Here is a 72089-nt window from a genome sequence, read left to right as displayed (position 1 = left end):
AAAATGGTGATAAGAGGCTTTAAAAATGCATCAAATCAACAAGATGTCAATGTGGGAAAGGAGACTACAAGACAAATTGAATGTATGGGGAATAATTATCTCAGACTTGAAAAAGCATAAAGCAATGGATCTGAGCAATGTGGGGAGTGAGAAAGGAAGGCCAGAAACAAGCACGTTGATTCCTAACCCTAACCGATTTTCACTGAAGGTGTTGGTGAAAAACAATGCTCCAGGAATTAAAGACACACCAATTGAGGTATTTCAAGAAATGGATACAGCGCAGGAGGTACTCACTTGTCTATGCCAAGAAATTTGGAAGAGAGCTTTCTGGCCAACTGACTGGAAAAAAGAGATCCATATTATTGTCCATTCCTAGAAAGGTGACCCAACAGAATGCAGAAATTATTGAACAATGTCATTAATACCACATGCAAGAAAATTTTGCTAAAGATAATTCAAAAGCAGTTGCAGTAGCACATGAACAGGGAATGGCCAGAAATCTGAGCCAGATTCAGAAGAGGACATGAAAAGAGGGATTTGATGTCAGTTGGATCATGGCTGAAAGAATATCAGAAAGATGTTTACCTGTGTTTTATTGAGTATGCAAAGGTATTCAACTGTGTGGATCATAACAAATTCTACATAACATTTTGAAGAATGGGAATTCCAGAACACTTATTTGTGTTCATGAGGAACCTGTAACCAGACCAAGAGGTAGTCACTCAAACAGAACAAGGGGATACTTTAATACCGTTGGCTCTTGATCATGTGCTACCTCCTGAAATGGTTGAACTTTGACCAATTCTTTCTGGTACAGTGACCCTGTGTATTACTTCCTCTTTCTTTTGATGCTTCCTGCATTGTTCAATTTTTTGCCCATAGAATCTCACAGTACTGCAACTTGAGTCTTGAATTTTTTTCTTCAATTCTTTAAGCTTTAGAAATGCCCATCATATTCTTCTCTTTTGGTTTTCTACCTCAAAGTCTCTGTAGATTTCATTATAATACTGTGTCTTCTCAAGCTACCCTTTGAAACCTTCTGATGAGCCCTTTTACGCCATCATTTCTTCCATTCACTTTCGTTACTCTACATTGAAGAGCAAGTTCCAGAGTCTCTTCTGACATCCATTTTGTTTTTTTCTTTCTTTCCTGTCTTTTTAATGACCTTTTGCTTTCTTCATGTATGATGTCCTTGATGTCTTTCCACAACTTGTCTGGTCTTTGTTCATTAATGTTCAATGCATCAAATCTATACTTGAGATAGTTTCTAAATTCAGATTTGATATCGGCAATGTTGTATTTGGGCTCCCATGGAGATGGGTTTATATTTTCTGGGCAGAGAAGTGGAGAATTTCTATGTAGAGAAGAACCTGCCCTGCAGAAAATATGTACTGATGCCTATAGCAGGGGTTCAGCACAGCAGTTGTGAGGTTCCTGCCAGGCCACCTGTAAAACCCATCAGAGGAAAATCCCTGACCATGAATCGAATCTTGATTTTTAGTGCCTTACTCTGTAATGTGAAAGGACAGTCAAGGATCACCAGAGAGTGGCCCTAAATATACAAACAGGAAAAAAAAGGAACTCAAATGACAAAAAGACAATGCAAAGAACATAAGAACATGTAGTACAAAAGTCTATAAAGAGTATCCTGAGAGAGATTAAAGAAGGTATTTTCGAATCATGAAAACTTGAAGTACTCACCTTTTAAAACTATGTACATTTATTATTTATTACATTGATAACTAAATTATAAAAATTACTAGTTTATTTATTTATTTGTTGCCTGGCATCCATAATCATTCTTTCTGTGAGCAGTCTCTTAAAATTATTTTGGGAAGTGGATCCCCTTTTCTCTTCTCAGCCATCATCCTATGAGCATGATTGTTCCCAACTCTGGGTTTTGGGTATCAACTCTGATTGATTTCAGCCACTCAAAAATATTGTCCATTTACCATTTCAACCAACTTGGGGTATAAGTGGAGGGCAAGCTGAATCAAGGCCAGAAACATGCAAACACCAGAACCAGTGTAAGGAGATGATTTTTCGGGTTTCTTGGAAAGAAAATCTTCCTCTCTTTTGGTCTTGGTGTCTTCTCACATACTTGATGGTTGTGCTGCCTCCCTTGGACTCTGCCTGTAAGACATTCTGACGATTCATTTGGATATTTTTGGTCTTATCACATCCACTTCAATTTCTTTTTATTGTTACATCCTTTCTCTGAGGCTGTGAACCTGACAACCTATCTGCCTGAAAGGAGGGACTGGTCAAAGAGATGTGGATAAGGAAATACTAGGTAAAAAGATAGATACTGTTTTAAAAATATCCTGTTATGTACAGTTTAGAGAGCATTTAAAAAAGAGGGCTGGATGGGCTTAAAACAGGACATTAAAGCTGTGTTAGTAGTACAAGAAAAAATAAATTTTTTTTTTTTAAAGTAGACCTTATATTCTGATATATGGCAACTAGCTTTTTGGCTTTCTCCACAGCCTGGTCTCTCTTATCCACTCTAAATGCTCTTCCTCTATGGTCCAGTGTTTTCCTGAAATAAAAGCCATAACTTGAGGACTAAATGACAGGGGCTTCATTTTCTGTAGTGTTTCAGGGCTAGAAAATAAAAATAATTCTTCTAGGTAGTGAGGTGAGATTAAGGGATTGGCAGGGTAATTTCACTTTGTGTTTTGGCATGATCGAATGCTATTTATCCTTTCAGAATTTCTTACCTACTTTTCCCAGTTTTCCTTTTTTTCCCCTTGTCTTTGCCCTTTGTCTTATGCTTATCCTCTCCTTCTCACCATTTCCCTCTCCTACTCTTTTCTTCCTTTAACCCGAAGGAGCTAGAGTTATGAAACAGAAAAGGGGAACCATTTATGCTTCATTTTCGTATTCCAAGTCATACTAAGGTCCTTCTGAACATAACCCACTTGAATGATTTCCATCTAAATGACAACTTGTTCAAAAAGAGGAAAGTAAAGAGTTGAGGCTCCCTTTTCTGCAGAGTTGGGTTTATAATTGCTGGGTGTTTGCTGCTTCCTGGTGTCTTTCCAGATAGAGACCTCTGAGGACTATTCCTACGGTGTGGTGACATAATTTGTTTCATAGCTAACAATGTTGGAAATGACCTCTATATCAGCCCCATGGTTCTTTCTTGGGAATAAAGACAGTCTGCAAGAGAGTTCCTTGATGTCAAAGTGTCTCAAAAGATCAGGAGCCTGAAGGGAGATCTTGGAGCCTAAGCAACGGACCAAATAACAGGAATGGTCTCCCTCCATCACCCAAGAGGGTGGTTATTTCCAGCCCACATGGTTTTAACTGTCCCTTCTTTGCTGTGGATTGTACTCTCAAGTTCTTTCTTAAATGTGGTAGGGACGATTCTTACTCATTTAAGGTTCTCTTCTTTCAAGGATGGTTCATTTCTGAAGGAGGCTGTGTTAAAAATTGCTACCAGTGGGCTTTTTATTCTCAGAGTATTGATGGAATGGGAAGCCTCAGAAGCTGTAAGTTGAAATATCTGTTCACCATTTCTGAGCATCTGGGTACATTGCCAACTAAAAGAAGTTGTAAAACTTTCTCAGAACTCTTAGGTGAGCCACGTAGTGACTATTTTCTAAAGAATATCAGGCACCTAGGATAGAGGCACAACTCACGATTTACAAATAACTCAGTATCATTGTCCTTGAAGTCTAAATGTTATAAGAGGCCATCTTCCATGTGGCTCTTTTGACCTGAAAAACAAACCTGCAGATGGACAGTATAAAATGTAGGTTGTGTCAATACGTTTTAGTATAATGTAGGGGCTGGAAAATTTCTGACTCCTTTCATTAGTGTTTCAAGTAAATGGGAAAACACAGACCCAGAAGAATAGCTGTGGCTTATTTTTGAGGGTCCTCCACTACCTGATTTGTTTCACTTAAAAATGTCAAACTTACACAGTCCACAGGTGACTCTGTTTGGGGAAGGACTCTGGAGCGAATGGATCCAACACAGGGCATGATTAACAGGTCAAGCTGTAGTGGGAGGGACCATTATTCAAGAATACATGTAATACCTGGTCTTCTGACAGAAATCTGTCCTCATTGTTCCTGGACAAAACTCTTCAGATTTTGTTTCCTGATCTAGTTTAACATGCCTGCCTGTCTATGGAAAGGTTTGCTTTGGTAATTTTAATTTTAGACATCTGTGGACACAGGCTTTGCAGTAGTTACTGTCTGTTTTGGTCATCTAGTGCTGCTGTAACAGAAAAAACCACAAGTGGTTGGCTTTAGCAAAGAGAAATTTACTCTCTCATAGTCTAGTAGGCTACAAGTCCAAATTCAGGGCATCAGTTCCAGGAGAAGGCTTTCTGTCTTATTGGCTCTGGAAAAGGTCCTTGTCATCATTCTTTCCCTGGTCAAGGAGATTCTCAGGTGTAGGGACTGTGTATCGAAAGGACGAGTTATGCTCCTGTTATTGTTTTCTTAGTGGTGTGAGGTCCCCCTGTCTCTCTGTTGCTTCTCTTTTTATCTCAAAAGAGATTGGCTTAAGACACTATCTGACCTTACAGAACTCATCAATATACCTGCTGCTAATCCATCTAATTAACATCATAGTGATAGGATTTATAACACAGTAAAATCTCATCAAAAGAGAAAATGGTAGATAAGTACGCAATATTGGGAATCATCGGCTAACCAAGTTGACAAATATTTTGGGGGGACACAAGTCAATCTATGACCCTGCCTAAGGGCTGAGTTTTCTGTGCCCCTGAGTTATCTACATATTGCAAACACTTCAATGCCTTTTCATTTCTTCTTCCTGAGAGAGACTAAATTCTCCTCCAGTTTGTCTCATTTCCTTGACAATCAGGGGGTGTTACTGCTTTTCTGTTCTTTTACTGAAAGGATACCTATGTGAAGAGACATGATGATTGTGTTATTGATGGTGTTTTCCAGTATGTTGATTGTGTTGTTTGTACAGTAATGCCTTTGAAATAAGTTCTGCCATTCTAGAGTCGTTTTGTGAGAAATGCATACAAAGAATATGCAAGGGCCTTCTTGGATCCATAAATTCCTGCTCATGTCTAGTTTGTGATTACCTACAGGATATTGTGTCTTTCTCTGTCTCATGCTACACATCATCTCTTTTCTTGTATTGTGTCTTTACGGGCACATTTCTTGCCTACCTTCCTGGGCTTTGGCTCACTTTCTGTCTCCTTTGCATCCTCCGAGCCACGGAATATAGTGCTTTGAGTCTGAGAGTTGTTTAGAAATAAGGTTAATGATGCAATTGATACAGTTTTGAGAGACAGTGGAATGTAGTTATTAAAGATGTGGCTCTGTAGCTAGAAGGCCTGGACTTGAATCCCAGTTCTGCTTTTTATAGGATGGGTGACATGTGCCTGATTACCACTGTGAGTTACACTGTCTCTTTATCTGTAAAATAGGAGAAATTAGAATACATATCATGTAGGGTTGTTGGACAAATAAAACATAAAAAGATTCAGAGTAACACTGGGAAATTAATAAGCCCTTACTGATCATATTTGGAACCAAAAAATTATAAGCATATTAAAGAAGCTTGTGGTTTTAGAAAAAAATGTCCAAGGAATAAACTGGGGTAATGAAGATTTTCTTGTAAATATTGTTTTTTTTAATTATTTCTTGAAATATTATGGATTATGTGGTCAGGGAAAACACGAAGAAGGCTAGATAACTCAGCCAATGAGAAAGTAAAGAAATTCTTCAAAGTACAGAAAAGACAAGAAAGCACTAATCTAAGGAGCTCATAAGGTAGGGCCGGCATTTTCCCAGTTTGTTGTTAGGTGCTGTTGAGTCAATTCCAACTCATAGCAACCCTATGAACAACAGAATGAAACTCTGCCAGGTCCTGTGCCATCCTCATAGTCTTGCTACGTTTTAGCCCATTGTTACAGCCACTTTGTCAAACCATCTCGTTGAGAGTCTTCCTCTTTTTCCCAGACCCTTTACTTAACCATGCAACATGTCCTCCAGGGACTAGTTCCTTCTGATAATATTTCCAAAGTACATAAGACAAGGTCTCATCATTCTCCTTTCTAAGGAACATTCTGGCTGTACTTCTTCCAAGACAGATGTGTTCATTTTTCTGGCGGTCCATGGCATATTCAATATTCTTTGCAATCACCGTTATTCAAAGGCTTTAATTCTTCTTCAGTGTTCCTTATTCATTGTCCAACTTCTGCATGAATATGAAGTGATTGAATACACCATGGCTTGGGACACCTCAGTCTTCAAGGTGACATCTTTCCTTTTTAACACTTTAAAGAGGTCTTTTTGTAGCAGATTTGCTCATTGCAAGTCATCATTTGATTTCTTGACTGCTGCTTACACGACTGTTGATTGTGAATCCAAGTAAAACAACATCCTTGACAACTTCAATCTTTTTTCCATTTATCATGATGTTGCTTATTGGTCCATTTGTGAGGACTTCTATTTTCTTTATACTGAAGGCTGTAGTCTTTGATATCCATCAGAAAGTGCTTCAAGTCCTCTTCACTTTCAGAAAGCAAGGTTGTGTCATCTGTGTATTGCAGATTGTCAGTGAATCTTCCTCATTGTTCTTCACAAAGTCTCATTTTTTGGATTATTTGCTCAGCATACAGATTGAATGAGTATGGTGAAAGTGTACAATCCTTGTGCACATCTTTCCCGTTTTTAAATCACGGAATATCTCCTTTTTCTGTTTAAAAGACTGCCACCTGATCTATAGAAATGTTCTGCATGAGCACAATTACTTGTTCTGGAATTTGCATTCTTCGCAATGCTATCCACAATTTGTTATAATCCACACGGTTGAACACCTTTACATGGTCAACGAAACACAGGTAAATATCTTTCTGATTTTTTCTGCTTTCACCCAAGATCCACCTGATATCAGCAATGATATCCCTTGTTCCATGTGCTTTTTTGAATCTGGCTTAAATTTTTGGCAGTTACCTGTTGATGTAGTACTGCATCCATTTTTGAATTATCTTCGGCAAAATTTTACTTCAGTGTGTTAATAATACTGTCTGATAATCTGCACACCGTGTTGGATCATCCCAATAGGAATGTATTGATCTGTGGTGGCCTAAGTGCTGAAATTTAACGGGCATGTGTGTGAGACATAGAAGGAAAAGGCAGTATGTGAGATTTGATTAGAGAAAATATTCCACCCTACTGAGAGCAGAGACTCCCATAGGATGACACTCTCAGAGATGAAAGAGAAAAACACCTTCCCTGCAGAGGGAGACAGTGATATGCACACCTCACTCAGCCTTAATTTGGGAAGAGCAAAGAGAAAAATTTCACTGATAATTCTGGTCTCCAAATTTGTATTCATGGAGACATGAAGCCTAAACCTTATCAGTGTTGTGGCCCCAAAACATCCCAAGTAAAAAGCTATGTTTAATGGTATTCTGGGCCAGGATTGCTATTAAGGTATGATACAGAAGTAATATAAATCATTTCTGAAGGAATGTATTTCAAAGTCGTTGTTCAAAGTTTCCCACAGGTGACATTCAAAGGAACATGAACTCATAATGTAAAGTCATTGGACAGACAAGTAAACAGGGCCCATGAACAACAGTCAGCAATAGCAAATTATACAGTCAGACCCACAAAGATACAGATATTTATATTATTCAATAATAATTTTAAATACATATATTTAATATGTTTAAATGATAGAATCTTTGAGACTACAATGAGAAAACAAGATACTTTTAATTTCTGCCAGGCATATCTGAGAAAAGATCAAAATGGAACCTTTAGAAGAGAAAAAAAAATTATTAGATTGAGATCTAAAACTCAATGAATGGGTTAAACAGCCAATTAACACAGCTTAAAATTGAATGAATGAGCTGAAGGACATATCTATAAAAATTAACAAGAACACAGTGTAGAATTACAAAGAAACGGATCTTTCAGAGTTGGGAACAATATGAGAATATCTAACATACATCCAAGTGAGATTCCAAAGAGATATATAAGACAAAATTGAAGGAGAAACAATATTCAGAATACTGTTTAGTAGGCAACACACTGGCCTAATACCATATTTAATGAATGAATGTTTGAGGAAGCTGTGCGGTCTTCATGACCGCAAGGAGAACATCAGTATGTATCATAGATGCTCGATAAATCTCTTTGTTGTCTTGGGTTGTTAGTGATGATGATGTACATAATGATGACAAATATGACCTTCTGTTCATTTTCCAGAAGATTTTACCACCATTCAGTCTGTCTGAGAGGGACAACTCCTAAGTCTGGATAGTAAATACGTTGTCTATCTGCTACCACTCTCCCTTTATTTACTAATATCGGATGTCTCGACTTTCTTTTCTAATTAATTCCTTCATTCCCTCATAATCCTTCTGAAAACAGGGTACCAGAGAGCCACAACCCATCTGATTTAGAGAAATGGGCTCTTTAACCTTCCTTTCCTAGTCAAGACCTTATAGTCCCATAGGGATTTTCTCTTTTCTTCATTTTGGTGACTGAGAAATGATTGGAGAGAAGGAAAGTATTTTGAACAGCTAATGTTGGCAAATATTTGTACTTCATAGAAATGTTTTATTCCATTAATACCACAGTCTTTCTCTATGATAATTTCAAAGATGCCTACTTTCTACCCTTATACATAACTCCCAGGCTACATTTGACAGCTGTTTCCTATATTTATTTATTTTTCTTTTCCTTTTTTTTTTTTTTTTATTGTACTTTAGATGAAGATTTAGGGAACAAATTAGTTACTCAGCAAACAGTACACACATTGTTCTATGACATTGGTTAACAACCCCTCTACAGGTCAACACTCTCCTTCTTAACCCTGGGTTCCATATTACCAGCCTTCCTGTTCCCTCCTGACTTCCAGTCCCTGCCCCAGGGCTAGTGAGCCCCTTTGGTCTTGTTTTCTTCCATGGGCCTGTTCAATCTTTGGCTGAAGGGTGAACCTCAGGAGTGGCCTCATTACTGAACTGAAAGGGTGTTCGTGGGCCATACTCTGAGTGTTTTTCCAGTCTTTGTGAGGCCAGCAAGTCTGGTCTTTCTTTTTGAGTTAGAATTTTATTCTACATTTTTCTGTAGCTCTGTCTGGAACTCTCTACTGTGATCCCTGTCGGAGCAGTCAGTGGTGGTAGCTGGGTACCATCTCATTGTTCTGGACTCCGTCTGGTGGAGGGCGTGGTAGATGTGGTCCATTAGTCCTTTGGACTAATCTTTCCCTTCTGTCTTTAGTTTTCTTCATTCTTCCTTGGTCTCAAAGGGGTGAGACCAGTGGAGTATCCTAGATGGCTTTTAAGACCCTAGACGCTACTTTCCAAAGTAGAATGTAGAACATATTCTTTATAAGCTATGTTATGCCAATTGAGCTAGATGTTCCCCGAGATCATGTTCCTCACAGCCCAAAGCCTAGCAATTTGGTCCCTCAGGGAATTTGGATGTGTCTATGGAGCATCCATGACCTTGCCTTGTACAGATTGTGCTGGCTTTCCCAATATAGTGCACTGTCTTACCCTACACCAAAGTTTCCACTTATCTATTGTCTATTAAGTGTTTTTCCAATCCACCCCTCTCCTTCCTCAAAATCATCAAAGATTGTTTCTTTTTGTATGTAAACCTTTTCATGAATTTATATAGTAGTGGTCTCATAGAATATTTGTCCTTTTGTGATCGACTTATTTCACTACCCTTATACACAACTCCCAGGCTACATTTGACAGTTGTTTCCTATATTTAAAATAATTCATAATTTTCCTTCTAATTTAGGTTGATCTGAATAAAAATATGTTTTTCTTGGGGGGGTGTTTTAGTGGTACTGTAGAGAAAGCAACAGTTATAACTTCTTGAAGGAGACCTATAGCTTGTGACGTAAAAATATTCTTTAGGTTAGTTACCATTTGTTTGAAGACTTGCTTCTGTGTTTCTCTGGACTGACTCCAATGTGAAGGAGAGGAAAAAAAAAATTCCTAAGTCTTTCCCAGAGTTTCCAATCCTCATGCCTATTGTCTACGCATGAATCTTACAAAAGCTCAAGTAGTTTCCCTGTAGGAGAAGTCTCTGAACTGGGAACCACAAATAGACTTCAGAGTGATTGCAAATTCCAAAATTCTCCAAGTAAAGGTGGTAAGTAGTTGTATTTTGCTGGAGAGAGGAACCTGAGTTTCCACAGATTTTTAAAGGACACTAAGACAATCAATAGTCACTGTGCTAGAAAATCAAACTCTGAAGTATTTCTGATTTGAGGAAAGGGAGTTTCTCAGCTCTGTGAACCTTGTATAACTTCATTTCATAGGCGGCTTCCTAGAGTCATGAATTTGGTTATGTCACATCCATTTCCAAGCTCCTGTTGCTTCTGATTTACTCTTCTCACCATCCTGCTGCATGACTCTTACATCTCTCCAGGTATCATAAAAGCAAAAAGGGTATTCCTGAATTGTCAAAGTGCCTCATTACAGATTAATGAAAGACCAGTTCTCAAGGATATTTTAAAGAGTACCTACCCAGGATCCTTTTTGTGAATATTCAGGAGCTTCTCCAATCATTAAGTTAATGCAGAGCAATGTCCAGTAAATTTTTTCTGTTTTGCCATATAAAGAAATTGCACTATTTCCCTTATCTGGCCTATCTCCAAGTCTCATAATTTGGAAAATCTGCCATGGGAAAACATGAAATGAAGACATTTTAGGAGAAAATGGACTACTGATGCCCACTGAATGCCTTTTGTCCCCAAAGAAAAAATGATAACATATAGCCAAGAAGATTTTTCAGTTAAGGTTGATGATTGTATAGGAAAGGAGATTACACTCAACATTGATATTTTAATGGTGTGAAATTATTCTGATGCACTACTAAACAAATGATATGTTCTTTTTTGGGAATAAAGCTATTTCCTTCTCTCATCTTTTCTTCAGCAGATGACATCGAGCAGGTCCATGGGATGGAATGGAACCACACCTCTGTGGCCATGTTTGTTCTTCTGGGACTCTCAGATGAAAAGGAGCTACAGCTCATCCTCTTTCCAATATTCCTAGGGATCTACCTTGTTACCCTTCTCTGGAATCTGGGTCTCATCTTCCTAATTAGAATGGACTTCTGCCTGCACACACCCATGTACTTTTTTCTCTGTTTCCTGTCATTTATAGATGTCTGCTATTCTTCTTCCATCAGCCCAAGGATGCTTTCAGACTTCCTAAAAAATGAAAAAATGATTTCCTTCATTGCCTGTGCCACTCAGTATTTTGTTGCAGCCTGGATGGCTCTGGCTGAGTCCTGCCTACTGGCCACCATGGCCTATGACCAATATGTGGCCATCGGCAACCCATTACAATACTCAGCTATCATGGTACCTGACCTCTGTGGGAAGATGGTTGCTGGGGCCTATGTGAGTGGTTTTCTTAGCAGTTTATCTCAAACAATCTCTTGCTTTCAACTTTACTACTGTGGGCCAAATGTCATTCAACATTTCTTCTGTGACTTACCTCAGGTTATTTCCTTGTCTTGCTCCAATCCCTTCATCGCCCAAATGACCCTTCTCGTGGTAGCTATTGTTGTTGGATTTGATTCTTTGCTTGTTATCCTCTTATCCTATGGTTTCATTGCAGTTTCCATCCTGAAAATATCCTCAGGCAAAGGTCGTGCCAAGGCCTTCAATACCTGTGCCTCCCACCTGGCAGCTGTGGCACTGTATTATGGCACAACTCTCTCTGTGTACTTATGTCCCAAGTCTAATCAGTTCATGAAGCAGGACAAGGTGCTATCAGTGTTTTATGTCATCATCATTCCCATTTTAAACCCTCTGATATATTGTCTGAGGAACAAGGAGATCAAAGAGGCCCTCAAGAGGCTTATAAAGAGAGTAGTAGCTTTATGTCAGTCAGAATAATATTTGGGCAGGTATCATTACCGTATAAGGTAGATGGAGGTGAAAATGTGTAAGTGGCATTTTGCATGTCACAGGAATAACTAGACAGCAAGAAGTAACAACTTGGCTTCCTTATTTCTTGGGGCCATCATGCTTAGCTGCCATCAAGAAGTAATCTAACCCAGTGATGTTATATAAAGTTTAAAAAGCCAGTTTCCATTATTAGAACGCAGGTAGATAAAAGCCTAAAAGGTGATTGTGCTTTGAGAGAAGTGTTGGTAGATACTATATGTACAGAAATGGCAAGGATCCATGACACCAAACAGCATGCTCTTTCCTTCACAAATTTTCTTCATTTCTATTATTTATTATTAATTTTTCAACATTTATATGTTAAATAATAACAATAAACAAAACAATATTAATAATGCATAAAATTAAATATTAAAAAATTAAATATAGGTAAAATTAAAAATAATTTTTATTTATTTAGTTTATTGTGCTTTCGGTGAAAGCTTACAGTTCAAGTTAGTTTCTCATACAAAAATTTATAATACCCTAGTTGCTCTCACTATAATGCGACAGTATACTCCTCCTTTTCACCCAGGTTTCCTGTGTCCATTCAACCAGCTCCTGTCTGTTCCTGCCCTCTCATCTCTCCTCCAGACAGGAGCTGCCCATTTAGTCTCATGTACGTACTTGAGCTAAGCAGCAATCTCTTTATGAGTATCATTTTATGTCTTCTAGTCCAGCCTTATCTTCTTCTGAAGAGTTGGTTTCCAGAATGGTTTTAGTTTTGGTCTAACAGAGAGTCTAGGTGCCATGTCTTCCGGGGTCCCTCCAGTCTCATTCAGACCATTAAGTCTGGCGTTTTTAAGAGAATTTGAGTTCTGCACCACATTTTTCTCCTGCTCTGTCAGTGACTCTCTGTCGTGTTCCCTGTCAGGGCTGTCTTAGTCGTAGCAGGGCACCATCTGGTTCTTCTGGCCTCAGGATGACGGAATTTCTGATTTATGTGGGCCTTTCTGTCTTTTGAGCACTATTTTCCTTGTGTCTTTGGTGTTCTTCATTTTCCTTTGTTCCAGGTGGGTTGAGACCAATTGATTCATCTTAAATGGCTGCTTGCTAGCTTTTAAGACCCTAGACACCACTCACCAAAGTGGAATGCAGAACATTTGCTTAATAAACTTTGTTTATGCCAATTGACCTAGATGTCTCCTGAAACCATGGTGCCCAGAACCCCACCGCTGCTACTCTGTCCTTCAGAGTGTTTGCTTGTATTCAGGAAACTTCTTAGCTTTTGATTTAGTCCAGTTGTGCTGACTTCCCCTGTTCTGTGTGTTGTCCTTCCCTTCACCTAAAATAATTCTTGTCCAGTAACCCTGGAAGCATAGTGGTTAAGAGCTACGGCTGCTAACTAAAAGTCAGCAGTTCAAATTCACCAGGCACTCCTTGGAAACTGAATGGGGCAGTTCTATTCTGTCCAGTAGGGTCGCTATTAGTCGGAATTGACTAGATTACAAAGGGTTCAGTTTTTTCTTAGGATCTAGTTAGTGAATACCACTCTCCCTCCCTCCCCGCCCTCATAACCATCAATGGATGTTCCCTTCCATGTTTAAACCTTTTCTTCAGTCCTTATAATAGTGGTCTCATACAATATTTGTCTTTTGCAACTAATTTCAGTCAGCATAATGTCTTCCAGTGTCGTCCATGTTGTAAGACGTTTTCCGGATTTATTTTTGCTCTATATTGTTGTGTAGTGTTCCGTTGTGCAAATATACCATAATTTGTTTATCCATTCATCTGTTGATGGGCACCTAGATTATTTCCATCTTTTTGCTCTTGAGAACAGTGCTGCAATGAACATGAGTGTGTATATATCTACTGGTGTGCCAGTTTTCATTTCTCTAGGGTATATTCCAATGAGTGGGATTGCTGGATCATATGGTACTTCTATTTGCAGCTTTTTTAAGGAAGTGCCAAATCGATTTCCAAAGTGGTTTTACCATACATTCCCACCAGCTCTTGTAAGTGTTCCGTCTTTCCACAACCTGTCCAACATTTATTATTTTGTGTTTATTGGATTAATGCTAGCCTTGTTGGGATGAAATGGTATGTGTTTTAGTTTTGATTTGCATTTCTCTAATGGTTAATGACCAGGAGCATTTCCTCATGTATTTGTGAGCTGCTTGAATGTCTTCTTGGTGAAGCGTCTGTTCATATCCTTTGCCCAATTTTTAATTGGATTATTTGTCTTTTTGTTGTAGACATGTTGGATTTTCCTGTAGGTTTTAGAGATTAGGCCTTTGTTGGATTTGTTGTACCCAGATTTTTTTTCCCAGCTTGTAGTTTCCCTTTTCCTCTTTTGGCGAAATCTTTTGATGAGTGTAAGTATATAATTTTTAGAAGATCTCAGTTATCGAGCTTATTTTCTGATGTTTGTGTATTGTTAGTTATGCTTTGTATCCTGTTAACACCATGTATTAGGGCCTCTAGTGTTTATCCTACTTTTTCTTCTATGACCTTTATAGTTTTGGGTTTTATATTTAGGTCTTTGATCTATTATGAATTAGTTTTTGTGTATGATGTGAGGCATCTATCCTATTTCATTTTTTTGCACATGGACATCATGTTTGCTTTGTATTTGTAGATTGTTTTGGGTAGAATTGATATTTTCACAATATTGATCTACCTATCCATGATCATATTACGTTTTTCCATTTATGTGGGTCTTGTTTGGTTTCTCGAAGTAGTGTTTTGTACTTTCCTTTGTATAGGTCTTTTACATCTCTGGTTAGATTTATTCCTAAGAGTTTTATTTTTTTTAGGGGCTATTATAAATGGTATTGTTTTCCTGATTTCCTTTTCATTCTTCTTTTTTTTTGGTGTATAGGAATTTGACTGATTTTTTGTATATTTATCTTGTATCCTGCTATTCTGCTGAGTCTTTCTACTAGTTCCAGTAGTTTTCTTGTGGAGTCTTTTGGGTGTTGCATGTACAGTGTCATTTCATCCTCACATAGGGACAGTTTTACTTCTTCCTTATCAGTTTGGATGCCCTTCGTTTCTTTTTCTTGTCTTACTGCTCTAGCTAGAACTTCCAGCACATTGTTAAGTAGGAGTGGTGATAAAGGGCATCCTTGTGTCTTGTTCCTGTTCTCAAGGGGAATGATTTCAGCTTCTCTCCGTTAAGAATGATGTTGGCTCTTGGTTTTGTATATTTGTCCTTTGTTAATGTTGAGAAATTTCCCTTCTATACCTATTTTATTGAGAGTTTTTTGAGGAATGGGTGTTGGACATTGTCAAATGCCTTTTTTGCGTCAATTGAAATGATCATGGGATTCTTTAATTTTATTTATGTGGTCGATTACATTGTTTGATTTTCTAATGTTGAACCATCCTTGCACACCTGGTATTAATTCCACTTTGCCCTGGTGTATTATTTTTTGACATAATGTTGAATTCTGTTGGCTAAAATTTTGTTGAGAATTTTTGCATCTACATTCATGAGAGATATTGGTCTTTAATTTTCATTTTTTGAGATGTCTTTGCTGGTCTTAATATAAGGGTTATACTGGTTTCATAGAACAAATTCAAAAACGTTCCTTCCTTTTCTAAGTTCTGAAATAGTTTGGGTAGTACTGGTGTAAATTCTTCTCTGAATGTTTGGTAGAATTCTCCGTCTGGGAAAGGGCTTTTTTGGGGGGGAGTTTTTTTTTCTTAATTACCTTTTCAATCTCTTCTCTTGTTATTTGTTTGTCCAAATTTTCAGCTTCAGTTTGTTTTAGTTTGGGTAGGTAGTGTTTTTCTAGAAATTTGTCCTTTTCCTCTAGGTTTTCAAATATGTTGGAGTACTATTTTTCATAGCATTCTTTTATGATCCTTTTATTTCAGTTGGGCCTCTTGTGATATCATCCATCTCATTTCTTATTTTTGTCCTCTCCTGTTTTTTCTTTTATCAATTTGGCCAGTGGTTTGTCGATTTCGTTGATCTTTTCAAAGAATCGTCTTTTGGTTTTGTTGATCTTTTCTATTGTTTTTCTATTCTTTATTTCATCTCTGATGTTTATTATTTCCTTTCTTTTCGTGGCTGTTGGCTTCTTTTGCTGTTCTTTTTCTATTTGATCCGGTTGTGTAGCTAATGTTCTGATTTTGTCCCTTTCTTCTTTTTTGATGTGTGCATTTATTCCTATAAATTGACTTCTGAGCTGTGTCTTTGCAGTGTCCCAAAGGTTTCTGTAAGATGTGTTTTCATTCTTGTTTGTTTCTAGGAATTTTTTAATTCCATCTTTGATTTTTTCTATTACCCAATGGTTTTTAAGCAGGGGATTATTCAGTTTGCATGTATTTGATTTTTTTTCCTTCTTCTTGCTGTTATTAATTACTACTTTTAGGGTGTTGTCATCAGAGAAGATGTCTTTTATTATCTCAATGTTTTGGATCTCATTGGTGATTACTTTGCGGCTTAAGATGTGATCTACTCTGGAGAACGTTACATGTGCATTAGAAAAGAATGTGTACTTTGCAGCTGTTGGGTGGAGTGTTATATCTATGAGGTCAAGTTGGTTGATTGTGGCCTTTAAATCTTCTGTATCTTTTTTGAATTTCTTTCTAGACATTCTGTCCTTTACTGAGAGTAGTGTGTTGAAGTCTCCTACTAATGTGGAAGTATCAGTTTCTCTTTTCAGTGTTGTTAGAGTTTATGTATTTTGGAGCCCTGTCATCGGGTGTGTAAATATTATGATTATGTCTTCATGGTGTATTGTCCCTTTAATCATTAGATAATGCCCTTCTTTGTCTTTTATGGCAGATTTTGTTTTAAAATCTGTATTATTTGAGATTAGTATTGCCATTCTTGCTCTTTTTTGGTATCTGTTTGCTTTATATATGTTTTTCCATCCTTTCATTTTAAATAAATTTATGTCTTTGTTTCTAAGGCATGTCTCTTGTAGACAGCATATTGTTGGGTCCTTTTTTTTTTTTATCCATTCAGTCACTGTGTCTTTATAGGTGCATTTAAGCCATTTACATTCAATGTGATTATTGATAGGTGTTAGTTTATTGCTGTCATTTTGTAGTGTTTTTTTTTGTTGTTGTTGTGGTTCTCACATTTTATTTGTTTCTCTAGTCTCCTGTGCTGAATTCATTTTGTTTTTGGATTTTCGTGTGTGTGTGTGTGTGCGTTTCATTTTTGTAGATTTTGTGTTTATGGAGTCTTTATGTTTTTCTTCTTTCTTTTGGTGAGTAGATTTGTTAACTTTCGTTGCGTTTACTGTGAAATTTACCCCATCTTCCTACGTTTACACCAGTCTTTCACTACTTGGTAATGCCTTGACTGCCCCTCCATTTGGAAGTTCTATACCTACACCATTATTTATTCCCTTTTTAATTGATCTGATGCTGTTGTCATTTACAGATTGACCTCTCTGGTTCCCTGTCATAAGTCTTTTAGTTTTGTTTTATTCTTGAGTGTTTATTATCTACGTTGGTATATAGCTGATAGTATCTTACGTGCTAGTTTCAGGTTGTTGTTTGATGTTGTTAGTTCTCTAAAAGAAGGGCTGCCTTTACTAATTCTTGTTAAGTTTGTTTTGGTTTTTACACATTCCCTTAGTTCCCGTTTATCTGGAGAAGTCTTATTTTTTCCATCATATTTGAGTTAGAGTTTTGCAGGGTATATTATTCTTGGTTGGCGGTTTTTTTCTTTCAAGAATTTATATATGTCATCCATTGCCTTCTCCCTGCATGGTTTCTGCCAAATAATCAGAGCTTAGTTTTACTGTTTCCTCTTTGTATGTGACTTTTCATTTTTTCTGAGCTGCTCTCAGGATTTTTTCTTTGTCTTTGGTTTTAGGGAGTGTGATTATGGTATGGTTGGTGTTTTTCATTTGAGCTATCTATCCTACATGGGGTTTGTTGAGCTTCTTGGATAGCTGGCTTTTCATCTTTCGCAATATTAGTCAAGTATTCTGTTAGCAAATCTTCAATGATCCTCTCTTTGCTTTCTGTTTTCTCCCCCTTTTCTGGAACTCTGATCACTTGCAAATTTTTGCTTTTGATTGTATTCTGCATAGTTCTCACATTTTTTCATTTTTCTTCATTCTTTCTCTGATTTTTTCCTGAAACAACGTGGTATCCATGAATTTGTCTTCAATTTTCCTGATCTTGTGTCTTCCATTGTTTCAGATTTGCTCCCAAAGCCTACTATTGCACTGTCCATTTCTGAAATTTTGTTGATTATCTTTTAGGTCTAATGGCTGTGTTGGTATGATTTTTAGTTTTTTATTTATTGTCACATATTATTCCTATATTGTATTCCTGATTCTCCTATTGTTTTGTCTGTCTTTTCCGTGATGTTGTCTATTTTTTTCCTTATCTCTGTCTACATTTTCCTTCATCTATGGAAAAACCCTGAATATTAGAGTTCTGAATTCCCTATCAGGTAGTTCCAGTGCCTTTTCTTCCAGTAGAAAGTCATCTGATGTTTTATTTTGGTCACTTTCTGGAGCCATCTTCTCCTATTTTTGAAATATGTCTTGGCATCATTTGCTGTCTTCAGGACATTCAGGAATTATTTTCTTCATTTACCGATTGTAGATTTGATTCTTATCCTGTTTTTTTGTTTTATTTGATCATATCTGTGCAAGTGGTCTGTGTGTGTGTTTTTTCTTGCTCACCTGTGGGCACGATAGTTCTCACCACCTGGTCCAAGTGAGTAGGGCCAGTTGCTCAGCTATGTCGCAGCAGGGTGGATCCAGTGGAGGTGAAACCATGGGGATGGTAGTTTGCTGTATGAACTGGGGATGATGGGGTGGTGCTGGGGGCAGTGCAGGGCTGAGTCCTGGGTACTGTGTCGGTACCATTCAGGGGGTGTGGCACTTGGCAGATGGTGCAGATAAGCAGAAGTTAAAGGAGAGGATGTGATCTGTAGAGGTAAGTGGGTGGGTGAAAGGAGAGAAAGAAGAGAGAAACAAAAGCAAAAAAGGCAAAATGAAGTGAAAAAATAAAAAGAAAAAAGTAATAAAATGGCAATGAAGTAGAATTCAGTCAGTGTGGGTGGGGCTGATGCAGGGAGCCCTTGTGCTGGTGATTCTCTAGCCAAGCGTTGTGGCTTGCCCTGTCAAGAAGCAACATTCGTGGCACATAGGGCTAGGCAGTTGGGAGAAAGGACATGAAAGAGGAGAAAGCAAGAGAAGAAACCAACAATCAAGCAATCAAATCAAAAAACAAAAAGAAGAACAACAAAGATTTATAGTGGTGGGTGTGCAGTCCGTTGGGGTTGAGGTGGAATGAGGTGGTGGTGACCAGCTCTCTCTCAGCAGGGGGCATAGCAGAGCCTGTCAAGAAGGGGCAGAGGCAGTGAAGGGCCTAGGTGGGAGGGAGAAGGGGAAAGATACAGAAAAATATAAAATATGGTGCTGAGGAAGGTGGCCTATGGGGTCAGTGCAGATCTGGGGAAGCCGTGTGCCAGAGGCTCTCTAGCTGAGCAGTACAGTACAGCCCACCAAGAATTTGGGGATGGTGTTGCACAGGGCTGGATGATGGGATAGAAGAAAGGAAGGAAGGGAGAGGGAGAGCAGAAGCAATTGGATCAAAATAACAACAACAACGAATGAAACAAAAAAGATTAAAAAAAAAAGCAACCAACCAAACAATAAATAAAATGGCCCTAAGGGAGCCAGTCGATGTTGGCTGTGCAGACCCGGGGGAGCTGAACGCATTGACTCTCCAGCCAAGTTGTGCAGCATGGCCCCTCCAGACGGGGTGGGGCTGATTCACAAGACTGGGTGGGCTGAAGAAAGGAGAGGAACGATAGGAGAGAGACAGAGAGAGAGAAAGAAAAAAAAAAAAAAGAGCAAAGCAAGCACCAAAAAATCACAACCTGTCAAGAAGGGAAGGGGACGGCATGCTGGACTAGCTGGTTGGGAGAAAGGTAAGGAAAGAAGGAAGAGAGAGAAGCAACACAGAAGGCCAGAAAAACCCTGTCAAAAGCAAACAGCAAGAAAAAGAATAAAGCAAATGAACCAAAAAATCACAGCCCATTGAGAAGGAGAAGGGATGGTACACAGGGCCAGCTGGGTGGAAGAAAGAGAAGGAAGGAAGGGAGAGAGAAAAAAGTAGCAAAAAAAGCCCCCCTCCCAAATATTAAAAACACACACACACACACACACAAGTAAACAGCAACAACAACAAAAAGAACAAAGCAAACAAACCAAAAAAATCACAGCCTGTTTAGAAGGGGAGGGATGGCACACAGTGTTAGAGAAGCAACCAAAAAAAGTAAAAATATATATATATATATATAAAGTAAACAAATACAAACCAAAACAAACTAACAAAACAATAGGGCTGGTGGGACTGGCTGGTGGGAGCAGGGCAGACCACAGAAGCAGTTAGCTAGTTCAACAGCCATGGCTGGTTGGCAAGCAGTGGGGACTGCTTAGAAGGAAGAAATGTAAAAAAAAAAAAAAAAAAAAAAACTATAGAGGGTAAGAAAATGTGTATTCTTGGTTACTGGATGCTCTGTCTCCTATTGGGAGCTCCATCAACTTGCATTTCCATACTCCCTGTCTGAGTTCTTTGGCAAATGCAGCCCGAGATGGCAAATCCAGCCACGTTAGCTGGAATGGACCCCCACTCCATAGCTCTCCTGGTTCTCTGTTCTCTGTCAGTTTTTATACTATTCAGTGCTGGATTCTTTATTCCCTCCTTTGGTACTTAGGATTTCAGGATTGACATTTATATCTGTTTTACTTAGGTTTTTGGGTCTTTGCTGCAGAGGGACAGTATGGTATTTCTGTCTGTAGACGTGTTGGTGCCACCTCTCTTGTTTGGTTTCTTGACTGCCACTTCCATGGGCATTGATTGTGGATCCAAGTAAAATGAAGTCATTGACAACTTGAATATTTTCTGCATTTATCATAATGTTTATTGATCCAGTTGTGAATTTTTTTTTTCCTTTATGTTGTGGTTCAGTCCATATTGAAGCCTTTAGTTTTTAATCCTTGTCAGTAAGTGCTTCAAGTCCTCCTTACTTTCAGCAAACAAAATTGTAGTTTGCTAATGAGTCTTCCTCCAATTCTGATGTGTTCTTCATGCAGTCCAGCTTCCTAGATTATTTGCTGACCATACAGACTGAATAAGTATGGTGAAAGGATACAACCCTGACACACACCTTTCCTGACTTTAAACCATGAGGTATTCCCTTGTTCTGTTTGAACAGCTGCCTCTTGGTCTATGTACAGGTTCCTCATGAGCACAGTTAAGTGCAGTGGAATTCTCATTCTTCGAAATGTTATGCAGAATTTGTTATACTCCCCACAGTTGAATGTCTTTGCATAGTCAATAAAACACAGGTAAACTTCTGATAGTCTCCTATTTTAGCCATGATCCATCAGACATCAGCAATGACATCACTCATTCAACATCCTCTTTTGAATCAGCCTGAATTTCTGGCAGTTCCCTATGAGTATAGTGCTGGAAACACTTTTTAATGATTTTCAGCATAACTTTACTTGTGTGTGATATTAATGACATCGTTCGATAATTTCCACATCCTGTTGGATCACTTTTCTTTGGAATGGGAAGAAATATGGCTCTCTTCCAGTCTCTTGGCCAGGCAGCTGTCTTCCATATTTCTTGGCATAGACAAGTGAGCACCTCCGGTGCTGCATCTTTTTGTTGACACATCTCAATTGGTTCTTTGTCAATTACTGGAGACTTGTTTTTCACCAATGCCTTCAGTGCAGCTCAATTTCTTCCTTCGAGACCATCTGTTCTATATCATATGCTACCTCCTGAAATGTTTGAATGTCGACCAGTTCTTTTTGGTATTGTAGCTCTGTGGATTCTTTCCATCTTCTCTTGATCGTTCTTGCATTGTTCCATATTTTCCCCGTAAACTCTTTAATATTCCAACACAAGGCTTGAATTTTTTCCTTGGTTCTTTTAGATTGAGAAATACTGAGTGTGTCCTGCCCTTCTAACTCCAGGTCTTTGCAAATTTCCTTAAAATACTTTACTTTGTCTTCTCGAGCCTCCCTTTGAAATCCTTCTGTTTAGTTTCAAGGTATTTTCTCAAAGAAAAAAAACAGAGCTTGAAGACAACATGACATGGGCTTCATTCCCTTTAGTGCCTTGGGGCCACGAATAAAAAATTCCTCTCGAACAAATGTGAGAGAAGATAGAGAGGTGGGATGGAGGGAGGCAGAAGGTTACCTCATTTTGTGTTTTGAGAACATTGAATGCTATTTACCTTTTCTAAGTGTCGTACACATTTTTCCCAACTTTTTTTTTCCCCTTATCTCCAACCCTCTTCATATGTTCATTTTCTCTTCTCCCTCTCCCTCTCCTACACTGTTACTTAACCCAGTCTGATGGACCCATGGGAGAGAAGAAGAGTGGTGTTTAGTTTCTTTTTTCCTACTCTAAGTATTGGAAGTATTGGTAAGATTTCCCAAATATGATCCAGTCCATGTATTCCCACTGAAAATTAATAACTTGCTTCAAAATGGAGACTAAATATACTGCAGAAAGTCTGATTCACAGTTGCTGGGTGTTTGCTTCTTCCTGGTGTCTTTCCAAAACAAATCTCTGGTGAGTGTACCTATGCTGTGGTGACAAAATTTATTTCACAAATAACAGGGTTGGAAATGACCTATATATTAGCCCCATGACTCTTCCTTGGCAATAAAGGCATAATCAGAAAGGAAGTTTCCTTGATATCAAAATGTCTCAAGAGATTAACACCCCGAAGGAAGATCTTGGAGCCTAAGCAAGGGACCAATTAACAAGCTTGGTCTCCCCTCTATCACCAAGGAGGGTGGTTATTTACATCTCACTTGGTTTTAATTGCCCCTTCTTTGTTGTACATTGTGCTCTCAAATTCTTTCTTAAATATTTTGGGGAAGGTTCTTAAGCATTTAAGGCCGTCTTCTTCCATAGCTGGATCATTTCTGAAGGATGCGGCTAACAATAGGCTTTGTGCTCATCTCAGAGTACTGATGAACTGGGAAGCTCTCAGATGCTATAAGTTGAAATTTCTGCTCACCATTTCTGAATACCTGGGTACACCACAAAGTAAAAGGAGTTGGATCATGGGAGAGGAATACTTTTCAGAACTCTTAGGTGAGTCACTTAGGGAATGTCAAGGGCTTAGGATACAGGTACAATTCACAGATTTAGAAATAACTCAGCTTCAGTGTCCTCAAAGTCACAAGAGACCATCTTCCATGGTGGCACTTTTAGCCTGAAAACAAACCTGTAGAAGGATAGCATAAAACTTAGGCTGTGTCAATGTACTTTAGCATAAAGTAGGGGGTGGAAAAACTCTGGCTCATTTCATTAGCGTTTGAAATAAGTGGGAAAACACAGACCCAAAAGATTAGTTGTGGATTATTTTCGAGGCACCTCTAGTGCCCGATATGTTCCATTTTTTAAGTGAAGTTTAAACAGTCCACAGGTGACTTTGTGAGGGGTAGGATTCCTGAGTGTGTGGATCCAACACAGCTTTTGATTAACATTTCAATTTCTAGCAGAAGCGAGGGACCGTTATTCAAGAATAAAGGTAATACTTGGTCTTCTGACAGATAACTTGACCTCATTATTCCTTACTGACAAACCTCTTCAGAATTTGTTTTCTAACCTACCTACATGCTAAACTTCTTCAAAACCAACTGGTCCCCATAAGAGCTAGATACAAAAGGGTTGTTGTTAGTTGCTGTCGAGTCAATTCCAACTCATGGTGTCTTCATATGTTACAGGGTAGAATTATTGCATAGCTTTTTTTTTGCTATAATTTTAGTGGAAGCAGATCACCCAAGCTTTGTCTTCCGTGGTACTGCTGAGTCGATTTCAAATGATGATCTTTGGTTTAGCAGTCAAATGCAAATTACTTGTGCCACCAAAACCAAAACCAAATGACACCCATTGCTGCAGAGTTGACTCTGACTCATAGCGATCTTATATGACAGAGTAGAACTACCCCAGAGGGTTTCCAAGTAGCAGTGGTAGATTCAAACTGCCAACATTTTGGTTAGCAGCTGAGCTCTTAACCACTGTGCCACCAGGGCTCCTTTAAACCAGTTGCCGTTGAGTCAATGCTGACTCATAGTGACCCCAACTTTTGCAGAATAGAAGTTCTCCATAGAGTTTTCAAGGCTGGGACCTTTCAAAAGCACATCACCAGGCCTTTTTCCTGAGGTGCCTCTGAGTATATTTGAAACACCAACCTTTCCGTTAAAAGTAGGTCACTTAAGCATTTGCACTACCCAAACGTTAGAAAATGCTGCTGCCGAAATGTCTTAAAGAAAAGAAATACGTCAAAGAGACAACTTTTTCACTTGCTAAGAAATTTCAGATGTAGGAACACCTGGGAAGGAGGAATATGTTATGCCATAAATGGTGTGAGAAAGAGCTGAAGAATGAGAGACAAGACCAACTTTCCCAACATAAGCATTATTCAAGACAAAAGAAGAAAACCAGGGGCCTTCACTTTATGCTACAGTGTAGGGACACAGCCTACATTTTATAAAACTAAAAATGAGGTTGGATTACAAATTAACAAATCTGCATGGGTAGAAAAATAAAGTGACAAAAGGTGTCTCTAAGTTTAACAATGGCATCAGTGGTTTAACTTGGCTGTCTGCGTATGATAGGATTTGCTGCGGTAATTTTGCCTTTTAGGCATCTGTGGATACAATCTCTGGGGTGGTTACCATCTCAAGGTTCAGATTTGCCTGTTGCTCAGTTACACCAGCACGTATTCCAAAACATTTTAACACCTCCTTGTTTCCTTCTAAAAGACACTGAATCTCTTCCAGTTTGACTTATTTCTTGGCAGTCAGTCAGTGTTATGCCTTTTCTGTCCATGTACTGGAAGGATAGCTATGTGAAGAGATATGATGATTGTGTTATTGATGTCTCAGCTTCCCAATGTACATGCCCATTGCCCAAGCATGACCCTTACATAATTCCGATTCACTCTCTCTTAGGAGAGTTCTCTGACCTGGTAACCATCAACAGACTTCAGGGTAACTGCGAATCCAAAAAAACTGTACGCAGGGTTGGTAAGTGGTTGTATTTTGCTGAGCAGAGGATCCAGAGTCTTCAAAGAGAAACAAAGAAAGCATTAAACACGGTCTTCGACACTCTAACTCTGAAGTTTTCCCGAGGCAGGAAAGAAAACGCTGCACCTGAAAGAAAGAGAGCTTCATGATTCTTCCAACCTTGTCTTACATCACTTCTCAGGAGCCTTCCTATGATCATCAAATTGGTTAAACCGCTCCATTTCCAAGCTCTTGCTTCTGAGCCAGTGATTCTTCCCACCCTTCTGTTACATTGTAAGAGCAGAAAGACTGCTACAAGATCATCAGTCCTTTCTGACTATGGGATAATTGAGTGCTAGTTCTCAAAGGGGAAACCCCGGTGGCATAGTGGTTAAGCGCTACGGCTGCTAACCAAAGGGTCAGCAGTTTGCATCAGCCAGGAGCTTCTTGGAAGCTATATGGGGCAGCTCTACTCTGTCTTATAGGGTCTCCATGAATCAGAATCGACTAGACGGCACTGGGTTTGGTGTTTTTTGGTTTTTAGTTTTCAAGGAGATTTTAAAGAGCATCTCCTCTAGCATCCTGACCTGATATATTTTGCACATGAACTTCTGCAAGCATCTAGTTAACGGCAGAGCCTCGCCTGGGCAGAATCTTTCTCTTTCACCACTATTTTCTTAATTTGACCTTACTTGAAAGACTCGCATATTTGCTAAATCTGGCGGGGGAGAACATGATATTAAGACATTTTAGGAGATGATGGACTAATGATGGCCATTTAGTGCCTCTTGTCCGAAAACCTAACAATAATATGTATTCAAGAGGATTTTTCAGTTAAAGGTGGTGATTGCACATAAAAAACAAAAACCAAACCCAGTGCCGTCGATTCGATTCCGACTCATGGCGACCCTATAGGACAGAGTAGAACTGCCCCATAGAGTTTCTAAGGAGTACCTGGCGGATTCGAACTGCCGACCTTTTGGTTGGCAGCCGTAGCACTTAACCACTACGCCACCAGGGTTTCCATGGTGATTGTGCATGGAAGTCATAAAATTACTCAAGATGGATGATTTACGGTTGTACAGTTATCAGGCCACATGACTAAAAAATAGTGTTGCTTTTTTCTTTTGGGGGGGAAATAAAGCCATTTCCTTCTTTCATCTCTTCTTCAGCAGATGGCAGCAAACAGGCCCGTGGAATGGAATGGAAACCACTCCTCTGTAACCATGTTTGTTCTCCGGGGTCTCTCAGATGAGAAAGAGCTACAGCTCATCCTCTTTCCAATATTCCTAGGGACCTACCTGGTGACTCTCGTCTGGAACCTGGGTCTCATCCTCCTCATCAGGATGGACTCCCAGCTGCACACACCCATGTACTTTTTTCTCAGTTTCCTGTCATTTATAGACATTTGCTATTCTTCTTCTATCAGCCCAAGGATGCTTTCAGACTTCTTAAAAGATGAAAAAATGATCTCCTTCATTGCCTGTGCCATTCAATATTTTGTTGTGGCCTGGATGGGTCTGGCTGAGTGCTGCCTCTTGGCAGCCATGGCCTATGACCGATATGTGGCCATTGGCAGCCCTCTGCAGTACTCAGCCATGATGGCTCGTGGCATCTGTGGGAAGATGGTCGCTGGGGCGTATGTGACTGGTTTCCTTAGTAGTTTATCTCAAACAGTCTCTTGCTTTCATCTCTACTACTGTGGGCCAAATATCATTCAACATTTCTTCTGTGACTTGCCTGCAATTATTCCCTTGTCTTGTTCCAATCCCTTCGTCAGCCAAATAATTCTTCTTCTGGCATCCATTTTTATTGTGTTTGGTTCTTTGCTTGTTACCCTCTTGTCCTATGGTTTCATCACAGCTTCCATCCTGAAAATATCCTCTGGAAAAGGTAGTGCTAAGGCTTTCAATACCTGTGCTTCCCACTTGGCAGCTGTGACACTCCTCTTTGGCACAGCCCTTTCTGTGTACATGCGTCCCAGCTCTAGTCAGTCCATGAAGCAGGACAAGGTGCTTTCAGTCTTCTATGTCATCCTTATCCCCATGTTGAACCCTCTGATCTATAGCCTGAGGAACAAGGAGATCAAAGCGGCCCTCAAGAGGTTAATAAAGAGAACAATTTATTAAAATTAGTAAGAGTAATATTTGGGAAGGTATTAGTGTTCCCTCAGGAAGGATGGAGGTAAGAATGTATAAGTCACCATTTTCAGACAACAGGAATAACTAGGCTGCAAGAAGAAGTGAAAACGTGATTTTCTTGTTTCCTGGTACCATCATGCTTAGGTGCCACCAACAAGTGATCTGTCTGGGACAGTGATGACAATGTTGAATGTAGTTTAAAAAGCCAGTTTCCATGATTAGAACTCAGATGGATAAAAGCCTAAAATATGACTGTGCTTTGAGAAGAGAACTGCTGATAGATATTATTTGCATAGAAATGATAAAAACCCAAGACACCACATTGCCTGTAGTTTCCTTCACAGGTTTTATTTATTTCTTTTGAATTGTTTAACTTTTATTGATATTCCAATAAAATGAAATAATATTATAAGTCAGATATGTGGCAAATAAAACATTTATAAAGGAACACTTTTTAACTTTGGTCCCAAATGGAGAGAGAAAGAGAGAGGATTTGTCTGGGTATAATTCCAAGGAATTTTGTTCCATCTGCTTTAACCCTCAAACCTATGGGAGAAATTAAATTATGAAAAAGATGTGGGTGATATGAAGGGTAGGGGGAAGGGGAAACATTTGGGGTCAAGGGGTTGGGGAATTTCTCAGATGCTAGAAAGAAGTTAAAGGTCAGTGATTTCTGGGCATGGTTGGGTCTGGTGCATACTCCAGTGCAGCACATTGGATACTATACAGGACCCCAGAAATGATGGCTGTCAAGGTGTGTCCAGGGAATCAGGACCCAAGTCCTGGAAATCTGAACCTTCCTGTGCCTCTAGGGTCTTCAGTTTGACAACGTGTTGGCACAGCCATCAGTCTCAGGGGTACCAGGGAGATTCAGAATCCAACTGAGCAAATTTTAAAAACAGATTTGTCTTTCAAACTGGAATTTATGGACCAAGTTTCGTACATACTGTATTAGCATTTATACAGCCCTTTACCTTTTACACAGTTTTATCACACAGATTAGATTTTTCTATTCTTGTATGAAGTTGGCAGGTGAAAAATTATCCTCATTTTCCAGACGGAATGTTTGGGCATATCGAGGTCTTCTGTGCTCTTCCCAATGTAGGCAATGATCTATCTCAAATAGCACAAAATGTGATTTGTGAAACATAAATGGTTCTAACTGACCAAAATATTTTCTGTGTCGATCTTCCATTTTTATAGATTTCATAGTCTTGGTATTTTCTTTAAAACCGTCTTAAGAAGCTGTTCATCAGTAATGAACTCATTGCCTCCTCCCTCACCCCTTTCCCCACAAAAATACGTTTGGCTGGAACTGATCAAATCGAGAATGGAACCTTGTCTGAAACAGTTCTGTAGCCCTAGTAACTGGCAGCTAGGTGAGATTGCTTCCAAAAATTAACGTAGTTGGAATGATCCTAAGTAGATATTTTTAATGAAAAGACTAGAAATGCAGCATAATATTTGGGAAAGATCTCTAAATCAGAACATCTAAATTATACCTACTGCTACTATAGGGTCGCTATGAGTCAGAATTGTCTAGATGGCAATGGGTTTGATTTTTTAGTAATAGAGGAAGGAGCCCTGGTGGCATAATGGTTAAGTGCTTGGGTGCTAACTAGAAGCTGGCAGATCTAACCCACCCAGTGGTTCTTCGGGAGAAAGACCTGGTGATTTGCTCCCTTAAAGACAACAGGCTAGAAAACCTTGAGGCAGTTCTACTCTATCACATGCTTTTATGAGTTGAAAATTGACTCAGTGGTACTCAACAACAACAATACTGACAGAAGGCCTATTTTATACTACTTAAAATGTTTTATAACCATTATCTAGTTCTCTCTATGAAGAGCTACACTTTAATGTTGTTGTCGTTGGTCGCTGTGAAGTCAGTTCTGACTCATGCCAGTTTCCTTTGTGGGAACCAGAACTGCTCCATAGGATTTTCAAGGCTGTGAAAGCAGATCACCAGGCCTGTCTTTTGAGGCACCGCTGGTTAGGTTTGAACTGCCAAATTCTCAGTTAGGAGTCAAGAACGGAATTGTTTTTGTCACCCACGGAACCACTCTATGAAGTAGCTACTACTATTAACCATATTTTATAGGCGACAAAACTGAGGTTTGGAGAGGTTGCTACCCTCCATGGTCATGTGTTCAAGATTATACGACAAGTGTGTTGCAAAGTCAGGATTCAAGCTAGACAGGCTACTTCAAAACCCATGACTGTAATAAGTAGTGGATTTTTGCATTTCATAGTGCCTCAGTTACCTCACTTATGCATAGGAAATTATACTGTCCCTGCCTCATAGGCTGCTGTGATGACCAATTCAGGGAAAGTGTTTGAAAAAATGTGTATCTATCTAAAATGAAAGTGCATTGTAAGCAGGGAAGTGCATGCACACATGTAAAATTTATTGCTATTAAACTTGTTGATGGATTGACATACTGACTACAACAAGGGCCTCAAACATAGCAACAATTGTGAGGATGGCAAAGGACCAGGCACTGTTTCCCTCTGTTTTACATAGGTTTGGTATGAGGCAGAACCGACTCAGCGGCACCTAACAACCAACTGTGTTAACAGGTAGGGGTGACCTCTGGTTCCTCACTTGAAAATGGAAGGTATCGGCTAGATGATACCTAGGTCCGTTCTAGCTCAAATGACTTCAAGGACAGTCAATAAAATCCTACAATTATAACATCATGATAGGACCTCAGGGAAGTGAGGAATGGATCCAGCAGGGACATGGCCAAATGGGGCATCAAATCAGCAGGGATAAAAACTCCATGGCAACCATATAGCAGAGAGCATCACCTGGAGAGTTTCCTCCCTCTAATTGGCTTGTCTCCTTTCACTTCTGCCCTTAACAACGCAACAGGATACCCAGTTGTGGACATCTCTCTTGCTGGGTGTGAGTGGATAGCAGTTTCATGGCCCAGCAAAGAATTAGGGGTGCAATAGGGCCGCCTTGGAAAATTGCTTCTGAAAAGAAATAAGTATTTTTGACCTTTGACAAGAGCTCTGTGTTCTTGGGGTATCTGGGTCAAGGTCAGAGGGCAGGACCTAGAGAGACCAGTGGATTCTGCACTCTGTTCAATATCCATGTGACTCTTTCAGTAGGATCTTCCTGGGTGAGGTGTATGGTCCTCAGTCTCTCCCATTCTTCAATCCTTTCCTCTCCCTCACTTGTACACCCTCCATTCAGGGCTCTCTCTCTCAATCTCTTTCTCTTTACCTAAATCCTCTAAGAATCTTTGTTTGCTTTCTTTCAGTGAAAAGAATTATCTCTAATATAAAATTCAGGTATTACTCTGGGACGGGATGAGGGTTTGAACTGTAGTTTTACAATTTCTTGAGGATGTGACCTTAACCTCTCTTACCTTCTGTTTTTTCATCTGTAATGTTGGAATAATAGGAGCATCTAGAATTAGATGTGACAAATCCTGTAAAGTCTCACATATTGTAAAAGTCAATAATTAAGAACTGAGTAAAAAATAATAATTTACCTTTGGCCCTCCATATCCACAGGTCCCACATCCATGGATTCAACCAACTGTGGATTGAAAATATTTGGAAAAAAAAATTCCTAAAAGCAAAGCTTGAATTTGGCACGTATCGAGTGCTTCACTGAGTACATGTGAATGCAGTGATGTGTAGGCATACCCTGCTGCAGCATCCTGCCATGTCACAGATCCTCAGTCTCTCTCAGACTGTTAACAATACCACTACTAATAATATGACTACTATTCAAATTTATGCACCTACTGCTAAGGCCAAAGGTGAAGAAATTGAAGATTTTTACCAACTTCTGCAGTCTGACATTGACTGAACATGGAATTGGGATGCATTGATAATTACTGGGGATTGGAATGGGAAAGTTGGAAACGAAAAAGAAGGATCAGTAGTTGGAAAATAAGGCCTTGGTGATAGAAACGATGCCAGATATCACATGATAGAATTTTGCAAGACCAACATCTTCTTTATAGCAAACTTTTTTTTTTTTTAAACAACTTAAAGAGCCACTATACACATGGAGGAAACACTGGCGGCATAGTGGTTAAGAGGTATGGCTGCTAACCAAAAAGGTCGGTGGTTGGAATCTACCAGGCACCCTTGGAAACCCCATGGGGCAGTTCTACTCTGTCCTGTACAGTTGCTATGAGTCAGAATAGACTTGACAGCAATGGGTTTGGTTTGGTTTGTTTATACACATGGACCTGGTCAGATGGAATACACAGGAATCAAGTTGATTACATCTGTGGAAACAGGTGATGGAAAAAGCTCAATATCATCAGTCAGAACAAGGCCAGGGGCGGACTGTAGAATGGGCCATCAATTGCTTATACGCAAGTTCAAGATGAAACTGAATAAAATTAGAACAAGTCCACAAGAGCCAAAGTATGACCTTTAGTATATCCCACCTGAATTTAGAGACCACCTCAAGAACTGATTTGATGCGTTAAACACTAACGACCAAAAACCAGACAAGTTGTGGAATGACATCAAGGACATCCTACAAGAAGAAAGCAAGAGGTCATTAAAAGGGCAGGAAAGAAAGAAAAGACTGAAATGGATGTCAGAAGAGATGCTGAAACTTGCTGTTGAATGTAGAGCAGCTAAAGCACACAGAAGAAATGAAGAAGTAGAAGAGTTGATCAGAAGATTTCAAAGGGCAGCTCGAGAAGACAGCCATTTCAGGACATTGCATTTGATCAGGAACTGATGGTACTGAAGGAAGAGGTCTAAGCTGCACTGAGGACAATGGTGAAAAACAAGGTTCCAGGAATTGGGGGAATATCAACTGAGATGATTCAAGAAATGGATGCAGTGTTGGAAGTGCTCTATGCCAAGAAATTTGGAAGACAGCTACCTGGCCAACTAGAAGAGATTCATATTTAGGTCTTTTCCAAAGAGGTGTTCCAACCATGTGCAGAAATCATCGAACAATGTTGTTAATATCACACACAAGTAAAATTACATTGAAGATCATTCAAAGCAACCGCAGCAGTTCATCAACAGGGAACTAGCCGAAATTCAAGCCGGATTCAGAAGAGAACATGGACAGGTGATATCCTTGCTGATGTCAGATGGATTCTGGCTGAAAGCTGAGAATACCAGGAAGATGTTACAAAGGCGTTTGACTGTGTGGGTCATATGGATAACATTGCAAAGAATGGGAAATCCAGAACACTTAATTTTGCTCCTAAGGAACCTGTACATAGATCAAGAGGCAGTCTTTCAAACAGAACAAATGGATAAAGCCAGGAAAGGTATGTGTCAAGGCTGCATCCTTTCACCATACCTATTCAGTCTGTATGCTGAGCAAATAATCTGAGAAGCTAGACTATATGAAGAAGAACAGGACATCAGGATTGGAGGAAGACTCATTAACAACTTGCATTGTGCAGATGACCCTACCTTGCTTGCATGAAAATGAAAAGGACTTGAAGCTCTTACAGATGAAGATCAAAGACCACAGCCTTCAGTAGGGATTACAGCTCAACATGAAGAAAAACAAAAATCCTCACAACTGGACCAATAAGCAACCTCATGATATTTAGATCTCTTGAGAATTAAAACTAAACCATATTTTTTAGCACCCACAGATATAAAGCAAAAACAAAAAACAAAAAACTTCAATGGACAGAACTAAAGTCGGATATTAATCTATTATCATATGTAAAACCCATCAAAGGAAAACCTCCGACCATGAACGGAATCTTGCTTTTTAGGGCTTCACTCTGTAATATGGACATTAAGAGCAGCCAAGAATCACCAGAGAGAGGACCTAAATACACAAAAGGGAAAAAGAAAGGAACTCAGATGACAAAAAGAGAATGTAGAGAACATAAGAATATATAAAAACCTAAGTCTAAAAATAGTATCCTCAGAGGGATTAAAGAAAATATTCTTGAATCACAAAAGTAAGAGCATTAAGAATGGGAATGGGGCCAAAATGTTTTTCCACTGTAAGTCATTAAAAATACTTGACTTTTGAAACTATGTAAAATTCTTGTTTATTACACTGGGAGCTAAATTACAAAACTGACTAGTTAATTTTTTTGTTGCCTACCATCCATAATCATTCTTTCTGTGAGGAGTATCTTAAAATTATTTTGGGGACGAGAATCCCCTTTTCTGTTCTCAGCCATCACTGCATGATTGGTCCCAACTCTGTGTCTAGGGGTCAACTCTGCATGGTTTCAGCCAATCAGCAAATATCATCCATTTGCCATTGAAACTAACTTGGGGTATGAGTAGGGGACAAGCTCAGTCAAGAGCAGAAACATGCAAAGAGATGATTTCTGGGTCTCCTGAGAAAGAAAATCTTCCTCTCCTTTGATCTTGATGTCTTCAAATCTACTTGATGTTTGTGCTCGCTCCCTTGGACTCTGCCTGTAAGCCATTCTGAAGACTCGTTCAGAATATTTTTGGCCTTATCATGTCCACTTCAACTTCTTTTTATTGTCACGTTCCTTCTCTGAGGCTTGTGAGCCTGACAACCTAGCTGCCTGAAAGAAGGAACTGGTCAAAGAGATGTGGGGAAGGAAATAATAGGTAAAGAGTTACATACTATTTCAAAAATATTATCCTGTCACATACAGATAAGTGAGCATTTAAAGAAGAGGGCCAATGGACATAAAACAGGAGATTAAAAATGTGTTAGTAGTCCAAAAAAAAACCTAATTGCCATTGAGTCAATTCTGATTCACAGCAACATTATAGGACTGAGTAGAACTGCCCCATAAGGTTTCCAAGGAGCTGCTGGCAGATTTGAGCCACGGACCTTTTGGTGAGCAGCCTGAGCTCTTCACCACTGTGCCACCAGGGCTCCATGTTAGTAGTACAAGCAGACCTTGTATTGTGATATATTGAAACTAGCTGTGTCGCCTTCTCCGTAGTCTGGTCTCTTTTATTCACTCTAAATGCTCTTCCTCTGTAGTCCAGGGTTTTCCTGAAATAAAAACCATAGCTCGAAGACTAAATGACATGGGCTTCATTTCCTGTAGTGCTTCAGGGCTGAAAAAGAAACATTCTTCTGTTAGGTAGTGAGGTATGATAATGTGGGTGGCAGGGTAATTTCACACTGTGTTTATGCATGATTAAATGCTATTTATCCTTTCAGAGTTTCCTACCTACTTTGCCCAGTTCACCTCCCTGTTTTTTTCCCTTGTCTCTGCCCTCCGTCATATGCTCATTCTCTCCTTCTCCCCATCTCCCTGTCCTGCTCTTTTACTGATTTAATCCCGAGCAGCTACATGACAGAGTAAAGGGGAGCCATTTATTTTTCATCTTCATATTGCACGTCTTACTAAGATCTTTCTGAATATGATCCACTCCAAGGACTCCCATCTAAATAACAACTTGTTCCAAAATAAGAAGTAGAAAGTTGGGAGTCCCTTTCCTGCAGAGAATCTGATTCATAATTGCTGGTTGTTTTCTACTTCCTGATGTCTTTCCAGATAGAAGTCTCTGAGGACTGTTCCTATGGTGTGATGACATAATTTGTTTCATAGATAACAGGGTTGGAAATGACTTCTATATCAGCCCCATGATTCTTCCTTTAGAGTAAAGAGACAGTGGGAAAGAAGGGTCCCTTGATATAAAAATGTGTCATATATTAGGGCAGTGAAGGGAAATCTTGAACATAAGCAAGGGACCAATTAACAGGGTTGATCTCCCGTCTATCACCCAGGAGGGCAGTCATTTATAACCTGCATAGTTTTATTGTCCTATCTTTGTTGTGGTTTGTACTCTGAAGTTCTTTCTTAAATGTTATGGAGCAGGTTCATAAACATTTAAGGCCCTCGTTTTTCATAGCTGGGTCATTTCTGAAGGAGGCTGAGTCAAACATAGCTACCAATAGTAGGTTTTGTGCTCATCTCTGAGTACTGATGGAATGGTAAGCTCTCAGATACTGTACGTTGAAATATCTGTTCACCGTTTCTGAGTACCTGTGTACATCACCAAGTAAAAAGACTTGGAATGCTTTCTTCAAACTCTTAGGTGAGTCACTTAGAGAATATTGTCTAAGAAATGTCAAGGACGTAGGACAGAGGTGGAACTCACGTGTTTACAAATAAGTCAGTATCATTGTCCTTGAAGTCTAACGTGTCAAGGGGCCATCTTCCATGGTGACTATTTTGGCCTGGAAAACAAATTTGTCGATGAATAGTATAAAATGTAGGCTGTGTCAATACATTTTAGCATAATGCGGGGGCTGGAAAATCTCTGACTCCTTTCATTAGTCTTTCAAATAAATGGGAAAACACAGACTCAGAAGAATAGCTGTGGATTTTTTTTCAGGGGCTCTACTACTTGATTTTTTTCCATTTAAAAGGTCAAAGTTAAGCAGTCCACAGGTGACTCTGTTGAGGGGAAGATTCCAGAGTGAATGAACCCAACACAGCTCTTGGTTAACATGTCAAGTTCTAGCAGAATGTAAAGACCATTAGTCAAGAATATATGTAGTATTTGGTCTTCTGACAGAAATCCATCTTTGTTCCTGCACAAAACTCTTCAGATTTTGCTTCCTGTTCTACCTCTATGTTGAATTTTCTTGGTTTTGGTGGGTTAATGTTCATAAATGCTAGACATACAATGGAGCAAAAGAAATACTAGGAAGTGTTACTGATGAAATGTCTTAAAGAAAAAGAACATGTCAAAGGGTCCTTTTTTAATGATCTGTTTCCATTTCCTTCTTCATTTGATGGAAAAGGTAAAATGGAGGTAAACATAGAGATGGGGAATATATGATGTCAAGAATGCTGTGAAAAAAAGCTGAAGTAAGACAGCCAAGGCAAACTCCATCCTAAGATGAACTTTATCCAAAACACAAGAAGAAAGCTAAGGAGTCACCCATAAGTAAGATGCAACAAAAAATAAGGTTTGATTAGAAAGTATAGTCTTTGGAGTGGTAGAGAAAAACAATGCAGCAATTAAAAAGTGTCTCCGAGATTAGCAGTGATGTCACTGGTTTAACATGCTTCTCTGTCTATGGTAAGGTTTGCTGTGGTAATTTTAATCTTAGACGTCTGTGGACACAGGCTTTGCAGTAGTTACCGTCTGTCTTAGTCATCCAGTGCTGCTGTAATAGAAATACCACAAGTGGATGGCTTTAGCAAAGAGAAATTTATTCTCTCACAGTCTACTAGGCTAGAAGTCCAAATTCAGCACATAAGCTCCAGGGGAAGGCTTTCTGTCTCAGTTGGCTCTGGAGGAAGGTCCTTGTCATCAATCTTCCACTGGTTGAGGAATTTCTCAGGCACAAGGATCCCAGGTCCAAAGGATGCAATCTGCTCCTTGTGCTGCTTTTTGGTGGAGTGACGTCCCCAGTCTGTCTGCTCGCTTCTCCCTTTTATATCTCAAAAGAGATTGTCTTAAAACACTACCTAATCTTGTAGATCTCATCAACATAACTGCCACTACTCGATGTTATTAACGTCATAGTGATAAGATTTACAACACAGGAAAATCTCATCAAATGACAAATTGGTGGATAATCACACAATACTGGGAATCATGGCTTAACCAAGTTGACACATATTTTGGGGGGACACAATTCACTTTATGACACTGCCTAAAGGCTGAAATTTTTCTGCCCCTCGGTTATTTACATATTGCAAAAACTTCAATATCTTCATTTTATGTTCCTGAAAGGGGCTAAATTCTCCTCCAGTTTGTCTCATTTCCTTGGCAGTCAGGGAGTGTTACCGCTTCTCTGTTCTTTTACTGAAAGAGTATCTATGTGAAGAGACATGATGGTCATGTTATTGATGGTGTTCTCCAGTATGTTGTGATTGCCTTATTTGTACAATACACTAAAGCAAACCTGTTGCTTTCGAGTTGATTTCAATTCATACTGGCCCTACTGGATGGAGTAGAACTGTCGCATAGAGTTTCCAAGGAGTGGCTGGTGAATTCATCCCACCGACCTGTTGGTTAAGCAGCTGAACTCTTAACCCCTATGTCATCAGGGCCCCATTTTTACAATAATGCCTCTGAAATAGGCTCTGCCATTCTAGAGACGTTTTGTGAGAAATTCTTACAAAGAATATGCGAGGGCCTTCCTGGATTCGTGACTTCTTGCCCACATCTAGTTGGTGATTAAAAAAAAAAAATTTACCCACAGGATATTTTCTCTTTCTCTGTCTCAGGCTGCACATCTCTTCTTGTGTTATGTCTTCACAGGCATATTTCTCACCTATCTTCCTGGTCTCTACCCCACTTACTGTCTCCTTTGCATCCTTCAAGTCACACAATATAGTGCTTTGAACTTGAGAGTTGTTCAGAAATAAGGTTAATTATGCAATTGATACATTTTTGTAGGATAGTGGAATGTAGTTGTTAAAGATGTGGCTCTGGAACTAGAGTGCCTGGACTTGAAATCTAGTTCTACTCTTTATGGGTTGCATGACTTGTGCCTGATTACCACTGTGAGTTACACATTCTCTTCTTTTGTAAAATAGGAGAAATGAGAAGACATATCATGTAAGGTTGTTGAACAAATAAAATTACATAAAATATAAAAAGATTCAGAATAACTGGGAAATTAATAAGCAGTCATTAATCATATTTGGAAACGAAAAATTATAAGCAAATCAAACAAGCTTGGGGTTTTAGAAAAAATGGCCAGGGATAAACTGGGGCAACTAACAGTTCCGTAGGAATATTGCGTATTATACGGTCAGGGAAAACGCTGAGAAGGCTAGAACATCGTTTTCCCCCCGTGGCTCAGCCAGTGAGAAAGCAAAGGAGTTCTTCAAAGTACAGGAAAGGCAAGAAGGCACTAATCTAAGTTGGTCTTAGGGTAGGGCCAGCGTTTTCCCAGCTGGTTGTTAGGTGCTGTCAAGTCGTTTCCAACTCATAGCGACCCTGTGTACAACAGGAGGAAACACTGCCAGGTCCTGTGCCATCCTCACAATCTTGCTATGTTTTAGCTCATTGGTAGAGCCGCTGTGTCAATCTGTCTTATTGAGGGTCTTCCTCTTTCTCCCAGACCCTCTACTTAACCAAGCAAGATGTCCTCCAGGGACTAGTTCCTCCTGTAACATCCAAAGTACGTGAGACCATGTCTCACCATCCCCTTTCTCAGGAGCGTTGTGGCTGTGCTTCCTCCCAGACAGACGTGTTCCCTTTCTGGCGGTCCGCGGTATGTGCAGTGTTCTCTGCAAACAGCGCGATTCAGAGCCGTCACTTATTCTCTGGTTTTCCTTGTTCATCGTCCAGCTTTTGCATCCACCTGGGGCTACTGAAAACACCATGTCTTGCGTCAGGCACACTTTACTGTTCAAGGTGACGTATTCGCTTTTTAATACTTTACAGAGGACTTCTGCAGCGGATTTGCTCAATACACTACATCAGTTGATTTCTTGACTGCTGCTCTCCTGGGTATTGACTATGGATCCAAATTAATGAAATTCTTGAGAACTTCAGTCTTTTCTCTGTTTATCATGATGTTGCTTATTGATCCAGCTGTGAGGATTTTTCTTCTCTTTGTGTTGAGGTGTGATCCACACTGAAGGCTGAGGTCTTTGATCTTCCTCAGTAAGTGCTTCAAGTCCTCCTCACTTTCAGCGAGCGAGGTTGTGTCATCTGCATAACGCAGGTTGTTAATGAGCCTTTCTCAATCCCGATGCCCCGTTGTTCTTCATATTATCCAGCTTCTTGGAATATTTCCTCAGTATAAAGATTGAATAACTATGGTGAAAGGATACAACCCGGGCACACACCTTTAGTGATTTAATCCACAGAGTATCCATTGTTCTGGTCTAATGACGGCCTCTTGGTTTATGTACAGGTTTCTCATGAGCACAATCAAGTGTTCTGGAGCTGCCATCCTTTGCAATGGTGTGCAGAATTTGTTATGATCCACACACATAAATGTCTCCGCATAGTCAGTAAAACACAGGTAAACATCTTTTTGGTGTTCTCTGCTTTTAGGCGAGATCCGTCTGACATCAGCAATGATATCCCTCGGTCACATCCTCTTCTGAATCTGGCTTGAGCTTCTGGCAGTTCCCTGTCAATTTACTACTGTATTCGCTTTTGAATGATCTTTAGCAAAATTTAACTTGCTGGTGTTATTAATAATATTGTTTGATGATTTCTTCATTCTGTTGGATCTTCGCAGAAGGGAGGTATTAATCCTTGGTGGCCTAAGGGCTGAGACTTAATGGGCATGTGTGTGAGAAGTAGGAGAAAAAGGCAATGTGTGAGATTTGATTAGAGAAAATATCCCATCCCACTGAGAGAAACAACTCCCAAAGTGTTACACTCTCAGAGATGATGTAGAAAAACACCTACTCGACAGAAGGAGACAGTGATATGCACACCTCACTCAGCCTTAGTTTGGGAAGAGCAGAGAAAAGAGAAAAATTCCACCTATAATTCTTGTCTCCTAATTTGTATTCTTGGAGACTTGAAGCCTAAACCTTATCAGTGTTGTGGTCCAAAAAAATCCCAAGTCTAAAATTATGCTTAAAGATATTCTGGGCCAATATTGCAATTAAAGTACCATACAGAAGTAATATAAATCATTTTGGAAGGAATGTATTTCAAAGTCATTCTTCAAAGATTCCCACAGATGACATTCAAAGGAACACAAATTCATAATGAGAAATCATTAAACAAATAAGTAAGGTACCATGAACAAGAGTCAAGAGTAACATCGAATTATGGAATCAGACCTGCAAAACTACAGATATTTAGACTATTCAATAATAATTTTAAATATATATGTTTAATATGTTTAAAAGAAAGAATGAGAGTTCAATGAGTAAACAAGATACTTTTTTTTAAGTTGAATTTTAGGTAAAGTTTTACAGAACAAACTAGTTTCTCATCAAAGAGTTAGTATACACATTGTTCTTTGATATTGCTTAACAACCCCACAACATGTCAACAGTTTCCCTTCTTAACCCTGGGTACCCTATAACTAGATTTCCTTTTCCCTCCTACCTTCCAGTCACTGCTTGTGCGCCCCTTTAGTCTTGTTTTTTTTTTTTTTTTTTCCCCATGGGCCTGTTCAATCTTAGGCTGAAGGGTGAACCTCAGGAGTGGCCTCATTACTGAGCTGAAAGGGTGTCCGGGGCCATACTCTCAGGGTTTTCCAGCCTCTGTCAGGCCAGCAAGTCTGGTCTTATTTTGTGAGTTAGAGCTTTGTTCTACATTTTTCTCCAGCTCTGTCCAGGAACCTCTGTTGTGATCCCTGTCAGAGCAGTCAATGGTGGTAGCCGGGCACCATCTAGTTGTACTAGACTCAGTCTGGTGGAGGTCGTGGTAGATGTTGCCCATTAGTCCTTTGGACTGAAAAGGGTGAGACCAGTAGAGTATCCTAGATGGCCACTCACAGGCTTTTAAGACCCCAGACGCTCCTCACCAAAGTAGAATGTTGAACATTTTCTTTATAAACTCTGTTATGCCAATTGAGCTAGGTGTTCCCCGAGACCATGGTCCCCCCAGCGCCCAGCCCAGCAATTTGGTTCTTCAGGGAGTTTGGATGTGTCTATGGAGCTACCATGGTCTTGCCTTTTACAGGTTATGCTGGCTTCCCCAGTATCATGTACTGTTTAACCCTTCACCAAAGTTACCACTTATCTATCGTCTATTAAGTGTTTTCCATCCCCACCCTTCCCCTCCCTCGTAACCATCAAATATTATTTCTTTTAGTATGTAAACCTTTTTCATGAGTTTTTACAATAGTGGTCTCATACAATGTTTGTTGTTTTGGGTTTTACTTATTTCACTCAGCATAATGTCCTCCAGATGCATCCATATTATGAGATGCTTCAGAGATTATCACTGTTCTTTAGCGTTGCATAATATTCCATTGTGTGTATGTACTACAGTTTGTATATCCATTTATCTGTTGATGGGCATCTGGGTTGTTTCCATCTTTTTACTATTGTGAACAATGCTGCAACGAACATGGGTGTACATATGTCTATTTGTGTGACGATTTTTTCTCTCTAGGATATATTCCTAGGAGTGGGATTGCTGGGTCATATGGTATTTCAATTTCTAGCTTTCTTAGGAAGTACTGTATTGTTTTCCAAAATGGTTGTATCATTTTGCATTCCCACCAGCAGTGCATAACAGTTCCGATCTCCCAGCAGCCTCTTGAACATTTGTTATTTTCTGTTTTATTGATTCATGCCAGTAATGCTGGGGTTTTGATTTGTGTTACTCTGATGGCTGGAGATGGTGAGCATTTCCTCATGCGTCTCTTGGCTGCTCGAACGTCTTCTTTGGTGAAGCACCTGTTCATTTCCTTTGCCCATTTTTTAATTGGATTATTTGTCTTTTTGTTGTAGAGGTGTTGGATTTTCTTGTAGATTTTAGAGATTAGACCTTTCTCTGATTTCTAATAGCCAAAAATTCTTTTCCAGTCTGTAGGTTCTCTTTTCACTCTTTTGATGAAGTCTTTTGATGAGCATAAGTGTTTAATTTTTAGAAGATCCCAGTTATATAGCTTATCTTTTGGAGCTTGTGGGTCGTTGGTTGTGATTTGTATCCTGTTAATGCCATGTATTAGTCCCTCTAGCATTGATCGTATTTTTTCTTCTAGGAGCTTCATAGATTTTGGCTTTATATTTAGGTCTTTGATCCATTTTGAGTTAGTTTTTGTATATGGTATGATGTATGGGTCCTGATTCATTTTTTTTTTTTGCCTATGGGCATGCAGTTTTGCCAGCACCATTTGTTAAAAAGTTTGTTTTTTCCCTATTTGATGGACTTTGGGCCCTTGACCAAGATCAGGTGACCACAGGTGGATGGATTTACATCTGGGTTCTCAATTCTGTTCCATTGGTCAATGTATGTCATTGTACTATTACCTCGGTGTTTTGACTACTGTAGCTGTAAAGTATGTTCTGAGGTCAGGTAGTGCAAGTCCTACTACTTTATTCTTCTTCTTTAATAGTGCTTTTCTTATCTGGGGCCTCTTTCCTTTCCATATAAAGTTAATGATAAGTTTTTCCATCTCTGTAAAGAATGTTTTTGGTATTTGGATCGATATTGCATTGTATTTGTAAATTGCTCTGGGTAGAATTGTCATTTTAGCAATGTTGAGTCTACCTATCCATGAGCATGGTATGTTTTTCCATTTATGAAGATATTTGGTTTCTTGCAGTAGTGTTTTTTAGTTTTTTTTGTGTAGGTATTTTGCATCCCTGGTTATATTTATTCCCAAGTATTTCATTTTTTTAGGGGCTATTATTATGATTCGGAATTGTCTCAGCGCCACTGGGTTGGGATTATAAATGATATTTTCTTCCTGAAGTCCTTCTCATTTATTTCTTTATTGGCGTATAGGAATCCAAATGATTTTTGTATGTTTATCTTGTATCCTGCCACTCTGCTGAATTTTTCTATTAGTTCCAGTAGTTTTCTCGTGGAGTCTTTCGGATTTTCTAAGTATGGTATCATATCCACACATAGGGACAGTTTAACTTCTGCATTACCAATCTGGATGCCTTTATTTCCGTTTCTTGCCTTATTGCTCTAGAGAAGACTTCCAACACAATGTTAAATAAGAGTGCTGGAAAAGGGCATCTTTGTTTTGTTCCTGTTCTCAGGGGGAATGTTTTCATCCTCTCTCCATTGAGAACGATGTTGGCCATTGTTTTTTTCACACCAAAAACCCAAACCCACTGCCTTTGAGTCAATTCTGACTCATAACGACCCTATAGGACAGAGTAGAACTTCCCGATAGAGATTCCAAGGAGTGCCTGGTGAATTCAAACTGCTGACCTCTTAGTTAGCAACCGTAGCACTTAACCACTATGCCACCAGGGTTTCAATGAATTTTCGTAGATGCCCTTTATTATGTTGAGAAATCTCCCTTCTATACCTATTTTATTGAGAGTTTTTATCAAGAATGAGTGTTGGACTTTGTCAAATGCCTTTTCTGCATCAACCGAGGTGATCATGTGATTCGTTTCTTTCCTTTTATTTATGTGGGGGATTATGTTGATTGATTTTCTAATGTTGAACCAGCCTTGCATACCTGCTATTAATCTTTCATGGCCATGGTGTATTTTTTTTTGTTTGTTTTTGTTATCATGCTGAATTCTATTGGCTAGAATTTTATTGAGAAATTTTGCATGTATATTCATAAGAGATATTGGTCCATGATTTTCTTTTTTTGTGGTGTCTTTGCCTAGTTTTGGTATCAGGGTTATGCTGGCTTCATAGAATGTTTTGGAAGTATTGCTTCCTTTTCTATGTTTTGAAATAGTTTGAGTAGTACTGGTGTAAGCTCTTCTCTGAATGTTTGGTAGAATTCTCCAGTAAAGACATCTGGGCCAGAGCTGTTTTTTTTAATTGGGAGTTTTTTGTTTGTTTGTTTGTTTCCTTTTCCATCTGTTTTGTTATGGGTCTGTTCAGATTTTCATCATCATTTTATGTTAGTTTGGGTAGGTAGTGTCTCTAGAAATTTGTCCATTTTCTTTAGGTTTTCAAGTTTGTTTTGAGTATAGTTTTTCATAATACTCTGTAATGATCCTTTTTATTTCTGTTGGGTATCTTCTAATGTCCCCCATTTCATTTCTTATATGAATTATTTGTGTTCTCTCCTGTTTTTTTTTTTTTTTTGTCAATTTGGCCAGTGGTTTGTCGATTTTGTTGATCCTTTCAAAGAACGAGGCTTTGGTTTTGTTGATTCTATTGCTTTTCTATTCTCTATGTCATTTATTTCTGCTCTGATCTTTATTTTTTCCGTTCTTCTGGTGGCTGTGGCCTTCTTTTGCTGTTCCCTTTCTATCTGTTCAAGTTGTGTAGCTAATGTTTTGATTTTGTCCCTTTCTTCTTTTTGATGTGTGCTACTAGTGCTATAAATTGACCTTGGAGGACTGCCATTGCTGTGCCTCAGAGGTTTTGGAGTAGTGTGATTTCATTCTCGTTTGATTCTAGGAACTTTTTGATTCCATCTTTGATTTCTTGTATTACCCAGTCGTTTTTAAAAAATAAAAGTCGTTTTTAAGCAAGGTGTTATTCAGTTTGCAAGTAATTGATTTTTTTTTTCTTTCCCTTCCTGTTGGGAATTTCTGCTTTGATGGTGTTGTGGTCAGAGAAGATACTTTGTATTATCTCAATGTTTTGGATTTTGTTGAGGGTTGCTCTGTGGCCTAAGATATGGTCTATTCTGCAGAATGTTCTGTGTGCATTGGAAAAGAATGTGTACTTTGCAGCTGTTTGGTGGAGTGTTCTATATATGTCTATGAGTTTGTTAGATGATTGTGCTCTTTACCTCTTCTTTATCTTTGCTGAGTTTCTTTCTAGATGTTCTATCCTTTACTGAGAATGGTGTGTTGAAGTCTTCCACTATTATTGTGGAACTGTCAATTTGTCTCTTCAGTGCTGCTAGAGTTTGTTTTATGTATTTTGGAGCCCTGTCATTGGGTGTGTAGATGTTTATTATGGTTAAGACATCCTGACGGATCATCCCTTTAATCATTATATAGTGCCTTTTTTGTCTTTTATGATGGATTTTGTTTTAAAGTTTATCTTATCTGAGATTAGTACCACTGCTGCTGCTCTTTTTTGGTAGTTATTTGCTTGGTATATTTTTTTCCATCCTTTGATTTTTAATAAATTTACATCTTTGTTTCTGAGGTGTGGTCTCTTGTAGACAGCATATTGATGGATCCTGTTTTTTTAATCCATTCTGTTACTCTGTGTCTCTTTGTGGGTGCATTTAGGCCATTTACATTCACTGTAATTATTGATAGGTGTGTTTATTGCTGTCTTTTTGTAGTGTTTTTTTTTTTTGGTCCTAATATTTTCTTTGTTCCTCTTACTCTCCTGTGCTCAGCTTCTTTTGTTTTTGGATTTCTTTTTCATTTCTTTTGTTTTTGTAGATTTTGTCTTTATTGAGGCTTTACGTTTCTCTATTTTGATGAGTATGTTCGTCAACTTTTTTAGTGATTATCTTGAAATTTACCTTTATCTCCCTAGGTTTGAACCAGCCTATTATTACTTGTTATCACCTTGCTTTCTTCTCCATTAGAAAGTTCTATACCTATATCATTTATTCCTTCTTTTATTGGTCTGACATTGTCATTTACAGATTAACATCTCTGGTTCCCTGTGCAATTGTTGTGGTTTTGGATAGTCTTTGAGAGTTCATTTCCTAGCCTGGTATCTAGCTGGTACAATCTTGCATCCTAGATTCAGGCTGTGGTCTGATGTTAAACAAGATACTTTTAACATCGTCCAGGCATATATGAGAAAAGGACAAAATGAAACCTTTAGAAGACAGAACAAATTGTTATGATTAAAATCTAAAACTCAGGGAATGGGTTAAGTAGCCAATTAACACAGCTTAAGATGGAACGGGAAACTCTGGTGGTCCAGTGGTTAAGAGCTAACCAAAGGTTGGCAGGTCATATCCACCAGGCACTCCTTGGAAATCCTATGGGGCAGTTCTAGTCTGCCCCATAGGGTCTTTACAGTCACTATGAGTCATAATTGAGTCAATGGCAGTGGGTAAGATAGAATGAATGAGCTGGAGGACATATCTATAAAAATTAAATAGAACACAGTATAGAAGTGCAAAAAAAATGCAGGTTTCAGAGATGTGGAGAATATAATGAGAAGATTGAACACACATTAAATTAGGGTTCTACAGTGATACATAAGAGAAAATATGCGGGAGAAGCAATATTTATAATAGTATTTAGTAGACAGTGCACTGGCCTAATACCATATTGAATAAATGAGCATTAGAGGAACCTATGCAGATCTTCATGGTCACAAGGTAAACGTCAATATGTATCATAAAAAAAAAATTAATGTATCATAGATGCTCGATAAATCACTTTGTTGTCTTGCATTGTTAGTAATGATGATGTTAATGATAATGAATATGATATTCTGTTCACTTTCCACAAGATTTTACCTCCATTCGGTCTCTCTGGGGGGACCAATGCTAAGTCTGGATGGTAAATACTTTGTCTCATTGTCTATCTGTGACCACTGTCCCCTTATTTACTAATATCGGACATCTCAACTTTCTTTTCTAATTAATTCCTTCATTCTGTCAGAATCTTTTTGAAAACAGGGTACCTGCAAGCCACAACTAATCTGATTTAGAGAGATGGCCCCTTTGACCTTACTTTCCTAGTCATGACCTTATGGTTCCATAGGGATTTTCTCTTTTTCTTCAATTTTTGAACCTGGTGACTGGGAAATGACTGGAGAGAAGGAAAATATTTTGAGCAGCTAATGTCAGCAAATATTTGTACTTCATAAAAATGTTTTATTCCATAAATACCCCTGTTTTTCTCTATGAAAATCTTCAAGATGTCTACTTTCGTTCCTTATACACAACTCCCAGGCTACATTTGACAACTATTTTCTATACTTAAAATATTTCATAATGTTCTTTTTAGTTTGGGTTCATCTGAATAAAAATGTTTTTCCTGGGGGGTATTTTAGTGATACCATAGAGAAAACGACAGCTATATCATCTTGAAGGGAACATATAATTCCTGATGCAAAAATATTTTTTTGCTTAGTTACCATTTGTTTGAATACTTACTTGTGTGTTTTTCTGGACTGACTCCAATGTGAAGGATGGGGGGCGGAAAAAAAATTTCCTAAATCTTGCCCGATCTTCCCATTCCACATGCCTATTGTCTAAGCATGAATCTTACAAAAGTCCAAGTCAGTTTCCCCTGTAGAAGTCTCTGATCTGGGAACCACAAATAAACTTCAAGGTGACTGAAAATTCCTAAACACTTTATGTAAAAGTGATAAGTGGTTGCATTTTGCTGGATAGAGGAACCTGAGTTTCCACAGATTTTCAAAAGTGTACTACGGAGATCAATAATCACTGTCCTAGACAATCGAATTCTGAAGTATTTCTGATTTGAGGAAAGGAAAGCCTGTACAAGCAATAAAGGGAGTTTCAAGCATTCTAAGGGTTTTTATTTTTTTTAACCTTATATAATTCCATTTCTCAGGAACTTTCCCGAAGTCACTAATTTGGTTATGTCACAATCCATTTTCAAGCCTCTGCTTCTTCTGATTGACCCTTCCCACCATCCTGCTACATGATTCTTACATCTCTCCAGGTATCATAAAAGCAGAAAGGGCATTACAGAATTGTCAAGAGTACCTCAGTATAGATTAATTAAAGGCCACTTCTCAAAGAGATTTTAAAGAGTACCTACTCAGGCTCCGTATTGTGAATATTTGGGAGCTTCTCTAATCATTGAGCTAATGGCAGACCAATATCCAAGTAGAATTTTTCTGTTTTGCCATATAAAGCAGTTGCACTATTTTCCTAATTTGGCCTATCTCTGAAGTGTCACATATATGCAAAATGTGCCATGGTAAAACATGAAATGAAGATATTTTAGAAGAAAATGGACTAATGATGCCCCACTGAAAGCCTTTTGTACCCAAAGAAAGAATGATAATACATTGCCAAGAGGATTTTTCAGTTAAGGTTGATGATTGTGTATGAAAGGGGATTGTATTAACTCAACATTGATATTTTAATGTTGTAAAATTAGCCTGATGCTTGACTGAAAAAGAAAAAAAATTATGAATCTTTTTTTTGAGAATAAAGTATATACATCTGTCATCTATTCTTCAGCAGATGACATCAAGCAGGTCCATGGAATGGAAAGGAAACCAGTCATCTGTGGCCATATTTTTTCTCCTGGGTCTCTCAAATGAAAAAGAGCTGCAGCTCATCCTCTTTCCAGTATTCCTTGGGATCTACCTGGTGACTCTCATCTTGAACCTGGATCTCATCCTTCTCATCAGGATGGACTCCCACCTTCACACACCCATGTACTATTTTCTCAGTTTCCTGTCATTTATAGACATCTGCTATTCTTCTTCCATCAGCCCAAGGATGCTCTGGAACTTCCTAAGAAAAGAAAAAATGATTTCCTTCATTGCCTGTGCCACTCAGTATTTTGTTGCAGCCTGGATGGCTCTGGCTGAGTCCTGCCTATTGGCCACCATGGCCTATGACCGATATGTGGCCATTGGCAGCCCACTACAATACTCAGCCATCATGGTACCTGGCCTCTGTGGGAAGATGGTCTCTTGGGCCTATGTGACTGGTTTCTTTAGTAGTTTAATTCAGACAGTCTCTTGCTTTCAACTTAACTACTGTGGGCCAAATATTCAACATTTCCTCTGTGACTTGACTCAGATTATTTCCTTGTCTTGCTCCAATCCGTTTATCAGCCAAATGATTCTTCTTCTGGTAGCTATTGTTGTTGGATTTGGTACTTTGTTTGTTATCCTCTAATCCTATGGTTTCATTGCAGCTTCCATCCTGAAAATATCCTCAGGCAAAGGCAGTGCCAAAGCCTTCGATACCTGTGTCTCCCACCTGGCAGCTGTGACACTCTATTATGGCACAGCCTTCTCTGTGTACCTGAGTCCCAAGTCTAATCAGTCCATGAATCAGGACAAGGTGCTATCAGTGTTCTATGTCATCATCATCCCCATTTTAAACCCTCTGATCTATAGTCTGAGGAACAAGGAGATCAAAGAGGCCCTCAAGAGGCTTATAAAGAGAGAAATAGCCTTAAGTCAGTCAGAATAATATTTGGGCAGTTATTATTATTCCCATAAGGTAGATGGAGGTAAAAATGTGTGTGTGGCCTTTTGTATGTAGCATGAAGAACTAGATAGCAAGACGTAGTAAAAACTTGGCTTTCTTAGTTTTTGGTGCCATTATGCTTAGTTGCCATCAAGATGTAATCTGATACAGTAATGTTTAATAAGTCCAGTTCAAAAAACCAGTTTCCATAGTTAGAACTCAGGTAGATATAAGCCAAAAAGTTGATTGTACTTTGGGAAGATAGGTGCTGGTAGATATTATATGTACAGAAATGGCAAGACTCCAGGACACCAAAGAGCATGTTCATTCCTTCACAGATTTTCTTCATTTTTTTTATTTAGTATTAATTGTCCAACATTTATTTATGTTCCAATATAAATAAAACTAAATAATGTGTAAAATTAGATATATGAAAAACTAAAAATAATTTTTAAGGGAACACTATAAATTTGGACCCAAACCGAGAGAGAAGGTGAGATAGAGAAAGATTGAGATTTTGCCTAGTGTCTTGCTCATCTACTGCTGCTGTAATAGAAATACCACAAGTGGATGGCTTCAACAAAGAGAAGTTTGTTCTCTCATAGTCTAGGAGTTTATAAGTCCAAATTCAGGGTGTCAGCTCCAGGGGAAGACTTTGTCAGCTCTGGAGAAAGGTCCTTCTCATCGATCTTTCCCTGGACTAGAAGCTTCTCCATGTAGGAACCCCAGTTCCAAAGAACATGCCTAGCTCCCCACTCTACATTCTTGGTAGTATGAGGTCTCCATGTCTCTGCTCACATCTCCCTTTTATATCTCAAGAGAGACTGGCTTAAATCACAATTCAATCTTGTAGAGCTCATCAGCACAATTGTCGCTAATCTATCTCATTAGCATCATAGTGATAGGATTTTCAACACATAGGAAAATCACATTAGATGACAAAATGGTGGACAATCACACAATACTGGGAATCATGGCCTAGCCAAATTGATACACATATTTTTGAGGGACTCAATTCAATCCATGACAGCTAGGTTTATTTCCAAGGAAACTCCTTTCCTCCATTTTACCTCTTAATCCAATGGATGGAAGTGAATTTTGAAATACATAGGGAAGATAGAAGTAGGAGGGAAGGGCTACCTTCAAGATCAAGGGTTGGGAAGATTCCTGGATGCTAGAAAGAAGGTAAAGGACATCAATTTTGGGGGATAAGTGGGCCTAGACAATACGCCATAGTAGTACCCTGGACACTCTGCAAAGTCAACACAAATGATGGCTTTCATGCTGTGCCCAGGAAAGCAGGCCTTGAATCTTGGAAATCTGAGCCTACCACTTATTCCCAGACCTTCAGTTTGACAAAGCAGTAGCAGAGTCACCAGACTCAGGAGTACCATGGAGCCTTGAGTCCAGTGGAAAAGATTTAAAGAAAAAAATTTTTTTTATTATTGCACTTTAGATAAATGTTTACAGAACAAAGTAGCTTCTTATTAAAAAGTTAGTACACATATTATTTTATAACATTGCTTACAAACCCCATGACATGTCAACACTCTCCCTTCTTGACTTTGGGTTCCCTTTTACCAGCTTTTCTGCCGCCCCCTGCCTTCTAATCCTTGCCCTTGGGCTGGTGTGCTCCTTTAGTCTCCTTTTCTTTTATGGGCATGTCTAATCTTTGGCCAACGGGTGAACCTCAGGACTGACTTCATTACTAAGCTAAAATGTGTCCGGGGGCCTTACTCCAGGTTTTCTCCAGTTTCTTTCAGGCCAGTAAGTCTGGCTTTTTCTTGTGAGTTAGACTTTTGTTCTACATTTTTCTGCAGCTCCGTTTGTGACCCTGTATTGTGATCACTGTCAGTGTATGGTGGTAGCCGGGCACCATCTAGTTCTGCTAAACTCAGTCTGGTCAAGGATATGTTAGTTGTGGTCCATTAGTCCTTTGTACTAATCTTTCGCTTGTGTTTTTAGTTTTCTTCATTCTCCCTTGCTCCCGATGGGGTGAGACCAGTGGAATATGTATCTTAGATGGGTCGAACACATGTGTTTAAGACCCCAGATGTTACGTACCAAAGTAGAATGTAGAACATTTTCTAGAATTTAAAGAAATTTTAAAGAGAGGTATTTCTTTCAAATGGGATTTCATAGACCAATTTTCATATATATTGTGTTAGCATTAATACAACAAGTTAAACTACACACAGTTCTATTGCAAAGGTTTGATTTTTTCTGTTCCTGTGTAAGGTTGACAGGTAAGAAATTAAAGCCCTCACTTTAGAGATGGAATGTTTGGGCATATTAAGGCTTTCCATACTCTTCCCAGTGTAGGCAATGATCTTCCTCAAATCTCACAAAATGTGATTTGTATAGCAAATGGTTCATTTTACCAAAGATTTCCTCCATTGATCTGACACTGCATAATTCTGTACTCTTGGTGTTATTTATTCAATACTGTCTTAAGAGGTTGTTTGGTTTAAAGGATTAAATCATTACAGTTTTTATCAGGGAAACAATATAAGTACTAACCTATTGTTGTTCTTAGGTGCCATTGAATTGCTTCTGACTCATAGCAACCCATCTACAACAGAATGAAACATTGCCCTGTTCTGTGCCATTCTCACAAATATTGCTATGTTCCAGCCCTTGTTTCAGCCACTGAAAGTGCCATTCCATCTCCTTGAGGGTCTTCCTCTTTTTTGCTGAACCTCTTCTTTACCAAGCATGACGTCCTTCTCTAGCGACTGGTCCTTCCTGATAACATGTCTAATGTCTTGCCATCTTCACTTCTAATGAGCATTCTGGGTGTACTTCTTCCAAGAGAGAGTTGTTTATTCTTCTGGCAGTCCATGATATATTCAACATTCTTTGCCAACTCCATAATTCAAACGCAACAATTCTTTGATCTTCATTGTCAATTTTTCACATGCACACGAAGTAACTGAAAATACCATAGCTTGGGTCAGGCACACTTAGTCCTTAAAGTGACACCTTTTTTTTTTTTTTTTAACACTTTAAAGAGGTTTTTGCAGCAGTTTCATTTCTGTATGCGATATGTCCTTTGATTTCTTTTTTTTTAAATTTTTTATTGTACTTTAGATGAAGGTTTACATAGCCAACAAATTCCTCATTAAACAATTAATATACCTGTTGCTTTGTTACATGGGTTGCCAACCCCACTACATATCAACAATCTCCCCTACTTGACCTTGGGTTCCCCAATCCAGCTTTTCTGTTACCTCCTGCCTTCTTGTCCTTGCCCCTTGGCTGGTATGCCCATTTAGTCTCATTTTGTTTTATGGTTCTGTCTAATCTTTGGCTGACATCAAGAAGTATTCAAAAAGACAGGAAAGAAAGAAAATACTAAACTGAATGAGAAAGGAGACTCTGAAACTTGATCTTGAATGTCGAGTAGCTAAAATGAAAGGAAGAAATGTTGAAGTAAAAGAGCTGAACAAAAGATTGCAAAGGGTGGCTGGAGAAGATGAAGTAAAGTTTTATAATCACTTGTGGAAAGACCTGGAAATCGAAAAGCAAAAGGGCAGAAAAGGCTTAGCATTTCTCAAGCTGAAAGAATTGAAGAAAATATTTAAGCCTTGAGTTTCTGTACTGAAGGATTCTATGGGGAAAATAATTAACAATGCAGGGACCATGAAAAGAAGATGGAAAGAATTCAGAGTCACTATACCAAAAAGAATTGGCTGATGTTCAACCATTTCAGGAGGTAGCATATGATATAGGACAGATGGTACTGTAGGAAGAAGTGCAAGCTGCACTGAAGGCAATGGTGAAAAACAAAGCTCCAGGAACTGACAGAAGTTTTTGGTTTGTATGTTTTTTTTTGTTGTTATTGTTTCTCCTCTCCCTCTCCCTTCCTTCTTTGCTGTCTCCCACAGATCCAGCCCACTGCACCACCCCCAACTTCTTGGTGGGCTGTATTGTACTGCTCAGCTTTAGAGCCTCTGGCACATGACTTCCTTGGGTCTGCAGTGCCCCCACAGGCCAGCTTCCTCAGAGTCATATTTTATATTTTTGTTTATCTTTCTCCTTCTCCTTCCTACCTAGGCCCTTCACTGCCTGTCCTCCTTCCTGAAGCACTGTGCTGTGCCACCCAGCAAGAGAGACATCAGCTCACCACCTCCCCAAATCCACCCTCAATGGCTGGCACACCCACTGCCACAATTTTTTTGTTTTGTTTTATTTTCTTATTTGTTTGTTGTTTTTTTCTCTCTTTCCTTATTTCTTGTCCTTTCTTCCTCCCACCTAGCCTTATGTGCCTAACATGCTGCTTCTTGACAGGCTGATCCACATGGCTCAGCTAGTGAGCAACCAGCTTGCAGCCTTTCTGGGTCTGTCTCATCCCCACTAGTGAAATCCTACTGCATTCCCATTTTATTTATTTTTTCACTTCACTTTTGCTTTTTTTTTTTTGCCTTTGTTTCTATCTCTTCTTTCACCCACCCACTTAGCTCTACACATCACATCCTCTCCTTTCACTCCTGCTTATCTGCACCTTGTGCCAAGTGCCACACCCCCAAGTGGTGCTGACACAGTCCCTCAGACTCCCCCGTATGCTGCCTCCTAGCTCCACCCCGTTGCTCCCATTTCATACCACAAACTACCCTTGCCCACCCCTCTACCCCCACTGGACCCACCTGGCTGCACCATAGCTAAGTGACTGTTGCTACTCACTTAGAGAAGGTGGTGAGATGTATTGTGCCCACAGATGAGCAAGCAAAAAAACACACCCAGCCCACCTGCCCAGATATAACCAAATAAAACATAAAAACAGGACAAAAGAATCAAATCCACAATCAATAAACAAAGAAAATAATTCCTGAATGTCCTGAAGACAGCAAGCAATATCAAAACATAAAAAAAGAGAGGAGAGAATGGCTCCAGAAAGCAATGAGAATAAAACACCAGATGACCTTTTCTAGAAGAAAAGGTACTGGAACTATCTGATAGGGAATTCAGAACACTAATACCCAGGGTTCACCAACAGATGAAGGAAAATGCAGACAAAGATAAGGAAAAAAATAGAGAAAATAATGGAAAGGACACACAAAATAGTGGAAGAAATCAGGAAAGCAATACAGAAATGAAATGTCAAAATAAATAAACAACTAGAAATCATACAAAAACAGGAGTTAGAAATCCAAAAGATAAACAACAAGATTTCAGAAATGTACAGTAAATTAGAAGGTATTAGAAGCAAATTTGAAGCAATGGATGACAAGATCAGCAAAATTGAAGACAAATCCTTGGATACCTTTTTGTTTGAGGAAATATCAGAGGGAAGAACAAAGAAAAATGAAGAAACCCTGAGAACAATGTGAGATAGCATCAAAAGCAAAAATTTACTGGTGATTAGAGCTCCAGAACAGGGGAAGAAAATGGAAAACACAGAGAGGATCATTGAAGATTTGCAGACAGAAAACTTTCCTAATATGTAAGACAAAAAGCCAATTATCCAAGAATCTCAACAAACTCCATATAGGACAGACTCCGAAAGAAAAACACCAATCATATCATAATCACGCTTGCTATAACGAAAGACAAAGAAAGAATCCAGAGAGCAGCTGGAGTAAAACAAAGTCACATACAAAAGGGAAATAATAGTACTAAGCTCTGATTACTCGTCATAGACCATGCAGGCAAGAAGGCAATGGGATGACATATATAAAATCTTCAAAGAAAAGAACTGCCAACCAAGAATACTATATCCTGCAAAACTCTCAACCTTATATGATGAGACAATTAGGACATTTTCAGATAAACAGAAATTAAGGGAATACATAAAAACGAAACCAAACTTACAAGAATGATTCAATGGAGTCATTTTGTTAGAGAGCAAACATCAGGGAACAACCTGAATCTAGCACATAAGACAGCATCAGCCAGATACCAACCTAGAAATTGAACTCTCAAGGATAAAAGAAAACTAAAAGATTTACAACAGGTAACCAGAGAGATCAATCTATAAATGACAACAGCATCAGAATAATAAAAGAGTGAATAAAAGGTGTAAGTGGAAAGCTTTCAAATGGAGAGGAAGTCAAGGCATCATCAAGTAATAAAATACTGATGTAAACTTAGGAAGATAGAGGTAAATTTCAAGGTAACCACAAAGAAAGTCAACAAATCCACTCATCAAAATAAAAAAGAAAACATAATGCCACAGTAAACTCAAAATCTACAAAAATGAAACAAACAGAAAAAAAAAATCCATAAACAAAAGAAATGTGACACAGAAGAGTAAGAAGAACAATGAAAAATTTAGCACCACGAAAAGCACTACAAAATGCCAGCAATAAACTCACACCTATCAATAATCACAAGGAATATAAATGGCTGAAATGCATCCATAAAGAGACAGAGAGAGACAGAATGGATTAAAAAAAACAGGACCCATCAATATGCTGTCTATGAGAGACACACCTTAGAAATGAAGACAAATTTATTAAAAATCAAAGGATGGAAAAACATGTGAAGCAAAGAGCTACCAAAAAAGAGCAGCAGTGGCAATACTAATCACAGATAAAATAGACTTTAAAACAAAATCCACCATAAAAGACAAAGAAAGGCATTAGCTAATGATTAAAGGGACAATCCACCATGAAGACATAACCATAATCAGCTATGTTCCAAAATACATAAAACAAATTCTAGCAGCACTGAAAAGAGAAATTGATACTTCCACAATAATAGTACGAGACTTCAACACACCACTCTTGGTAAAGGACAGAACATCTAGAAAGAAACTCAACAAAGATGAAGAAGATCTAAAGGCCACAATCAACCAACTTGACCTCATAGACATACATAGAACACTCCACCCAACAGCTGCAAGAAACACATTCTTTTCTAACGCACATGGAACATTCTCCAGAATAGACCACATATTAGGCCACAAAGCATTCCTCAACAAAATCCAAAACATTGAGGTAATACAAATTAACTTCTCTAACCACAATGCCATCAAAGTAGAAATAAACAATAGGAAGAGGAAGAAGAAAAAAAAAAAACCAATCACATGGAAACTGAGTAACATCCTGCTTAAAAATCATTGGGTAATAAAGAAATCAAAGATGGAATCGAAAAATCAAACAAGAATGAAGATACATCAGACCAAAACCTTTAGGACAGAACCAAAGCAGTGCTCAGAGGTCAATTTATAAGAATAGATGCACACATCACAAAAGAAGAAAGGGGCATTATCAAAAAATTAGCTACACAACTCAAACAAATACAGAGCAGCAAAAGAAACCCACAGCCACCAGAAGAAAGAAAATAATAAAGATCGGAGCAGAAATAAATGAAATGGAGAATAGAGAAACAATAGAAAGAATCAACAAAACCAAGAGTTGATTCTTTGAAAGGATCAACAAAATCGACAAACCACTGGCCAAACTGACAAAAGAAAAACAGTAAAGGATGCAGATAATCCAAATAAGAAATGAAGTAGGGGACATTACAACACACCCAACTGAAATAAAAAGGATCATAACAGAGTATTATGAAAAACCATACTCCAACAAATTTGAAAGCCTAAAGGAAATAGACAAATTTCTAAATTTCTATGCAAACTAACACAAAATGATATTGAAAACCTGAACCTATAACAAAAAAGAAATTGAAAAGGTAATAAAAAATCTCCCAACAAAAAAAAGCCCTCACCCAGATGGCTTCACTGGAGAATTCTATCAAACATTCAGAGGAGAGCTTACACCAGCACTACTCAAACTGTTTTAGAACATAGAAAAGGAAGCAATCCTTCCGAATTCATTCTATGAAGCCAGCATGGCCCTGATACAAAAACCAGGCAAAGATATCATAAAAAAAGAAAATTACAGACCAATATCTCTCATGAATATAGATGCAAAAATTCTCAACAAAATTCTAGCCAATAAAATTAAACATAATATCCAAAAAAATAATGCACCACGATCAAGTGGGATTCATACCAGGTATGCAAAGATTGTTCAACATCAGAAAATCAATCAACTCATCCCACCACATAATAAAACAAAAGAATCAAGTGATCATCTCAATCAACCCAGAAAAGGCATTCGACAATGTCTAACACCCATTCGTGTTAACAGCTCTCCATAAAGTATATATAGAAGAGAAATTCCTCAACATAATTAAGCCATCTGTAGAAAACCAACAGCCAACACCATTGTTAATGGAGAGAAGTGGAAGTCTTTCCCTTAAGAGCAGGAACAAGACAAGGATGCCCTTTATCACCACTCCTATTTAACATCGTGCTTGAGTTCATTGCTAAAGCAATAAGGCAAGAAAAAGACATAAAGGGCAACTAAACTGATAAGAAGTAAAACTGTTCCTACATGCAGATGATATGATAGTATACATAGAAAACACAAAAGTCCCCACAAGAAAAATGCTGGAACTAATAGAAAGATTCAGCAGACTAGCAGGATACCTGATAAACATACAAAAATCAGTTGAACTCCTATACACCAATAAAGAGAATGACTAAAAGGAAATCAGGAAAATAATACCATTTATAATAGCCCCTAAAAAAGAATAAGGTACTTAGAATAAATCTAACCAGGGATGTAAAAGACCTATACAAAGAAAACTACAAAATAATACTGGAAGAAACCAAACAAGACCTACATAAATGGAAAAGGATACCATGCTCATGGATAGGTAGATGCAACAGTGTGAAAATGTCAATTCTACCCAAAACAATCTACCAATACAATACAAAACTGGGTGTCCATCTGCAAAAGAATGAAAGAGGGCCCATACCTCACACTATACGCAAAAACTAATTCACAGTGGGTCAAAGACCTAAATATTAAACCCAAAATTATAAAGATCATGGAAGAAAAAAATAGAGCCAATGCTAGAGGCCCTAAAACACGGCATAAAAGGTTACGAACCATAACTAACAATACACAAACATCAGAAGTTATGCTAGATAACTCAGATCTTCTAAATATTTAAACACACTCATCAAAAGAGTAAAAAGAACCTACAAACTGAGAAAAAAGTTTTGGGTATGACAAATCAACAAAAGCCTAAAATCTATAAGAAAATCCAACATCTCTACAATAAAAACACAAATTATCTGATTAAAAAATGGCCAAAGAATAAGAACAGCCACTTTACCAAAGAAGACATTCAAGCAGCTCACAGATACATGAGGAAATGCGTGCAATCACTAGCCGTTAGAGGAATGCACATCAAAGCCACAATGAGATAACCATCTCACTCCAACTTTACTTGCACGAACCGAAAAAACAGAAAATAACAAATGTTGAAGAAGCTGTGGGGAGATTGGAGCTCTTATGCACTGCTGCTGGGAATGCAAAATGGTATAACCATTTTGGGAAACAATATGGTACTTCCCTAGAAAGTTAGAAATAGAAATACCACATGACCCAGCAATCCCACTTCTAGGAATACATCAGAGGAAAATAAGAGCTGTGACACAAAGAGACATATGAACACCCATGTTCATTGCACTATTATTCACAATAGCAGATGAATGGATAAGGAAACTATGGCACATACACACAATGGAATACTACACAACCATAAAGAACAATGATAAATTTGCAAAGCATCCCACAACATGGATGAATCTGGAGGGCATTAAGCTGAGTGAAATAAGTCAATCACAAAAGGACAAATATTGTATGAGACCACTACTGTAAAAACTCATGAAAAGGTTTACACACAAAAAGAAACAATCTTTGATGGTTATAAGCGAGGGAAGGAGTGGGAGGGAAAAACACTAAATAAACAATAGATAAGCAGTAACTTTCGTGAAGGGTAAGACAGCACGCAATACTGGGGAAGTCAGCAGAACTTGTCCAAGGCAAGTTCACGGAAACTCTATAGACACATCCAAACACCCAGAAGGACCAAATTACTGGGCAGAGGGCTCTGGGGTCCAAGGTCTCAGGGAATATCTAGCTCAATTGGCCTAACCTAAAGAAAATGTTCTATATTCTACTTTGGCGAGAAGCATTTGGGATCTTGAAAGCCTATAAGCTGCCATCTAAGATACTCCAATGCTTTCAGCCTGTCTGGAGCAAGGGAGAAAGAATAAAACCAAAACACAAGGGAATGAGTAGTCCAAAGGACTAATGGACCACAACTACCACAGCTCCACCAAAGTTGAGTCTAGGACCACTAGCTGGTGCAGGGCTGCAACTATTGACTTCTCTGACAAGGATCACAATAGAGGATCCCAGACAGAGCTGGAGAAAAATGTAGAACAAAATTCTAACTCACACACACACACACACACACACAAAAGACAAGACTTAGCAGTCTGACGGAGACTGGAGAAATCAGAGAGTATGGTACCTGGGCAGCCTTGATGCTATTGTTGCTAAGTGCCATTGAGTCGGTTCTGACTGATAGCGACCCTATGCACAACAGGAGGAAACACTGCCCAGTCCTGAGCCAATCTGACAATTATTGCTATGCTTCAGCCCGTTGTTCTAGCCACTGTGTCAATTCATCTCATTGAGCGTCTTCCTCTTTTGTGCTGACCCTCAAACTTACCAAGCAGGATGTCCTTCTTCAGAGACTGATCCCTCCTGATAACATGTCCAAAGTATGTCTTGCCATCATTGCGTCTAACGAGCATTCTGATCATACTTCTTCCAAGACAGTTTTGTTTGTTCTTTTGGCAGTCCATGGTATATTCAATATTCTTCACCTACATCACAATTCAAAGGAGTCAGTCAATTCTTTTTCAGTCTTCCTTATTCATTATCCAGCTTTCACATGCATGTGAGGTGACTGAAAACACCATGGCTTGGGTCAGGCGCACCTTAGTCCTCAACCTGACATCTTTGCTTTTTAGCACTTTAAAGAGATCTCTGGCAGCCCATTTGCCCAATGCAATGTGTCTTTTGATTTTTTGAGTGCTGCTTCCGCTGGTATTGATTGTGAATCCAAGTAAAATAAAATCCTTGGCAACCGCAATCTTTCCTCCAATTACCATGATGTTTCTTATTCCAACTGTGTGGTTTTTGTTTTCTTCATGTTGAGCTGTAATCTGTACTATAGGCTGTGGTCTTTGATCTTCATCAGTAAGTGCTTCAAGTCCTCTTCACTTTCAGGAAGCAAGACTGTGTCATCTGCATATGGCAGGTTGTTAATGAATCTTCCTCTAATTCTGATGCTCTGTTCTTTATATAGTCCAGTTTTTTGGATTATTTGCTCAGCATGCAGATTGAATAGGTATGGTGAAAGGATACAGCCCTGACACACAACTTTCCTGACTTAAAACCCTGCAGTATCCCCTTGTCCTGTTTGAATAACTGCCTCTTGATCCAAGTATAGATTCCTCATGAGCACAATTAAGAGTTCTGGAATTCACATTCTCCACAATTGTATCCATAATGTGTTATGATCCACACAGTTGAATGCCTTAGCATAGTCGATAAAACACAGGTAAACTTCTTTCTTTTATTCTCTGCTTTCAGCCAGGATCTATTTGACATCGGCAATGATATATCCCTGGTTCCATTCCTTCTTCTAATTTTGGCTTGAATTTCCAGCCGTTCCCTGTTGATATACTGCTGCAGCCACTTTTGAATGATCTTCAGCAAAGTTTTGCTTGCATGTGATATTAATGATACTTACTGTTCGATAATTTCCACATTCTGTTGGATGACCTTTCTTGGGAATAGGCACAGATGTGAATCTCTTCCAGTCAGTTGGCCAGAAAGCTTTCTTTCAAATTTCTTGGCATGGACAAGTGAGCACTTCCCATGCTGCATCTCTTTGTTGAAACATCTCAATTGATATTCCATCAATTCCTGAAGCCTTGTTTTTCACCAATGCCTTCAGTGCAGCTTGGATTTCTTCCTTCAGTACCATCAGTTCTGATCATATTTTACCTCCTGTAACGGTTGAACACTGACCAATTCTTTTTGGTATAGTGACCCTGTGTATTCCTTCCATCTTCTTTTGATGCTTCCTCTGTCATTTAGTATTTCCCCTACAGAATCCTTCAGTATTTCAACACAAGGCTTGAAATTTTTCTTCAGTTCTTTCAGCTTGAGAAATGCCGAGTGTGTTCTTCCCCTTCAGTTTTCTATCTCCAGGTCTTTGCAGAAGTAATTACGATACTTTTCTTTGTCTTCTAAAGCCGCCCTTTGAAATCTTCTGTTCAGCTCTTTTACTTCATTTTTTCATATTGTTTTGGTTACTCAGCACTCAAGAGCAAGTTACAGAAACTTTGGGACTCTGTCGAGTTTCAGCATCCAGAGACTCTGCCAGACACTCTTATAGCTCAGTAATGAAGTTACTCCTGAGGGCCACCCTTCAGCCAAAGAGTGTGTTGTTGTTGTTAGGTGCCATCAAGTTTGTTCTGACTCATAGCAACCCTATGTACAACAGAATGAAGCACTGCCTGGTCTTGCACCATCTTCAAAATCCTTGTGCTTAACCCCTTTGCTGCAGCCACTGTGTCAATCCATCTTGCTGAGGGTCTTCCACTCTTTTCCTGACCCTCTGCTTTACCAAGCATGATGTCTTTCTCCAGGAACTGATCCCTCCTGACAACATGTCCAAAGTATATGCGACATAGTCTCACCATCCTTGCTTCTAAGTATTCTGGTGGTACTCCTTCCAAGACAGATTGTCCATTCTTTTGGCAGTCCATGGAATATTCAAACAGGCTGCAAATAAAAAATTCTTCTCTTATTGTACAAATGTGAGAGAGGATAGAGAGGTGGGATGGAGGGAGGGAGAAGTGTTACTTCGTGTTGTGTTTTGAGAATATTGAATGTTATTTACGTTTTCTAAATGTCCTACATGGTTTTCCCAACTCTTCCCTTTTTCCCCTTGTCTCTGACCTTCTTCACATGTTCATTTTCCCTTCTCCATCTCGCTGTCCTACTCTTTTACTTCTTTAAACCCAATCTGCTGGAGCCATGGAAGAAAAGAAGGGAGATGTCTAGTTTTTTCTTCCCTACTATAAGTCTTGGTAAAATTTTCTGAATATAATCCACTGCATGGATTTCCATTGAAAAGTAATAACTTGCTTCAAAATGGGAAAGTTGAGTGTTGGGACTCCCTCTACAGCAGAGATCATTTTTCTTCGTTGCTAAAACAAACAAACAAACAAAAACAAACAAACCCAGTGCTGTTCATTTAAAAGCAGCAGCAGTGGTATATCAACAGGGAACTGCCAGAAATTCAAGTCAAATTCAGAAGAGGATGTGGAAAAAGGGATGTCATAGCTGATGCCAGATGGATCCTACCTGAAAGCAAATAATACCAGAAAGACGTTTACCTGTGTTTTTAGCATTCAATCGTGTGGATCATAATAAATTTTAGATAATGACGAGAAGAATGGGAATTCCAGAACTTAATTGTGCTCATGAGAAATCTGTTCATAGATCAAGAGGCATTCATTCAAACAGAACAAGGGGATACTGCATGGTTCAAAGTAGGAAAGGTGTGTGTCAGTATTGTATCCTTTTCACCATACCTATTTAATCTGTATGCTGAGCAAATAATCTTTGAAGCTAAAGAAGAATACAGCATCAGGTTTGGAGGAAGACTTATTAACAACCTGAGTTATGCAGATGACACAACCTTGCCTGGGGAAAGTGAAGAGGTCTTGAAGCACTTACAGATGAAGATCAAAGACCACAGCCTTCAGTATGGATTAGACCTCAACATATAGAAAACAGAAATCCTCACAACTTGATCAATAAGCAACATCATGATAAATGGAGAAAAGACTGAGCTTGTCAAGGATTTTATTTTACTTGGATCCACAATCAACACCCATGGAAGCAGCAGCCGAGAAATTAAAAGATGCATTGCATTGGGCAAATCTGCTGCAAAAGACCCCTTTAAAGTGTTGAAAAGGAAAGATGCCACCTTGAGAACTAAGGTGCACCACATCCAAGCCATGGTGTTTTAATTGCCTCATATGCATGCGAAAGCCTTGTGATGAATAAGAAAGAAGAAGAATTGATGCCTTTGAATTGTAGTGTTTGCAAAAGTATCGACTATACCATGGACTGTCAAGAGAACAGACAAATCTGTCTTGGAAGAAGTACAACAACCTTGCTATGTTTTAGCCCATTGTTACAGCCACTGTGATTATCCATCTCATTGAAGGTCTTCCTCTTTTTCTCAGATCCTCTTCTTGACAATGCAAGATGTCCTCCGGGGCCTAGTTCCTCTTGATAACAAGTCCAAAGTACATGAGACAAGGTCTCACCACCCTCCTTTCTAAGGAGAATTCTGACTGTACTTCCTCTAAGACAGATTTTTGTCCTGGCGGTCTATAACATAGTCAATATTCTCTGCAAGCACCGTAATTCAAAGAATCAATTCTTCTTTGGTTTTCCTTATTCGTTGTCCAACTTCTTTATGCATATAAGACAACTGAAAATACCACGGGTTGGGTCAGGGGCACCTTAGTCCTCAAGGTGACATCCTTGCTTTTTAACACTTTAAAGAGGTCTTTTGCAGCAGGTTTGCCCAATGCAATACATCATTTGATTTATTGACTGCTGCTTCCTTGGGTGTTGACTGTAGATTCAAGTAAAATGACAACTTTTCTCAGTTTATTATGATGTTGCATATTGGTCCAGTTATGGCAATTCTTGTTTTCTTCATACTGAAGGCTGTAGTCTTTAACATTCATCAGTAAGCCCTTCAAGTCCTCTTCATTTTCAGCAAGCAAGGTTGTGTTATCTGCATATTACAGATTGTTAATGAGTCTTCCTCCAATCCTGATGCTGCATTCTTCTTCAGCATACAGACTGAATGGATATAGTGAAAGGATACAACTCTGGTGCACATCTTTACTGTTTTTAAATCACGGAATATCTCCTTGTTCTGTTCAAAAGGGTGCCTCTTGATCTATGGATGATCACACGAGCACATTGTTCTGGAATTCCCATTATTTGTAATGTTATCCATAATTTGTTACAATCCATGCAGTTGAATGCCTTTATATAGTCAACAAAATACAGGTAAACATCTTTCTGATCCATCTGACATCAGCAGTGACAGCCCTTGTTCCATGTGCTCTTCTGAATCTGGCTTGAATTTCTGGCAGTTCCTTGTTGATGTAGTACTGCACCCTTTGTTAAATTATCTTCAGAAAAATTTTACTTGTGTGTGTTATTAATGATATTGTTTGATAATTTTCACATTCTGTTTGATCATCCCAGAAGGGATATATTGATCCTTGATAGTCTAAGGGCTGAGATTTAATAGGCATGTATGTGAGATGTAAGAGAAAAAGGCAGTATGTGAGATTAGATCAGAGAAAATATCCCACCCTACTGAAAGCACAGAGTCGCATAAGATGACACTGTCAGAGATGGAGGACAAAAACATCTACCCTACAGAGTGAAACAGTGATGAGCACGCCTCTCTCAGGCTTAGATTGTGAAGAGCAGAGAAAAGTGAAAAACTTCCATTGATAATTCTTAGCTCCAAATTTGTATGTATGGACACATGAGGTCTAAACCTCATCAGTGTTGTGGCCCCAAAACATCCCAAGTAAAAAGTTATGTTTAAAGATATTCTGGGCCAGTATTGCTATTAAGGTACCATATAGAAGTAATATAAATCTTTTATGAAGGGATATATTTCAAAATCATTCTTCAATGATTCCCACAGACAAAGTTCAAAGGAACATGAACTCATAATGAAAAATCATTGAAAAGACAAGTAAACAAGGCACCATGAGCAAGAGTCAGGAATAACATCAAATTATAGAATCAGACCCACAAAACTGCAGATATTTAGATTATTCAATAGTAATTTTAAATACATATGTTTAATATGTTTTATATAAAAGAATCTTTTAGAGTAATACAATGAAGAAACAAGATACTTTTAAATTCTGCCAGGCATATACAAGAAAAGAACAAAAAGGAGCCTTTAGAAGAGAAAACAAATTATTATGTTTGAAATCTAAAACTCGATGGATGGGTTAAACAGCAATTAACACAACTTAAAATAGAATGAATGAGTTGGAGGACGTATCTGTAAAAATTAAACAGAACACAGTATAGAAGTACAAAGAAATGGACCTTTCAGAGATGGGAACAATATATGAGAGGATCTAACATACCTCCAGTTGTGATTCTAGAGAGATATATAAGAGAAAAACGAAGAAGCAATATTCAGAATACTGTTTAGTAGACAGCACACTGGCCTAATACCATATTAAATAATGAAGCTATGCAGCTCTTCATGATCACAAGGACAATGTCAGTATGTATCATAGATGCTCAATAAACCTGTTTGTTATCTGGGATTGTTAGTGATGATGATGATGTTAATAATGAATATGACCTTCTGTTCACTTTCCACTTTCTATTTTACCTCCATTTAGTCTGTTTGTGGAGGGACAACTCCGTAGTCTGGATGGTAAATACGTTGTCTATCTGCTACCACTCTCCCTTTATTTACTATCAGACATCTCGACTTTCTTTTCTACTTAATGCCTTCATTCCCTCATAATCCTTCTGAAAACAGTACCAGAAAGCCACAACTAATCTGATTTAGAGAAATGGGTCCTTTGACCTTACTTTCCTAGTCATGACCTTATGCTCCCACAGGGATTTTCTCTTCATTTTTGAAACCTGGTTACTGGAAATGACTGGGGAGATGGAAAATGTTTTGAGCAGCTAATGTTGGCAAATATTTGTACTTCATAAAAAAAATAGGAATGTTTTATTCCATTAACACCCCAGTCTTTCTGTATGATAATCTCAAAGATTTCCACTTTCTACCCTTACACACAATTCCCAGGCTATGTTTGACAGCTGTTTCCTATATTTAAAATGGTTCATAATTTTCTTTCTAATTTGGGTTTATCTCAATAAAAATGTGCTTTTCTTGGGCAATGTTTTAGTGATACCATAGAGAAAACAATAGCTATAACATCTTGAAGGTGTTCCTGATGCAAAAATATTCTTTAGGTTAGTTACCATTTGTTTGAAGGCTTACTTCTGTGTTTCTCTGGACTGACTCCAATGTGAAGGAGAGAAAACGAAAAACGTCCTAAATCTTTCCCAGACTTTCCAATCCTCACGTTTATTGTCTAAGCATGAATCTTACAAAAGTCCAACTCAGTTTCCCCTGTAGAAGTTTCTGACCTGCAAACCACAAATAGACTTCAGGGGGACTGAAAATTCCAAGATGCTCCAAGTAAAGGTGGTAAATAGTTGAATATTGCTGGATAGAGGAACCTGAATTTCCACAGATTTTTAAAGGACGCTAAGAAGATCAATAATTACTGTCCTAGACAATCTGAGGTGTTTCTGATTTGAGGAAAGGAAAATCTGTACCAGCAAGAAAGGGAGCTTCACAGCTCTCTGAACCTCATTTCTCAAGAGGCTTCTTAGAGTCACTAATTTGATTATGTCACATCCATTTTCAAGCTGCTGCTACTTCTGCTTGACTCTTCCCACCACCCTGCTACTTGAATCTTACATTTCTCCAGGCATCATAAAAGCAGAAAAGGTATTACAGAACTGTCAAGAGTCCCTCTTTCTAGCTTAACTGAAGGCTACTTCTCAAGAAGATTTTAAAGAATCCGTATGTACTTTTTCTGAATATTCAGGAGCTTCTCCAGTCATTAAGTTAATGCAGAGCAATGTCCAAGTAGAATTTTTCTGTTTTGCCGTATAAAGAAATTGCACTATTTCCCCAATTTAGCCTATTTCCAAAGTCTTACATATTTGCAAATTCTGCCATGGGAAAGTATAAAATGAAGACATTTTAGGAGAAAATAGACTAATGGTGCCCCTGACTGCCTTTTGTCCGCCAAAGAAAGAATGATAATATATAGCCAAGAGGATTTTTCAGTTAAGGTTGATGATTGTATATGATGGGTGATTAAACTCAACGTTTCTAATTTAATGTTGTAAAATTAGTCTGATGCATCACTAAAAAAATGATATGTTCTTTTTGGGGAATAAAGCTATTTCCTTACCTCATCTTTTCTTCAGCAGATGACATCAAGCAGGTCCATGGGATAGAATGGAAACTACTCCTCTGTGGTCATGTTTGTTCTCCTGGGACTCTCAGATGAAAAAGAACTGCAGCTCATCCTTTTTCCAATATTCCTAGGGATCTACCTTGTGACCCTTATCTGGAATCTGGGTCTCATCTTTCTAATTAGAAGGGACTCCCACTTGCAAACACCCATGTACTTTTTTCTCTGTTTCCTGTCCTTTATAGACGTCTGCTATTCTTCTTCCATCAGCCCGAGGATGCTTTCAGACTTCCTAAAAAATGAAAAAATGATTTCTTTCAATGCCTGTGCACCTCAGTATTTTGTTGCAGCCTGGATGGCTCTGGCTGAGTGCTGCCTATTGGCCACCATGGCTTACGACTGATATGTGGCCGTTGGCAGCCCGCTACAATACTCAGCCATTATGGTACCTGACCTCTGTGGGAAGATGGTTGCTGGGGCCTGCGTGAGTGGTTTCCTTAGCAGTTTATCTCTAACAGTCTCTTGTTTTCAACTTTACTACTGTGGGCCAAATGTCATTCAACATTTCTTCTGTGATTTACCTCAGATTATTCCCTAGTCTTGCTCTAATCCCTTCATCAGCCAAATAATTCTTCTTCTGGTAGCTATTGTTGTTGGATTTGGTTCTTTGTTTGTCATCTTCTTAACCTATGGTTTCATTGCAGTTTCCATCCTGAAAATATCCTCAGGCAAAGGTAGTGCCAAGGCCTTCAATACCTGTGCCTCCCACCTGGCAGCTGTGACACTCTATTATGGCACAACCCTCTCTGTGTACTTGTGTCCAAAGTCTAATCAGACCATGAAGCAGGACAAGGTGCTATCAGTGTTCTATGTCATCATCATTCCCATTTTAAACCCTCTGATCTATAGCCTGAGGAACAAGGAGATCAAAGAGGCCCTTAAGAGGCTTATAAAGAGAGCAACAGCCTTATATCAGTCAGAATAATGTTTGGGCAGGTATCATTACCGTATAAGGTAGATGGAGGTAAAAATGTGTTAGTGACCTTTTGCATGTCACATGACTAGAAAGGAAGAAGTAAAAACTTGGCTTCCTTATTTCTTGATGCCATCATGCTTAGCTGCCATCAAGAAGTAATCTAACAAAGTATTGTTATATACAGCTTAAAAAGCCAGTTTCCATTATTAGAACTCTGATAAAAGCCTAAAGTGTGATTGTGATTTGAGAAGAGAAATGTTGGTAGATACTGTATGTACAGAAGTGACAAGAGTCCGGGACACCAAGCAGCATGTTCTTTCCTTCATAGATTTTCATTTCTTTTATTCATTATTAATTTTTCAACATTTGTATATGTTCAAATAAAAACAAAATTAAATAGTGTATAAAATTAAATATAGGAAAAGTTAAAAATTATTTTTTTTATTGTGCTTTTGTGAAATTTTAGAGTTCAAGTTAGTTTCTCATACAAAAATCTATACACACATTGTTATGCGACCATAGTTGCTCTCCCTAGAATGAGATAGCACACTCCTCATTTCCACCCAGATTTCCTATGCCCTTTCCACTAGCTCCTGTCCTTTTCTGCTCTCTCATCTCACCTCCAAACAGGAGCTGCCCATTTAGTCTCATGTATCTAATTGAGTGGAAACCCTGGTGGCATAGTGGTTATGTGCTACGGGTGCTAACCAAAACGTCAGCAGTTAGAATCTGCCAGGCGCTCCTTGGAAACTCTATGGGGCAGCTCTACTCTGTCCTATAGGGCCGCTATGAGTCGGAATCGACTCGATCTCAGTGGGTTTGCATTTTTTTGGTTTATCTATTTGAGTTAAGCAGCACGCTGTTTATGAGTACCATTTTATGTCTTATACTCCAGTCTAATCTTCGTCTGAAGAGTTGGCTTTGAGAATGGTTTTGGTTTTGGGCTAACAGAGCGTCTGGGGGCCATGCCTTCTGGGGTCCCTCCAGTCTCAGTCAGACCATTAAGTCTGGTCTTTTTACTAGCATTTGAGTTCTGCACCACACTTTTCTCCTGCTCCTTCAGGGACTTTACTTTGTGTTTGCTGTCAGGGCAGCCATTGGTGGTACCCAGGCAGGATCTAGTTCTTCTGATCTCAGGATGATGGAGTCTCTGGTTTATGTGGCCCTTTCTGTCTCTTGAGCTTCAATTTTCCTTGTGTCTTTGGTGTTCTTCACTCTCCTTTGCTCCAGGTGTGTTGGGACCAGTTGATGCATCTTAGATGGCCGCTTGCTACCTTTTAAGACCCCAGACGCCACTCACCAAAGTGGGGTGCAGAACATTTTCTTAATAAACTTTGTTATGTCAGTTGACCTAGATGTCCCCTGAAACCATGGTCCCTAGGCCCCTGCCCCTTCTACTCTGTCCCTCAAAGTGTTTGGTTGTATTCAGGAAATTTCTTAGCTTTTGGTTTAGCCCAGTTGTGCTGACTTCCCCTGTATTGTGCGTTGTCCTTCCCTTCACTTCATATAATTCTTGTCTACTAACCCTGGATGCCTAGTGGTTAAGAGGTATGGCTGCTAACTAAAAGGTCAGCAGTTCACATTCTCCAGGCACTCCTTAAAACTGAGTGGAGCAGTTCTACTCTGTCCTATAGGGTGCTATGGGTAGGAATCGACTTGAAGGCAAAGGGTTTGGTTTTTCGTTAGGTTCTAGTTAGTGAATACCCCTCTGCCTCCCACCTCATCCTCATAACCATCAAAGAATGTTTCCTTCTCTGTTTAAACCTTTTCTTGAGTTCTTATAATAGTGGTCTCTTTAAGTATTTGTCCTTTTGCGCCTGACTAATTTCACTCAGCATAATGCCTTCCAGATTCTTCCATGTTATGAGATGTTTTGTGGATTCATCATTGTTCTTTATTGTTGTGTAGTATTCCATTGTGTGAATGTACCATAATTTGTTTATTCATTCATCTGTTGATGGACACCTAGGATGTTTTCATCTTTTTGCTTTTGGGAGCTGTGCTACAATGAGCATAGCTGTGTACACCACTCCTGTGATGGTTCTTATTTCTCTAGGATATATTCCAAGGAGTAGCATTGCTGGATCTCATGATACTTCAATTTCTAGCTTTTTCATGGAGTGCCAATTTGATTTCCAATGTGGTTTTACCATTTTATATTCCCACCAACAGTGTATATGTATTCCATTCTCTCTACAACCTGTCCAACATTTATTATTTTGTGTTTTTTGGATTAATACTAGCATTCTTGGAGTGAGATGGTATCTCATTGTAGTTTTGATTTGTGTTTCTCTTATGGCTAATGATCACAAGCATTTCCTCATGTATCTGTGAGCTGCTTGAACGTCTTGGTGAAGTGTCTGCTCATAACCTTTGCCCATTATTTAATTGGGTTTTTTGTCTTTTTTTTTTTGTAGAGATGTTGGATTTTCCTGTAGATTTTAGAGATTAGGGCTTTGTTGGATTTGTCATAGGTAAAAATTTTTGCCCAGTTTGTAGTTTCACTTTTTACTGTTTTGGTGAACTCTTATATATATATTTATTTATTTGTACTTTAGATGAAGGTTTACAGAACAAACTGGTTTCTTATCAGTTAGAACACACATTGTTTTTATGACATTGGTTAACGAACCCACAATAAATATGTCAACACCCTCCCTTCTAAACCATGGGTTCCCTATTATCAACTTTCCTGTTCCCTCTTGCCTTCCAGTCCCTGCCCCAAGGCTGGTGTGCCCCTTTAGTTTTGTTTTTTTCCATGGGCCTGTTCAATCTTTGGCTGAAGGGTGAACCTCAGGAGTGACCTCATTACTGAGCTGAAAGGGTGTCCGGGTGCCATACTCTCAGGGTTTCTCCAGTCTCTGCCAGGCCAGCAAGTCTGGCCTTTCTTTTTGAGTTAGAGCTCTGTTCTACATTTTTTTCCAGCTCTGTCTGGGACGCTCTATTTTGATCCCTGTCAGTCAGTGGTGGTAGCTGGGTACTATGTCATTGTTCTTGGCTCAGTCTGGTGGAGGTTGTGGTATATGTGGTCCATGAGTCCTTTGGACTAATCTTTCCCTTGTATCTTTAGTTTTCTTCATTCTTCCTTGCTCCTGAAGGGGTGAGACCAGTAGAGTATCCTAGATGGCTGCTCACAGGCTTTTAAGACCCAGATGCTACTCACCAAAGTAGAATGTAGAATATATTCTTTATAAACCATGATATGTCACTTGAACCAGATGTTCCCCGAGGTCATGGTCCCCATGGCCCTCAGTCCAGCAATTTGGTCCCTCAGGGAGTTTGGATTTGCCTATGGAGCTACCAAGACCTTGCCTTTTACATGTTGTGCTGGCTTCCCCAGTATTGTGTACTTTATTACCCCTCACCAAAGTTTCCACTTATCTATTGTCTATTAAATATTTTTCCATTCTCACCTCTTCCCTCCCTGGTAACCATCAAAGATTGTTTCTCTTTGTATGTAAACCTTTTTGTGAGTTTTTATATAGTGGTCTCATACGATATTTGCCCTTTTGTGACTGACTTATTTCTCTTAGCATAATGTCCTCCAGATTCATCGATGTTATAAGATGCTTGGTGATGTCTTTTGATGAGTATAAATGTTTAATTTTTAGAAGATCCCAGTTCTCTATTTTATCTTCTGTTATTTGTATATTGTTAGTTACGGTTTGTATCCTGCTGAGGACATTATGAGGGCCTCTAGTGTTGACCTTAATTTTTTTTCTATGACATTTATAGTTTTTGGTTTTATACTTAGGTCTTTTCTCCTTTGTGAATTAGTTTTTGTGTGTGGTGTGTGGTCTGTGTCCTGTTTCATTTTTCTTTGCAGATGGACATCCAGTTTTGCACTGTATTTGTAGATTGTTTTGGGTAGAACTGACATTTCACAATATTGGGCCTACCAATCCATGAGCATGCTATTTTTTCCATTTATGTAGGTCTTGTTTGATTTCTTGTAGTAGTGTTTTGTAGTTTTCTTTGTATAGGTGTTTTACATCCCTGGTTAGATTTATTCTTAAGTATTTTATTTTTTTAGGAGCTCTTTATAAATGGCATTCTTTTCCTGATTTCCTTTTCGTATTTCTCTTTATTGGTGTATGAGAATCCAATTGATTTTTGTAGTTTTATCTAGTGTCTAGCTAGCTTGCTGAATCTTTCTATTAGTTCCAGTATTTTTCTCATGGAGCTTTTTGGGTTTTACATGTAGAGTATTATATCATCCTCAAATAGGGACAGCTTTACCTCTTCCTTTCCAGTTTGGATTCCCTTTATTTCTTTTTCTTGCCTTTCTGCTCTAACGAGAACTTCCAGAACAATGTTAAGTAGGAGTGGTGATAAAGGGCATTCTTGTATCTTGTTATTGTTCTCAAGGGGGATAATTTCAGCTTCTCTCTGATAAGAATAATGTTGGTTGTTGGTTTTGTACAGATACCCTTTATTATGCTGAGAAATTTGCATTCTCTATTTTTTTAAATTTTATTGAAGGTTTTTTTTTTTTTTTTTTTTTAATCAGGAATGGGTGTTGGACATTGTC

At 38.7% G+C, this 72089-nt stretch overlaps 2 protein-coding genes and 2 pseudogenes across 2 annotated transcripts; all 4 read left to right on the top strand.

Annotated features, from left to right (window-relative positions):
• The first annotated feature begins 10932 nt into the window (after positions 1-10932).
• Positions 10933-11877, top strand: LOC126080636 (olfactory receptor 5A1-like). Its single transcript, XM_049891816.1, has one exon. The coding sequence runs from the start codon at positions 10933-10935 to the stop codon at positions 11875-11877; it is 945 nt and encodes a 314-aa protein (XP_049747773.1).
• Positions 11878-26077: 14200 nt separating this feature from the next.
• LOC126080635 (olfactory receptor 5A1-like) lies at positions 26078-27031 on the top strand. Its single transcript, XM_049891815.1, has one exon. It carries the CDS (start codon positions 26078-26080, stop codon positions 27029-27031), a length of 954 nt encoding a protein of 317 aa, XP_049747772.1.
• Positions 27032-47648: 20617 nt separating this feature from the next.
• LOC126080634 (olfactory receptor 5A1-like) lies at positions 47649-48614 on the top strand (annotated as a pseudogene).
• Positions 48615-66598: 17984 nt separating this feature from the next.
• Positions 66599-67567, top strand: LOC126080633 (olfactory receptor 5A1-like; annotated as a pseudogene).
• The last annotated feature ends 4522 nt before the right edge of the window (positions 67568-72089 follow it).

Source organism: Elephas maximus, chromosome 7 (assembly GCF_024166365.1).
Source record: "Elephas maximus indicus isolate mEleMax1 chromosome 7, mEleMax1 primary haplotype, whole genome shotgun sequence".
Lineage (NCBI taxonomy): Eukaryota > Metazoa > Chordata > Mammalia > Proboscidea > Elephantidae > Elephas > Elephas maximus.
The sequence above is the reverse complement of the archived record's forward strand: the minus strand, read 5'-3'. Positions and strand labels throughout refer to the sequence as shown.

Coding starts and splice junctions, on each gene's coding strand:
- LOC126080636 (XM_049891816.1), top strand. CDS start 10,933: ATGGAATGGAACCACACCTCTGTGGCCATGTTTGTTCTTCTGGGACTC.
- LOC126080635 (XM_049891815.1), top strand. CDS start 26,078: ATGGCAGCAAACAGGCCCGTGGAATGGAATGGAAACCACTCCTCTGTA.